At 42.3% G+C, this 71082-nt stretch overlaps 4 protein-coding genes and 1 long non-coding RNA gene across 11 annotated transcripts; 2 read left to right on the top strand and 3 right to left on the bottom strand.

Moving 5' to 3' along the window:
- Window positions 1-22813: 22813 nt before the first annotated feature.
- On the bottom strand, window positions 22814-41831 carry cfap221 (cilia and flagella associated protein 221). Of its 6 annotated transcripts, none has more exons than XM_061810637.1 (26): window positions 41671-41831; window positions 41210-41324; window positions 40899-41049; window positions 40643-40752; window positions 40324-40410; window positions 40161-40256; window positions 39983-40083; window positions 39790-39893; window positions 39289-39448; window positions 38778-38886; window positions 38507-38636; window positions 38334-38421; window positions 37833-37920; window positions 37631-37720; window positions 37326-37421; window positions 34943-35030; window positions 34704-34795; window positions 30022-30099; window positions 29790-29897; window positions 29592-29711; window positions 29393-29478; window positions 29223-29295; window positions 29030-29127; window positions 24810-24902; window positions 24625-24710; window positions 22814-24066 (listed from the first exon to the last, which is right to left on the bottom strand). In XM_061810637.1, exons 3-25 carry the CDS (start codon window positions 40987-40989, stop codon window positions 24650-24652), a joined length of 2247 nt encoding a protein of 748 aa, XP_061666621.1. In that variant the 5' UTR covers window positions 40990-41049; window positions 41210-41324; window positions 41671-41831; the 3' UTR covers window positions 22814-24066; window positions 24625-24649. The 6 variants fall into 6 exon arrangements, with proteins under 6 accessions (XP_061666621.1, XP_061666580.1, XP_061666587.1 ...); XM_061810596.1 differs by having other exon boundaries at window positions 40652-40752; XM_061810603.1 differs by having other exon boundaries at window positions 29592-29897.
- A 339-nt stretch (window positions 41832-42170) lies between these two features.
- Window positions 42171-43470, top strand: LOC133496057 (uncharacterized). Its single transcript, XR_009793711.1, has 4 exons — window positions 42171-42353; window positions 42855-42938; window positions 43024-43133; window positions 43202-43470. It is a non-coding gene; the product is annotated as an uncharacterized LOC133496057 (long non-coding RNA).
- A 2747-nt stretch (window positions 43471-46217) lies between these two features.
- LOC133495681 (acyl-CoA-binding protein-like) lies at window positions 46218-49191 on the bottom strand. Its single transcript, XM_061810587.1, has 4 exons — window positions 49038-49191; window positions 48803-48920; window positions 48054-48116; window positions 46218-47973 (listed from the first exon to the last, which is right to left on the bottom strand). The coding sequence occupies exons 1-4, from the start codon at window positions 49041-49043 to the stop codon at window positions 47900-47902; spliced, it is 261 nt and encodes an 86-aa protein (XP_061666571.1). The 5' UTR covers window positions 49044-49191; the 3' UTR covers window positions 46218-47899.
- A 1222-nt stretch (window positions 49192-50413) lies between these two features.
- On the bottom strand, window positions 50414-57836 carry LOC133491492 (metalloreductase STEAP3-like). 2 transcript variants are annotated; one of them, XM_061802689.1, is made up of 6 exons: window positions 57705-57836; window positions 56753-56986; window positions 53365-53631; window positions 52756-53283; window positions 52509-52673; window positions 50414-51060 (listed from the first exon to the last, which is right to left on the bottom strand). In XM_061802689.1, the coding sequence occupies exons 2-6, from the start codon at window positions 56978-56980 to the stop codon at window positions 50776-50778; spliced, it is 1473 nt and encodes a 490-aa protein (XP_061658673.1). In that variant the 5' UTR covers window positions 56981-56986; window positions 57705-57836; the 3' UTR covers window positions 50414-50775. The 2 variants fall into 2 exon arrangements, with proteins under 2 accessions (XP_061658673.1, XP_061658664.1); XM_061802680.1 differs by lacking the exon at window positions 57705-57836 and adding an exon at window positions 57502-57698.
- Window positions 57837-64101: 6265 nt separating this feature from the next.
- c1ql2 (complement component 1, q subcomponent-like 2) lies at window positions 64102-66721 on the top strand. The gene is made up of 2 exons (XM_061810578.1): window positions 64102-64941; window positions 65298-66721. The coding sequence occupies exons 1-2, from the start codon at window positions 64351-64353 to the stop codon at window positions 65475-65477; spliced, it is 771 nt and encodes a 256-aa protein (XP_061666562.1). The 5' UTR covers window positions 64102-64350; the 3' UTR covers window positions 65478-66721.
- The last annotated feature ends 4361 nt before the right edge of the window (window positions 66722-71082 follow it).

Here is a 71082-nt window from a genome sequence, read left to right as displayed (position 1 = left end):
CCGCTGGATGTCCAATGTCCACACTGGGATGAGAGGTCCTGACACCAGAAATAACAGTGGCAAATACCCAAAAATGAGAACACATCAATGTGACTTGAAATTCAAGTAACAATTGCATGTAGACGGCTGAGAGGTTTTATTCAAAATATGAAAAGTGGGCATGATTTTAAGGCTCAATGAAAGCATCATGGTACATAATGGCCACTTGTTTTGGGCTCTTACTCATTACCAACAACAAACAAATGAAGACCAGTGCCATACCACAATCCCCCAATGTGTCAAAAGAAGGTGTAAATATAAGATAACTAATAACTCAATCTAGCACTCTGCCAGCATTTGGTTAGCAGTCCTCAATGAGAGTACCACAAGCCGCAGGCTAACCGGAAGACTAAAGAGAAGTTCAATATATAATCAAAAAGTCAAAGAATTTCTGAGTTCTCCCACATATTTAAAAAACAAAACAAAACACAAGCCATACACCACACCTTTCAAGGTAGATCATCAGGGGTTCACGGGTCTAAATGAGCAGCTACACCCCTAATGTCAAAGAACTTTCCTTCACAAAGAGATTTGAACCAGTGAGTCAGCAAAACTGACCTTTATCACTGATTTGCAGATATACTGCTTTCTTTTGGCTTTGACATAATTCTTGCATGTACCTTGGCAGTCCATCCTTCCCCATCCCCATAGACATTACCAACCTGATGCTTTTCCAGACTTTTGACCACGGCCTTTTTCAGTTTTTTCTTATTAGCGGGTTTTAAAATGCATACTCTATAGGATTTAAGTCTGGAGATTGACGAGTCTACCAAATTCCTCTACTTTCCCCTATTGAATTTATTTGTCGTTTTGTATCATTAACTTACTGTATCATCAAGAATGTCCCAGTCAGGTTTCATGTTTCTTTAAATTGGCAGACAAAATGTTTATGAAGACCTCTGAGTTCATTTTGCAGCTGGCATCATGTTCTGTATTTATTATGATTATTGAGTCACTCCCAGAAGAAGCCACACAATCACATCCCATTCTACCATGGGCTTGTATGATAGGGATCATGATCACATCCTCTCCCTCTCGGTCAGTTTTAGATTTTCCATCACTTCAGTGGAAATGACTTATTGTATCATCATTCCATAAAATCTGTATTTTAGGGGGTTCGTCTCTTTATGGTCTACCCAATTAGAGGCTGACCTTCTCCTTCTTGCTAATGAGCACTTTGCATCTTCAACTTTAGCAATTGTACTTTTGTTTATATTCATTACATTATCTCCTGTCCTCTCAAGGTTGTTGCTGATATGACTAACAGGATCTTTACAGATTCCGCAGACAGATTTCTGTTATCAACTGCTGTTGATTTTCTTGGTCTACCAGTTTGACATGTTACTCCATATAAAGATGGCCTGGACTACAAGAAAATTGCCAACATCATAACATAAAACTGAGCTGCAGCACAGTGGCCAAAGTCATACAATAGTTTATATGGACAGTTCAGAACAGGCCTCATCATGGTTGACCAAACAATCAACTGCACATGCTTAAAGTCACATCCAGATGTTGTCTAAGATGTGTGAGTGCTGCCAGCATGACTGCAGATATTGAAGGCACAGGGAGTCAGCCTGTCAACACTTGCACCATATCCCCTCCACTGTATCAAATTGGTCTGCATGGCTGTGGTACCAGATGCACAAAAAAGATGATGCACATAAAAAGCCTGTGGTCTACGATAGACAAGCAGACAAAGAACCGTGTTGTACCTGAATAAATTTAATGAATGGAAGTTAATGAACTGGTTTATATTTTGACTCTATGTGAACTGAACTTAGTTCGCTTGTGCCTGATAAATGTTATTGAGAATGCAGTCATTCAGACCTCTGTGAACAGTTTTTGAAGGAAAGTTCATCTTTATTCACGTGTGCCTGGTTTTGATAGGGACATCGAGGACAAAACCCGTCAGAACACACTATATATATGAGTCTTGCCTTCATATGTCTCGTAAAAACATTGTATTTGGGAATGCAAGCAGTACATCCACGACCACCATTCATATTTACATGGCAAGTGCATGAAGTGGATTCAGGGACACCGCATAAATGGGAGTGAATGTGTTCTGTGGTAGGTAATTGTAAAGCTATTTTACGATGAAGAATATCATTTGTATCAGAATGCTTTAGTTAAAACAAAAAGATCACACTCACATAATATGGAATTGCTTTATTTTTTCAGAAGAATAGTTCTACTGTTGCATGTATTTGTTAGCACATTAACAACAACATTGTTTTATTTCCTCATTTTTAAAAAGACTCTTCAAACAAGAAGCTTGTCCTGATGTTTTTGCGATTGTAAGTCGAAAACTTCAGCTGGCTACTAGTGTGGACAGAATGGGTGACACCAATGGGAAAATTAAATACCAGTATTTTGAGGACAGTATCCTGTCAGCAATGTATTGGGGGGAAAAATATTCTACTACAAGTTAATATTGCAATGGTGAACTGAGCTTTGAACAAGTTCAGGTACAAAATGATCATTCCCAACACTGACAACGGACTATGGTGACTGCAACCCTGTCTCATCGTCTAGAGCAGGGGTGTCCAAACTTTTTGCAAAGAGGGCCAGATTTGGTAAGGTGAAAATGTGTGGGGGCCGACTATTTAGCCTGACATTCTTTGAACCATTAACATTAAATACAAATGAACTTTTTGGGATTTTTTTTAATTTAATTACAAATGGCATACTTTTACTTTTACATTTAGGTTTTTACCGAAATCACAAACCACAAAAAATTAAGAAAACTATAAAGGATATCTAAGTTCATGTGAAACATTACATATTATTCACTATTATATGCTCACTGTAGGAAAAGTGCTGAAAACAAAACAATGATCACTGCATATTCAAACTGTGATTTTGACCATCACAAAAAAATTAATTAACTGAGATTTAAGAATTTATTCAACTCAGAGGACTTAACAAAGGTCTTGCCTGCACTAATGTGAAGGGTGATACTGGGATCTTGACTGCAGTAATGTAGTCCATGTCTGGCTCAAGAGCAGTGGTTTTGATGCGCAAGACGTCACGCAGGTGAGAGTCACTCAGTCTCGTCCTCATGCGGCTCTTGTTAATGTTCATAACGGAGAATGTCTTCTCGCACATGTATGTGGAGCCAAACAAGCTCAGCATTTTCTTAGCAAATGTCCGAATTGCTTGGAACCTGCCTTCATCCAGCTGGCGGTAGAAGTTGACAAGAGGGAGCTGTTGGTGCCGACTGCGATGCTCGGCGTCACACTGCAGCTCAATGAGCTCCAGTTGCAGGTGGTCTGGAGCGTCATCAGGGTCCACGGAGAAAGGAGAGGAAAAAAGCGTGATCTCCTTTTCAATAGCTGCAAAGTCCCGAAAGCGCTGCTGAAACTCCTCAACCAGAGATGAGATGTCTGCTGCATACTTTGTCATTTGCGCACTGATATTGATCTGTGGGAAACTGGTCACAATTTCCTGCAGCGACGGGAAATGTGCGGTATTGGGCTGCGCCTGTGACAGGTGTCTTTGGAAAAGTAGCAGCTTGGTCCGAAAGGCTTTGATGTGTGAATACAGTTGGCTTACCACTGCATTTTGCCCTTGAAGGCTTGTGTTCAGCGCATTCAGATGTCGCGTTATGTCAACTAAAAATCCCAAATCAGCCAGCCAAACAGGATCATTTAATTGTGGCATGGGTTGTCCCTTTTTAGTCAAGAATTGTCCAATTTCCTCCCTGAGAGAGAAGAAGCGCTGCAGCGCAGACCCCCGACTGAGCCACCTTACGTCGGTGTGATACAAAACATCTCCGTATTCAGCCTGGATGTCGAGAAGAAACTGTTGAAACTGGCGGTGGCACAGCGCTTTGGAGCGAATATAATTAATAGTCTTTATCACCGGTTTCATAACATTATCATATTTCATATATTTGGCACAGAGAACTTCTTGATAAATAATACAGTGGAGTTTAATAGCGCTGCCTCCTTCTTCGCTGACTTTGTTACAGACAAGGCTTGATAATCCACTCCGCTCGCCAGCCATGGCAGGTGCGCCGTCCGTAATAATCCCGGTGACTTTATTCCACTGTAGTTTCATGTCATCTACGGTGGAACAAACAGAAACAAATAAATCCGTTCCTCTTGTTTGGCCCTTCAGACTCTGGAGGTCCAGAAGCTCTTCACTCACGTTCATGTCATTGTCCACTCCTCTTAAAAAGATCAGTAACTGAGCGGTGTCGGACGCATCCGTGCTTTCATCGCACGCTAACGAGAAAAAGTCAAACTCAGTTCCTTTTGCCTCTAACTGTCTCTTAATATCTAATGAAACGTCTTCAATTCTCCGTACCACAGTAATACGAGCCAGGCAAATATTGGCAAACTCTTGCTTCTTCGCGGGACAAATTTTCTCAATCATTTTCATTACACAGTCTTTAATAAATTCACCCTCAGTGAAAGGTTTGCAGTGCTTTGCAATCAGCGTTGCCACTTCGTAGCTTGCCTCTGTGGCATTTTCATTTGACTCACGGACTCTTGTGAAAAAGCTTTGCTGTGCCGTTAAAACAGCTTCCAGTTGCTTCACTTTTTCACCGCGTTTGTTCCCAGTTAGCTTGTCGTAGCTAGCATGTTTCGTCTGGTAGTGCCTCTTGATGTTGAATTCCTTGAAAACAGCCACAGTCTCTTGGCAAATTAGGCAGACACAGTTGTTTCGGATTTCAGTGAAAAAAATACTCAAATTTCCACTTGTCCTGGAAGCAGCGGCCCTCGCGGTCAACTTTCCTTTTTTTGTTTACAGACGCCATGTTAGAAATGGGCTGGGCTGAAACGATCACGCAAGGTCAAGGGTCACGGCGGCCAGAGTGCGGCCACAGGGCTACTGCCATCTTCTGGTGAAATGAAAAATATGAAAAATAGCTTTTTGTACACATGTATTTTATACTGTGGTCAACAGTGCTGGCGGGCCGCATATTATTGATTTCATGATAGAGGCCGCGGGCCGGTAAAAATGTGTCCACGGGCCGCAATTGGCCCGGGGGCCGGACTTTGGATATGTCTGGTCTAGAGAGACCAAAATGAACTTATTTGGCCATGGTTGCCTAAAGTCAAACATGGTTGGAGAGCCAGACCTGCAAGACAATCACTGCCTTGCTCAAAAAACTGAAGTTAAATGTGTTGGGCTAGCCAGGGACGTCTTCAGACCTAAACCCTTTTGAGCACTTGAGACATTCTCAAACCAAAAGTGGAGGAGTCTAAGGTCTGTAACATGCACAAGCTATGTAATGTCATCATTGAGGTGGAAGACCATTTCAGTGGCCACCTGGGAAGCTCTGGTAAACTCCTAAGTCCAAGCCCAAGTGAGTTAAGGCAATAATAGAAAATAAATGTTATTTATTATCACACAAAATGCTGACACTTTGGGCAGAATTTAGACATTTTGAATTAGGAGTGTTCTGTAATCACTTTTGTTGCCAGCGGTTTAGACATAATGGTTAGACGTTGAGTGATTTTAAGAGGACGGTAAATTTATCCTATTTATACAAGCTATAAACTGTCTTTCTTCAGTTTTGTTCCATAAAAAGACATAACATATTTACAAAAATGTGAGGGGTGCATTCACTTTAGCAAAACCCTGTATCGCTTACAGGTGGCTTGGAAATGGTACAGAGGTCAGAGGTCAATTACAGCAACCAGAGAATAATCTTTTCTTTATATGGTGCACTAAATGACACAAAATGCGAGGACATCAGTGAGGAGGTAGAAGTTTTATCAGGAGGGAGGACACAGAGTGTGAGAGTGATAGTGTGGGTGGGAAATCAATAGTTCATCTCACAGGATTTTTCCCAGAAGGTTCGCGCAGTAAATACCACTGATGGGTACATTGGTGGCTGGTGCACGCACAAAGGCACTGACACACTTGCACACACACACACACACACACACACTCTTGTGCTTTCATAATGGAATTCTGAAACAGCGGAGGGTAAAGTGTATATGTGTATGCTCACAGCAGCATCAATTGCCTGATGATAACTGACAGATGTAGATGTGTGTGTTCATTAATCAAAAACAGCGGGTGCATTGATGGGTCTTGAAGGGGAAGCTAGAAGTCATATGCCCCTTGTCACGTTCCGGCAGGTTTATGCGCCTGCGCTACTTACACCCATGTGCAGAATGATCACCAAAATATTTTAAACTGGACAAAATGAAATTCAATCAGATTCAAAATGTTGATTTCACCTGGCATTTATCTTGTAGGAACTGCATTGCACTTCAGTTTATTGACACGGTGGGCTAATGCTCAATGTATAGATGTCATTGTTTCCTCAGTTTGTGGGTTCCTTAGAGATTGAAAGGGAAAGTAATAAATTCCTGAAATTGGAAACATTTCTGAACTGTTTTTCTCTCTTTTTAATTTACTATTGTTTCCTTATAGTGATAGTCCTTGTAGTTCCTGGTAGTTCATACAGCACCCCAGCAGTTTTAGCATCCGGTTTTATAAACATGCAACTTCTTTTGAGGCCAAGGGAGTCACTAAACATGACATCCATGCTGGAGCTCAGCAAACAGACCATTAGCTAAGCTTTGTGCACATGTGGAAGGAGCCAGTAGGTCAGGCTGCACTCAAAGCCTTTAGACAAGACTTGCATCCAAGCAGCAAATCTCTGTTAGTGCTCAGGAAACCGACCGTGGCAGGTACTTGGAGGGATGCAAAATAGAGCTTGTGACCTAACAGCTGTTAGACAGAAGGCTAATATGACAAAAGATTACAAATTTATTAGCAGCAAGGTAGTTAACATGTATTGTCACAGCCAAACATTAGTTCCCAGAACACCACCCATTAATTCTTCTCGTTCACTTTTTTTTTTTTACTTTGTGCATTACTGAAAAGTAAACCATTCAGACAACTATGACCAGTTGCGCAGTCTTTTGTTGAAAACCATATGATAATCTGCATCTGAGATGAAAACCGTGCAATGTGCTTTGATCTTCCCTAGAGTCTGCATAAACATAATGCACACACACGTGCGACCCAGTGGCACAAATCCCACATAGGCAGCTCTACACCACGGATTTAAATTGAAAGCCTTGCACATATCTTGAAATGCAACTGCCACAGGGCAGCTACTTTAGCTGTAAGCATGCCATCATAAATTCATTTGGGATCAGAACGAGACATGAGTCCATGCTGGAATTCGAGTCCTGGTGAATATATCGCCTTTTATGCATCTTAGAGCAGTTGTTCCAGAATTCAAACCAGAAGTAAGGCAACTTTCACACATGGGTCCCCACAGATGTCTAGCCAGCCTTGACACATGCACTACATTGCTTTCTTGCAGTTTCTCTGACCTTTACGTTACCTCTCACACCAGTCTGTCTCTTTAGGGAGGGTCACCTCATCCCGCCAGTGTACGTGTCAACTCGCCATTAAGGACGCCCCGGGTCACAAGATGGTGCCTCATATCGTCACGTGGCTCTACAGATTAGACGATAGCGAAATTGAGTGTCAGGGTTGAATCGAGTTTGACGCATTTGCGGCTGGGTGACGTCTGCCTGAGGCTGCCGAGATGAATCTCTTAATAACACCTGCCGTTATCGTCTTGACTAAACCTGAAAAGAGCTGAAAAGACAGAATGGGATTTTGATTCTCCGTGTGGGGTGACACGTCACACGTAATAAAGGAGCGTGGGCATGTCATCTGAAGGTGTGCCTTGTTAAAGAGAATGCAAATGAGCAGCAAGTAACACCCTGATGGGAGCCAAAGTTACAGGGAAGCAAACACTCAAAATGGACTCCTGTTTTCCCTGCAGCTATCCTTTCACACCCCTTGCTAAATTACATTCTTGTAAATCCTTCGTAATTCCAATGCACAACACTGAAGAAAGGCTTCAGATGATTAAAAAAAATACTGTGAATTTTTTAAATTATTGTGAGGAATGGTTCAATTTTAAAAGGATTTCCGTTTTGCTATAGTTAAAGCTACTTATTATTCATGACTGACCATGACATCATGCGAAAGAAACCTGAAAACTATTTCCATTATTATCCTAAATGAGCTACCGCCTTGAGTCCAATGACTTCAGATTGAGTGACGGTAAATAGCCTATGGAATTTTAAAAGTCCTTTTTATATGGAGACAGCTCACCATTGCATACAATAACCATAATATTGTCACAGATCTTTTAACAATCAATAAATTAATTGAGGTGGCAGCAGCTCTTACATTCTGTAAGGCCTCGGGCTTTAGATGTGGAAGACCATTGTTTGAGTCCTGCAACAGATAATAAAGGCAAATAGTGTCAGATTTCTCGCAACTGTCGAATTGCCATTGAGCAAGGCACAGGACAATTATAAATGAAAATGTTATTTGGGGCCCTTATGCTATTTTGTCAGAGTTGAATACTTGACTTCTTCTCTTGGCAACATATTTGCTTATGACTATGCCCTAGACTTCTTGGGAGGGATTGCATCAGGAACACTACTCACAGTAGTAGTGTTAATATTGCACAAGTTTTAAGATACACATGTAATAGCCACTAGCCAGATGCACTTAAAGTGGGACTGTCATCCCTATAAACATTCTAAAATAGATATTGTAATGAAAAATACATATAACACTATTCACTGCAATGTCTATACGAAAAAAAAAAGTGAGCGGAGAGCGCGTCATCCATGCACAAAGTTGTGCAATTGAGTGTCCCTCGACATCCAAGTGGTCGCAATATTAGTTGCGTCCTCTGTCCTTGACGTCATCGTCACATCCGCCGCTGAAAACGCGCAGTGCCTGCTACTCTGGAAGCCGAACAACAGAGATATTCGGATTTTTCTGACGCCCCTTCTGACACCGAAGCTCTTTTCGAAAAGGACAATACCACACAACCGAGTGAAGTTACCGGGGCAATATTATACTATTGTTTCGAGCCATATTCAGATGATATCCGATCACGGCCAAATCGCATCCCGTCCGATCCACTTCTGCGGCGGAGATGAGCCATCGGGGCTCATCGCAGCTGGCCGGTGTGACTTATAACAGAGCCGAGCGGTGCTCACAGTCGAGCCGAGGCACTTTATGCACGCACGCGACTGAGTAACGCATTCTCGGCTGGGTTCTTCAGAGCCGCCCCCGTTGCAAAGCCAAACGCGCAGCCTTCGCAGAACCTGTGACCGCCGAACGTGGTGCCCCAGCCGGTGTGGCTGAGTTTCAGCGCCGTGGTGGCATAAAAGGAGGAGATGGAGCCGAACTATGTTGCTTTTAGGGGTATGTTCAAAATCGCCGCAGTATGCGATGAACACTATCGAGACATTGTTGGCTGGGAGACGCGCACATCGACACATTTCATACGCGGATCTTTTGTTACGTTATGAGAGAGTCCGATTACGTGGTCCGCCCCAAACTATTTTTTTTTTTTTAGCTGTATACACACCTACCTGTTATTTGGAACCCACGAAGCTCTCGTCCTCTGCACCCATGCAATCCAATTTTCACAACGAACAGGGTCTCTTTCAAACTTATGAAGGGTAATTCCATTCTCCCGAGTGTTCAAGCAGTGTCCAGCAATGCAATGAGCCAACATTTTGGCTAACATGAAGGAACAACGAGCTACCTTCCTGGAGGTAAAACTAATGGAAACAAATGAGTCCATGAGGGGGCGCCGCTGTCCTTTACATCACTTTCTGCTTCTTCTCGAAAACAAAACCCTGAGAGGATTTTCATGACGGGAATTACAAAAAGCTGTATACGTCAAAATCATGTTTTGTGGTGAAAAAACACATGGGACCATATTGGCTGTGGGTTTTTCATTAATAATATACCAAAAATTATCCGTTTGACGACACTTGACCTTTAACTTCATTTGATGGTGATTTGCTTTGTTAGAGCCCACACACAAATTCCCATGAAGATTACAATTTATCAAATAGGTGGTAACTAAACAGAACACTGATGGTAACATAATATAGAACAACTAAGTGAGACACTACAGGACTACAACTACTGCCACCACTACAGTGTAATAACAAATGACATCTAATGTTAAGAATAAATATTACTCCTTACAACTTTTCACAAAATGCAACAGGCCATGGTGGAAAGTTCAGTTACTACCGATATATAGTTTGTGCTTCGAAAGACACAGAGCATTTGAGCTGCACGTTCATTGCTTGAACACTCGGGAGAATGGAATTACCCTTCACAAGTTTGAAAGAGACCCGGTTCGTTGTGAAAAATGGGAACAAGAGTAGGACATTTGAGAACAAGAGCTTCGTGGGTTCCAAATCACAGGTAGGTGTGTATTCAGCTACTAAAAAAAAATAATAGTTTGGGGCGGACCACGTAACCGGTCTCTCATAACGTAGCAAAAGATCCGTGTATGAAATATGTCGATGTGTGCGTCGGATGGCGTCGGCTGCTGCGTGGACGGCGGGGAATCTGAAGAACCCAGCCAACAATGTCTCACTCAGCCTCGTGCGTGCAGTAATGCGCCCCAGCTCGATAGTGTTCACCGCATACTGCGATGGGTGTGAACAACCCTCTAAAAGCAGCACGCCTCGGCTCCATTATATGCCACCACGGCGCCGAAAATCAGCTACACCGGCTGAGGCGCCGCGTTCGGCGGTCACAGCTTCTGCGAAGGCTGCGCGTCTGGCTTTGCAGACGGGGGCGGCTCTGAAGAACCCAGCCGAGAATCCATCACTCAGCCGCGTGCATGGAGTAAAGCGCCCCAGGTGACTGTGATATTCATCGTACTGCGGCGTCTATGAACACACCCCTAAAGCAGTACAACTCGGCTCCGTCCGGGTGCAATGAGCCTGGATGGCCCATCTCCGCCCCGGAAGTGGATCAGACGGGGTTGTGGTTTGGCTGTGATTGCATATCATCTGAATATGGCTCGAAACAATAGTGTAATATTGCCCTGAGGGCTCGAAACAATAGTGTAATATTGCCCTGAGGGCTCGAAACAATAGTGTAATATTGCCCCGGTAACTTCACTTGGTTGTGTGGTGTTCTCCTTTTCGAAAAGAGCTTCCATGTCAGAAGAGACGTGTTCGTCTCCCATAGTTAGGGTGCACCGCATGTTTTCATTGGCGAATGTCCGGGTGACATCACTTACAGAGGATGCAGCCAATATGGCGACTACTTGGATATCGTAGAATGACACTTCTGCAACTTTGCGCATGGATTACGTGCTCTGCACTCAGATTTATTTTTTTGTATGGACATTGCAGTGAATAATTTTGTATGTATTTTTCATTACAATATCTAGTTTAGAATATTTATAGGGATGACACTTGGGCTTTAAAGATTGTAGGTTAACCACTAGTTAAATAAACAATATGTGATCACAGTATAACGGAATTTGTGTGTTAATTAAAAGCACGTTCATGCAAATTTATCAGAAACGTTTGTTTCATATACCACGGAAAACTGTAATGTTAGCATCTAAGATTAAAATATACATATATATATATGTATTCTGTAAATATTTATATAAATTTTCCCATATTGTTTTTACTGAAAAATCCCGTTACCAAACCTACCAGATTTTTTGTTTGTTTTTTTTTCTTTCACAACACTGATTCTGTATTATTTCACATTGCAATATATATCGCAAGGTTTAAAAAAGATCACAATATAATTTTTTTTCAATATCATGCTCCTTTTTTGGGCTTGAGCGCCTGCTGTAAAAAAAACATCTGTGCACTTTCTTGCCTTTTAGTTTGTAAGCGGTGTATGTGGCAACCTGCTGCAAATGATCAGGTAAGCACGGATTTAAAAGTTAAGCAGGCACAGACACTATCCAAAATGATCTCGGGCGTAATTGCCATCAAAGATGAAACCAGTGAGAGCCCAATCAACTCAGGGGAAACCCCACACAATGAATACAATTGAGGAAGGAATTCAAGCTCATAAACTATGAATGTTTGGCACCATATTTACAGAATGTAAACGTTTAATTATTCTGACAGTAGAGCCTTTGGCATTGAGAGAGGGAGTAAGGAAGAAGCTTGAATGTAAACTCAACAGTAAAAATGCTGAAAGTCCCGCATCGCTGTGAATTGGAATAGATAGAAAATGAATGGATGGATGGATGATTAGCAAGAGTCACCTCTAATGATGACAGACGTTCCCAGAACAAAGCGTGCACTGCAACTTGAAAAATAAATAAAACAGGCAGGCAGGCAGGCAGGCAGGCAAGCAGGCAGGCAGGCAGGCAGGCAGATAGATAGATAGATAAATAATACCTCTTCCATTGCAAAAATGGCAGCTGGAGAGAAATCCAACCCAGTAAGTCAACAAGATGTGACACTAACAAGTGTTTGGGTTTTACGTTATTTGGTCAATGTAATTGCAGATGTGAGACATTCGGCCTTGCGGTTCCTCGTTGTCCTTGAATCTTTGTAGTGGTATTAGTATTACAATGCGTTGTCGTTTGCATCATAACATTCCCATGAAACGGAGCATGTCACCATGTTCACTCAAAAGAGGATTGCTAAGAAAGCACTTTGTTGATTAATTGATCCCCACAAACAAATGTATTCTGTTTTCAATTGTATGTGTTTGTGTGTGTGAACATAGGGGAAGATAAAATAAAAATACATTCGTTGAGGAGGAGGGCACTGAAGTGGGTCCAGATCTGGATGTGTGTTCAAATTAATGTAAGCCAACAAAGGGGGAACACATTTGCGGTTTATTTTGCATTTAGAACAAGCAAGTAGTTGTCGTATCTGTTGTACGCTGAGATGGCCAAGTAGGTTCAATTGACTGGAACTGAGGTTGTGGAGGATTTAATTGGAAACATGGTGGCAAGTAAAATGACTTTGTGCAGAATGACTTGATAAAAATGTGATTTTCTGCCACTGTTGGAACAACTAATGAGGACAGTTCTCTTTGTGTTGTGTAATTACTCATCTGAGTCTCATTTTGATCTATTTCAGCCTAATGCAAAGAAACACGCATACAAAGAATCCAAATGAGGATACTAGCACTGTATTTTTAGTCAGCGCATTGACAAAATCTACAAATCGGAGCTCTCTTAGCTTCAAGGGCCTTTTCTAGTTTTGTAATTGGAACTGTCTTAGAACTTGTAACTTCACTATATTTGTGCAGGGGTCTAGTGAGCTAATTACCCATGAACAAGCAGCTCATCATGACCGTCTGTTGTTTTCACAATCAAGGCTTTTATACTTATTTTGTTTGAAAACAATACTTCTTTGTACTTAGTTCCTCACATGATGGACTGGTGATGTTCAACGATGTTCTGAACATATTTGGGGTGTGTGAGTGCTTATGCTACATTTATACGATGGTAACAGTAGTCAACTATGTTAGCTCCATTTAGTCTGTATTCCAATTTTGTGAGGTTTTCTCATGGGCTATCATAGAGTCCATGGCTGGCTGCAGGAGAAAGGGCCTGCTGAATGGAAGACAATGATTGATTTGTTTGTTACTTTTTCATATCGTTTTACAATAGCTGACTAGTTTTCTCATCTCCATCATGCCTGCTGTAAAAAATATTTTGACAATTTAAAAATCTGGCCAGGCATCCACAACAATGACATCCTGTTAGCCCATCGTGGTCCCTCCCATGCCGCCACCCTTCTGTTGCTTCATATACATCAGGTTTTGCCATGGCGACCTGAAACATGACTGACGTGACCACTGGGAGGATGATGTAAATGCAGCCTTGTGGCTTAAGACGGAAAAAAAGGAAGGAAAAACACAGTGCAGTCACTGTACTCTCCTTCCTGTGCTGTAAAAGTCATTCAACCATCAGAAGAACTTAGAGGCATATTCCCGTTAAACATTTACGTACATGACAAGCGACATTTCAACTACTCAACTGTCATCTCAAATGGGTTCATCCTCAAGCCCACTTTCGTGTCAGCTTCTTTCATATCTGACTAAACGCAATATGTTTCAACTACAGGATACACATATCTTTTACGTCATCTGGAATTCAGCAGCATGCATTTTGTATGCCAAAACGAAATATACTGTTGCAGCAAATCCTGTTGTATGCAGTGTAGAGGAAATATATAAATGTTACACTGAAACTAAATCATATTTCAAAGAATGCATATATGATGACAATTGGTGAGGAAGTCCAAAACATGCCTGCAAGCTATGGTAAACTGGGCTTCAGCCCGAACATCTCTTCTAAGCTGCACCTTAAAAAGAAAAAGAAGGGAGCAGTTTTCAAAGCAAAACATCTCAAAATAGATGCAACTCCTCCCTAGGAAAGGATTTTATTAAAGATGCACAAGTGAGATTAAAAAGGAGATGCCTTGATGAATGCTGCTTTATCTCTGACTGTGGGGCAAAGAACAACGAGCATTCTAGTCCACATAACGTCCGATTCCCTCTTTTGGGGGTTAGATGCCACGATTGTGCAAATTGACCTCTGGACTGTGGTCTCTAAAGACTGAGGGGAAATTTTTGGATTCCTCTTCTGGGGAAAATTAGTTGAGTTATGTTATGGTATGTTTGTCAAGCTCCATTCAAGGCTGCAGGATAAGTGAACCCTGCCAAGTACATCGACTGGTGGTGATGGTGCCTTCACTGAAGGTCAACTTAAATGCAAGCAATTTGGTCGTCGTTTAAACCAAAGCCAAAAGATCATTGTTCATAAGCAGCTGAGAGTGTCTGGCTCAGCTTTTTCTTGTGATACTTTTATTGGCACCGTCACACATACACCACCAATTAGGTCATCACATTTCCCATTGTTGGGGTCTCGACTCAGCTTCCACTCAACAAGCCGGAGGAGGAAAGAATCTATTGCACAACATCTCTGCCTGCCGCTTATGAAGTCATCATATATCAGCATCAGTTATCGATACAGACTTTGAGGCTAGTGTATTTCACAAGTGGGACCAAGTCATTACTTTGCAAGTCATAACTAAGTCTCATGTCTTTGTCCTAAAGTCCTGGGTCAAGTCCCAAGCCATAGACTTCGAGTCCTTTCAAATAATTTTAACGACAAAGTAATATTTGAATACTATATATGAAATACTTATATTTATTATGTACATTCAATGTATTTTAAAATGCATATTTACTTATCAGCAGCACAATTGCGCAGCTGGAAAGCGTTGGCCTCACAGTTTTGAGGTGTTGGTAACTCTTTACCTTAAAAAAAGCAAGTCTTTCCAAGTCAATGGGTTTGAGTCTAATTGAGGTCACAAGTCACTAGTGTTCAAGTCCAAGTCAAGTTGAGAGTGTTTTAAAATAATGTTGAATCTAAATCAAATCATCAAATTCATAACTTCAGTCGGACCCCAGTTCAGATCTGTGCTGTATTTCCCTTTAAGAATATGACTGCTTGTCATAGAACTTTTCTCTTGCACTGATTAATGGCATGGATCTTATATTTTGGGTCTTCATTCCACCATCTTTTGATGACGGAATGAACTGAATGCATTACCACTGACCAAACTAGTGCTAACTTAAAATAGCACCCAGCCATTATAATTAGCTATATTAGTAAAGGACAATTCAATAAAACATTTAAAAAGTACCTGTGAGAAAATGCCCTCCACAAACCCGATGATGGAGATTTGATTCAGTCTTTAAGTTTATCCACCAGAAGTATTGCTAGCTCGCACTGTACAAGTATTTACAGCTTTTGCTGGATCCACGGATCCACACATACACAAACACGCAGACACACAATGGATCGATCTAGATGGATAGAAGGAAATAAAAATAACCTAAACTCTTTGGGGTATATCAAGTGGCATAATCCCAAACATTTTTTTCAAGTATTCATGTTTAGGTCAATGGTAGAAATCATGTTTTGACACTCTGAGTACCCTAATAAATTTTGTTAGCAAACAGTCTCAAATGTCCTACTGTTGTTAATTTCTGCAAAATCGGGTCGGAACTTGGCGACGGTATGGAAATACAGGTCCCAGGGTGACAAGTTTAGAACTACTGTTTACAAGGAACGGCCACTAGTTATTTTAATGTTGCTCTTTTGGTCGTGTGATTACAGATTGAGCTTCATATTATCCTACAAAAATGCCCCTTGACAAGGTGATCATTTTAAACTGTAAACATCTTGAATAAAAAGAATAAAATGATGATAAAAATAGCAGTAGTGTATGTACAACTGGGATACAGTAGCCAGTTATATTGCAGTCAGTAAAATTGGGATTCTTAACGCATTTAGGCTGTACCCCACCTGTCGCCCAGTCAGCTGTGATAGGATCCAGCTCAACACTGGCCTTAATGAGGACAAGTGGTATTGAAAAGGAATGGATAGAGACAGCGCCTTTCAAAGGACAAACAAGGAGACAGTTGCACGAGTCCGCACACACTATTATAGGACGTGACTATGTTTAAAATCAAGCAATCACTTCCAATCCCAGGTTAAATGACTGTTAGTAAACACCTGCCACAAATTTAAAGTGCCTCAGATTAACCACAAATGTTAAATTGTTGTAGTGGGATTTTCCTATCTTTTTGTTTGTGTCACGTAACGGGGCTCGAGGGTGGACCCAAATGCACGACTCCAGAGACAGCACACAGTACAGAGGAAACCTTTATTCGGTCCGAGGTCTGAGATCAGGTAGACAGTCCAAACAATCAGAAATAATAGTACGCAGGCTTACGAGGGTGGTCAGTGGACAGGCGTGCTGCTGACGTGGAACGTAGGGTGCACCCTCATCGACCTGGGCAGTTTCAGCGAGGCAGCGACCCGGTTAATGATCTTGGAAATCGGAAACGGGCCAACGAACCTTGGAGCCAGTTTGCGGGATTCCGTCCGCAGCGGAAGATCTTTGGTGGAGAGCCACATTCGCTGTCCCACTCTCAGCTCTGACGCGGTCCTCCTCTTGCGGTCCGCTGCGGCCTTGTAGGCGCTGCTCATGCGCAGCAGTGTCCTCCGCGCTGCTTCCCAAGTCCGTTTGCAGCGGCGCACCACGGCCAGGGCCAACGGGACCACGGAGTCTGTGGCCAGTGGAGGAAACAGGGACGGAGGATAACTATGCACGACATGGAGTGGAGCCATACCTGTTGAGGCGGAGGGTAGAGAATTGTGGGCATACTCCACCCACTTGATGTGCTGGCTCCATGTGCTCTGGTCCCTGGAGGCCAGGCATCGAAGACCGGTCTCCAGCTCCTGATTTATCCTGTCAGTCTGGCCATTGGACTCTGGGTGATGACCCGATGTCAGACTAGCTGACGCGCCGATGAGGTTGCAGAACTCTTTCCAGAAGCGAGCGCTGAATTGCGGACCCCTGTCCGAAACGATGTCCCGGGGTAGTCCGTGGTAACGGACGACCTCGTCTAACACCAGCTGGGCTGTCTGCTTGGCCGACGGGATCTTCAGAAGCGGCACGAAATGGACCATCTTGGAGAAACGGTCCACTACAGACAGCACCACTGTGTTCCCTTGGGAAGGCGGCAGGTCGGTGACGAAGTCCAGCGTGATGTGTGACCACGGACGAAAGGGGGTTGACAGGGGTCGCAACTCACCAACGGGCCGTTGGCGAGAAGTCTTATTGGCCACACACACCGGGCAGGCATTGACGAACTCCCTTACGTCCTTGCTGAGGTTGGGCCACCAGAACCTTTGTTCCACCACTGAACGTGTCTTTGCCATACCCGGGTGACAGACCGTCTTGTTGGTATGGGCCCAGGCGACGACGTCTCCCCGCAGAGATGGGATGACGAAAAGGCGGCCCGGCGGACAATCCGCGGGCGGCGGTGTCTCTCCCAGGGCCTCCTTCACCCGTAACTCAACCGCCCAGGTGAAGCGGGACTTGAAGCACGCCTCTGGCAGAATAGGAGCGGCCTCTGATTCCGTGCGCTCCCCCTCGTGGATCCGCGAGAGTGCATCCGGCTTGCCGTTCTTGGAGCCTGGGCGGAAGGACAGAGTAAAGTGGAAGCGAGTGAAGAATAGGGCCCACCTGGCCTGTCGGGCGTTCAGCCACTTCGCGGTCTTCAGGTACTCCAAGTTCTTGTGGTCTGTGAAGACAACGAACGGGACTTGCGAGCCCTCCAGTCAGTGCCGCCACTCCTCCAACGCGCTCTTGACCGGCAGCAGTTCCCGATCTCCCACGTCGTAGTTGCTCTCTGCCGGGGTCAGCTTCCGAGACAGGAACGCGCACGGGTGGATCCGACCGTCTCTGGGACTCCTCTGAGACAGGACTGCTCTGATTCCTGAATTAGATCCATCCACCTCCACCATAAACTGGTTATCTGGGTCCGGAACAATTAGAACGGGCGCAGCAGTGAAACTTGCCTTTAGTCTGCTGAAGGCCTCCTGGCAGGTCCCGGATCACGAGAAGGTGGTGTGTGGAGAGGTGAGTGCATGCAGAGGAGCGGCCACGGAACTGAAGTACCTCATGAACTTCCTATAAAAATTAGCAAATCCCAAAAACCTCTGTACGTCCTTCCTGTTGGCGGGAGGAGGGGCCAACGCCGCACCGCGTCGACCTTCCCGAGGTCCATACGTATCTATCCTTCGGCCAGGACGAAGTCCAGGAAGGACACGGATGCCCGATGGAACTCACACTTGTCCACATTAACGTACAATTGGTGCTGCAGCAGACGCTGGAGCACTTCTCTGACCTGTCGAATGTGAGAGGTTAGATCTGCCAAAAAGATGAGAATGTCATCCAGGTATACAAAGACTGATTTATTCAAAAACTCCCGAAGCACGTCGTTAATGAAGTTTTGAAACACAGCCGGGGCGTTGGTCAGTCCGAAGGGCATCATGAGATACTCGTAATGCCCGTGGGAGTGTTGAAAGCCGTCTTCCATTCGTCACCCTCCCGGATCCGCACCAGATGATATGCGCTGCGCAAGTCCAACTTGGTGAAGATCCGGGCTCCTTGGAGGAGTTCGAAGGCTGTTGCTATCAGGGGCAAGGGATACCTGTTCTTGACCGTGATGTCATTCAATCCTCTGTAGTCGATGCAGGGTCGCAAGGTGGAATCCTTCTTCTTAATGAAAAAAAAACCTGCGCCGGCTGGTGAGGATGACAGTCGAATAAGTCCGATTGCCAGGGACTTCTCGATGTACTCCCTCATTGCCTGGTGCTCCGGTCCTGTCAAAGAGAACAGTTTCCCTCTGGGGGGTGAGGTACCCGAGAGGAGTTCGATGGCACAGTCGTACGGCCGATGCGGCGGCAGAGCTCCTGCTTTAGACTCCGAAAAAACCTCCCTCAAATCATGGTAGCAAGAGGGTACTGTGACTAATTCGGCCGCGGTGCTAAGCTCGGCAACTTGGATCCCTCCATCCTCCCCGGCCACGCCACACTGCTTGCGACAGTCCTCACTCCATGCCCTACTCCGACCCGTGACCCAATCAATATGCGGATTCTGTCTCTTGAGCCACGGGCTCCACAGGATTATGTCACTGTTACTAGAATTGAAAACGTGGAAACTAATACGCTCTGTGTGCCCCTCCGGAAAGTCCATACGTATAGTTTGCGTGCGGTGTGTTACGCGGCAGAGGAACTCGCCGTTGGCGGCGTACGCAACACGAGGACGCTGTGTGGGAAAGGTTGCCGCCCGCAACGCTTCGACTTTCCGCGGATGTATGAGGTTCGCATCCGAACCAGAGTCAATGAACACGGTCACTACGCATGAATGAGCGTCTGTCCCGACTGTAAGGTGCAACAGTGATCGCTCCAACTTAGCGCCAGTATACCACACACTCACCGGCGTCGAGATCCCACGGTCGGGGTGCTTTGGCAGAGTCGGGACAGCGGGCGATTACGTGTCCCAAATGACCACAGTAGAAACACCGCCCTTCTCGTCGCTGACGTAATCGCTCCTCCGCTGGGCTGCCAAGCCCCTCCACTTGCATGGGTTCCGATGTAGCTGACAACGCGGGTGGCCGAGAAGCGGCCGGGCTGAGCCTCTCCCTCTCCTCCTCCCTCAGGCCTTCCATCTGCCTCTGCACGGTGAGGCGCTGGTCCACCTTGAGGGCCAATGCGATGAGGGAGTTTAGCGAAGGCGGAAGATCCATGGCAACGAGGTGGTCACGGATTTGTGGGGATAGTCCCTGGTAAAACGTGTCATGGAGGGCCTCCTCATTCCAACGGCTCTCGGCAGCCCGGATCCGGAACTCAATGGCGTAGTCGGACACGCGGCGACTTCCCTGGTGAATTGTCATGAGCGAGGACGCCGCCTGGCGTTCCGGAGCTGCGTACTGGAAAACCTGGGTGAGCGCGCAGACGAAGCTCGCCCATGAGCGGCAGATCTCCGAGTTATGACTCCACTCGGCGGTGGCCCATGCCTCTGCCCTCCCTGTCATGTGGGAAATGACGAAGGCGATCCGGGAGCGGTCCATGGGAAAAGCGGACGCTTGCAGCGCAAAGTGGAGATCACACTGCGCCAGGAAGGGCTTGACGTTGCCGGAGTCGCCTGGGAACCGCTCTGGTCGTGAGAGCGGAGTGATGCCGGCACGGGGAGGCTCAGGAGCAGCCGCGCTAGCTTGAGAAGCTAGCCACAGTTCCAGCTGGGCGCAGAGCTCATGGATCCGTTGATTAGTACCCTGGAGACCAGCCTCTTGCTTGCCCAGGCGTTTGCCCTGCACTTGCAGCGCACGGCGGATGGCTTCGGAGTCGGCTGGGTCCATGTTCTGGCTAGATCGTTCTGTCACATAACGGGGCTCGAGGGTGGACCCAAATGCACGACTCCACAGACAGCAGACAGTACAGAGGAAACCTTTATTCGGTCCGAGGTCTGAGATCAGGCAGACAGTCCAAACAATCAGAAGTGATAGTACAGCAGGCTTACGAGGGTGGTCAGTGGACAGGCGTGGGTCGGTGCACGGAGAGCAGAAGTCAGGCAAACAGGAGTGCGGGAACGAGGCATCAAGGACAACGATCTAGCGAAGGACAAGTCGTCCCCCACGTCCTATCTACACTGGGCGTCATCAACTGAAACACGGTGCAGGTGTGCTCTGACTGATTGGCTGGCCACACCAGCCTGGGCAGGAAACCAGGAGCATGACAGTTTGTTTGTTTTTCTAACAGAAGCCTGAAGGTTTTGGGCTAACAAATTTATGCTGTTTAAAAAATGTCTCTAATTCCAGCCACCTCATCTAAGTCTCCAGTTCCACTTGAAGAAAAGCAGTCGGTTAGGATGGTACTGCCACCACCATGCTTCACTTTCGGTATGATGTTCTTTGTGTGATGAGCAATCATCTGTCCATCCATCCATCCATCCATCCATCCATCCATCCATCCATCCATCCATCCATCCATCCATTTCCTACCACTTACCGGAGTCGGGTCATGGGGGATGTAGCTTTAGTAGAGATCCCCAGAGTTCCTTATCCACAGCCTCTTCATCCAGCTCTTCCGGGGTGATCCTGAGGCGTTTCCAGGCCAACCGAGAGACGTAGTCCCTCCAGCGTGTCCTGGTTTGTCCCTGGGGCTCCTCCTGGTGGGACATCCCCAGAACACCTCACCAGGGAGTAATACTGGAGGCATCCAAATCAGATGCCTCAGCTACCTTGTCTGGCTCCTGTCAATGTGGAGTTGCAGTGACTCTACCCTGGGATCCTGCCGGAAAGCCAAGCTTCAAACCTTTTCACCTATCACCTTGTGGAGGAAACTCATTTTGGCTACTCTTATTTGGGATCTTGTAAGTACAGAAAAGGTCAGAAGGAGCTATGTTGTGTCACTGTCACTGTCTCACTGTCATTACTCACGTGAACCTTAAAGAACCACGAGCAAAATAATGGAGTCCCCAGCAGGAGCCCTCTCCAGCACCCCCTCGAAGTACTCTAAAAAGAGTGCGTATTCTGAGCTGCTGATTGGTGCATAGTGACAAGCAATGGTCAGGACCAGTCTTCTCACCCAAAAGCAGAGGGAGGCTACCGTCTTGTGCACTGTGGGAAGTAAGTATATCCACACCTGCTGACCACCTCTTATCGTAGCTAACTACAGAGTTGAAGAGAGGGTGTCCCCTCTCAAGAGGACTGGTGCCAGAGCCCAACCAATGTGTGGAAGCAAGACCACCTAAATCCAGTCGTAACTTCTCAACCTCACACTATTGGGGTCCTTCCCTGCCAGAGATGTAACGTTCCACATCCCTAGAACTACTTTTTGTAGCCAGGAATCGGATCAAGGTCCCTGCCCTCGGCCACTGCCCAGCTCACACTGCACATGGCCTCTAGGGTCCCTCCCACAGATGGTGAGCCCTCTTACCCTTTCAGGCTGTGCCCAGGGGGCCTGGCCACCAGGGGCTCACCTTGGAGCCCCACCTCCAGAGTGGGGACCTGGCGACCCTCGTCGAGGCAAGTGAAACCTCAATCCACTTGTTATTTTTCATCATAGGAGTCTTTTAACTGTGGTTTGTCTGGTCCCTCACCTATGACCTGTTTGCTATGGGTGAGCTTACCAGGAGGAAAAGCCCCAGACAACTTAGCTCCCAGGGTCATTGGGACACAAAAACTCCTCTGATTGTTGTGCTTCAGCTTCATATACCTTTTAGAATTAGTCAAAATATTTAATTGTGTTTCCATCAGACCATAAACCATTTCCCAAATGATGGTATTGGTTTAATACCACACATCATTGTGGAGTTCAGACAATGCCAAGGTATGTGTGTTGTTACATACTTGGCCAATAAAGCAGATTCAGATTCTAATGAACCTTCATTTTTGATGCATCTTTCTCAGATCAAGGAAAATCTTTGGAATACCTAATATTTTTTTGGAAAGCCTCAGGTTGCCTTCATGGTTTTGTGTAGGCGTTGTAAAAGTAGCAGCAGTTACAGCTTTATCCTTGTGATGTTGTTACAAGCCACATAGTGAAGAAACATGATCAAATATGATTTGACACTTGAACTCAATTTACTGATGAAATGTAATTTTTACAAGTGGCAGAGCTTCAACCAATCTGTCACATTGCATTCAATGACCCATGGGGTCCATATTTCAACATGACAAAACAAAACCCAGAAAAGATACTCGAACTCCAACATGTTCTACTGTACTTATTTTGTTGTTGTTTTTTGTTTTTTTTAATGAGGACATGTGTGTATGCGTGGGTTATATCCACATACACTAGCATCCACAAATTGTTTCAAAACCTTATTTGTTAGGTCCAATAAAGTCTCTCAATTGCTTATCCGTAGATATGAATGATTGTCTTTGTGAGTCCTGTGATTGACAGGTTAACCCCATCTCTCAATTGGTTGGACTTCAACTTCTCTGTGGCACTGAACACAATCAGTCGTACAAAAAAAGGGATGAATGGATTTAAGAGCATAGACTACAGTATAATTTGGGACAAGCAAAGGTTGGTCTGCCCGTGTTTTCAATCAGGATGAAACAAAAACAATAGTGGCAGGTTGGAGCAACATATGCTGTGGTCTGTGTTGACCTACTGGATAAAATGCACATTCCACTGAGGTTGAAAGCAAAAACTCATAAAATATTGACTATTATTACTAGACGCTGGCAGCTGTGTGAATTAATTATTCCAACCAACTATTATTGTCTCTGTTTAAATGTGTATATCTGTTATGGCACAACTGTATGACTTGAATAAATGTCATTGCTCTGGTTTCCATTAAATATGCAGCAAGTCTTGTTTGGCTTGGAACACATGTCAGGGGCAGACAAGTAAAGAAGACTGCATGATTGTTAATAATGGAATAGGTTTCTTAACTGAGTTTTATTTGATAGCTACCGCTGTCTTCTGAGTGAAGTGAATCTTTTCCAAAAGATTTAGCATGTGGATCTAAGCGAGAGCCAAAGCTATTAATGACATGCTTTCTATTCTATCGGGTCTCACTGCGTTGGAGAGCCCTCTAGGGGCGAGAGCAGGTACTTAATAGACCACTCGGCTCTTTCATGCATAAATTGCATACCGCTAAGCTTGTAAATGAATAGTGACTTTCATTAAACTCATACCCTCCACAAAAGCATCTTTATTTTTTGATGTAAAAGTGTGCAACTCATGTGTGTATGTGTGTGTGTGCATGTGAGGGGGGCGAGTCGGATTCGTCTGATGATCACTGGGTCTCCAAGCAGCAGTTTCCTCATCCCACTTTTTCCTCATTTGTTTGAACCCACACGAGATGTCGCTTCTGGTTCCTGCCACATACCAGCCCATCTTTAGTAATAAATCCAAAGTTAGCTGCGCTATAAATGTAAAATATAATGGCTAATACTGATGTATAATCAATGACATACAGTATTTGAATGTCATACAATTTTGCTGTTGTCACATATTTTAACCCATTCACTTCAGCCCTCACAATTAACACAGATGGTTAATATAAAAAACTTTCAATGGCAGTGAATGAGATTTTTTTACGAGTAACATGTTTCTCTACAGGCATAATGACAAAAGTAATAGTCCATAAATAAAAGTAGAATTATATAATTTGTTTTAAGATCTCCAGAAGAATCCTGGAGGATTTACAATTCATTAATTTCAGTTGCATTATCCATGTTTGGTTTATCCAAAAGAGATAATAAGACGATCATTCATTTGGGTGCTATCAAGTACTAAATGTAGAATTAACGGCTGGACTTTAACATCCAGTCTATTTATAGTACAAGAAGCGCTCCCATTGTGTAAATAATAAAAAATCTATAAACTGTTTCTTATTGGCTTGGTCATTCAAAATATGATGTGAGCAGACTCACTAGTTTTTCCACCTGTGGAAGGTTGTCACTGGAAACGAGACAGGAATTCACTGTTTATCATCTCTGGGGTGAGTGTCACGTCGCACCTGCATGCAGACAAATTCAGTATATGGGCTGTTTTTCTAACATGATTTTTACATGACGATAAAAAGCCAGAAATAAAGTATGATCACTAGTGTGCTTACCTTTTGTCTGTACATCCTGAGAGATAAGAAGGAGGCAGGGTGAAAGCAGCAGGTGATGTGACAGGAAGGATCTCTTTATGATAGTCAGCAGAACTAGAGGACACCAAAAAATACAAAGCTGATTGATGTAGCAAAGAGTTGGACCATATGTGACTGAACAGGACAGATATCCACTCGGCCTCACCAAGATGAAAGGACTTCCAACAGCTGCGTTTGAACAGCGAGATAAAACAACAGGCGGCTAAAAGCACTTTTAAGGAGTGGCTAAACTAAATGAAAGTGTTTTACTTTATGGTTCTTCACATGTACTTCCAATATGCAGTAGAGTTCATTGCAGTTACTGTATGTATTGTTTACATTTTACATTCTGGAAAACTATGAAGTGTACTGAAAAAAAAATCTGTGTACTCTAACATTTGCGTATCAACAGCAGAGTACCCTAACGCAGGCGCAAGACTTAGTGCAAGTGGATGGTTAGGCATACAACACTATTAAACTGTTCCCTGGAGGAGACCCGGCTTATCAATGTATTATCCTATCATGGTTGGTCAATAGGGAGTGCAAGGGCCCTGCCCCACCATGGCGATGGCAACTACATTACTTTTCTTGAAGATGAAAAAAATCTAACAAATATGTCCATCCATCCATTTTCTACACATCTTATCCTCACTTAGGTCACGGGCGTAATGCAGCCTGTCCCACTCTGGACAAGAGGCGGGATACACCCTGAACTGGTTGTCAGCCAATCCAAGGGCACATACAGTGCCCTCCATAATTATTGGCACCCCCGGTTAAGATGTGTTAAAAGCCTTAAAATAAATTCAGTGTTTATTGCAGAAGAATACTGTCACACTGAAAATTTTAGGAAAATGTAACCTTCAACTCAAATGAATTGTAAGAAAATAAAAAAATCCCTGACTAAAAAAATAATTATTTTTCATTAAATCGCCTGTTCCACAATTATTGGCACCCTTAACAATTCCCAGGATATAAATATAATTGAAGCATTTCTGTCATTTCTACAGTAGTTTACAACGTTTACCAGAGTATGTAGGAACATTTAATTAGTAATTCATCACTTCCTGTTTCCCTGGGGTATAAATATGACATGACACAGATGCCATTTCTCTTATCCACTCTTAAACATGGGAAAGACAAAGGAACACAGCGTACAAGTGAGGCAGATGTCCGTCGACCTTCACAGGTCAGGCAGAGGCTACAAGAAGATTGCCACTCAACTGCAGCTGCCCATATCCACTGTGAGAGGAATAATTAAGAAGTTCAAAACAACTAGAACAGTGGTAAACAAGCCTGGACGAGGACCCATTTTTATTTTGCCACCACGCACGGTGAGGAGGATGGTAAGAGAAATCAAAAGATCTCCAAAACTCACTGTTACAGAATTACAACAAATGGTAGCATCCTGGGGTCACGAAGTCTCCAAATCAACAATCAGGCGCTGTCTACATGCCAACAAGCTCTTTGGGAGGCATGCACGGAGAAAACCTTTCCGCACTCAAATCATAAACGCAAACGTCTGGAGTTCGCCAAGCGGTATTGGGGCTTCGACTGGGACCGTGTGCTTTGGTCAGATGAGACTAAGATTGAGCTTTTTGGCAACAAACACTCTAAGTGGGTCTGGCGTGCCATGAAAGATGCGCATACTGAAAAGCACCTCATACCCACCGTGAAGCATGGGGGTGGGTCAGTGATGCTGTGGGGTTGTTTCTCTTCCAAAGGCCCTGGGAACCTTGTTAGGGTGTATGGCATCATGAATGCTTTGAAATACCAGGACATTTTAAATCAAAATCTGTTGCCCTCTGCCCGAAAGACGATGACCCTAAACATATGGCCAAATCTACTCAGAAATGGTTCACCAAAAACGAAATCAAGCTCCTCCCATGGCCATCTCAGTCCCCAGACCTCAACCCCATTGAAAACCTGTGGGGTGAGCTGAAGAGGACCCAGGTCTCTGGATGATTTAGAGAGATTCTGCAAAGAAGAATGGCTGAAGATCCCTCTTTCTGTCTTTTCCCATCTTGTGAAACATTAGAGGAGAAGATTATGTGCTGTTTTGTTGGCAAAAGGGGGTTGTAAAAAGTAACACCAGGGGTGCTAATAATTGTGACACACATTATTTATTGTCAAATAATCATTTCTTTATGTGGGATTTTTTCCCCACTGAATAAATGCACTTGTATTGAAGGTTGGATTTTTCTCTTTTTTTCCATTAAGGTCCCATATTATTTAGAAAAAAATATATTAGAAGCTAAAAAACACATCTTAACAAGGGGTCCCAATAATTACAGAGGGCACTGTATAATCAACCACACAGTCGCACTCACCTGGGGGTAATTGAGAGTCTTCAATCAACCTACCATACATGTTTTTGGAATGTGGGAGGAAACCAGAGTACTGAGAGTAAACCCAAGCAGGCAATGGGGAGAACGTGCAAACTGCACTCTGGTGAAGGCCAGATTTGAACCTGGCTCATCACAACTGTGAGGGAGATGTGATAACCACTGCAGCGCCCTCAGAAGAACACTGATAGTAAGATTAAAAAAAAAACATTTTGATATATGTGCTATGTATGTATACTTTAAGAGGAGCAGAATGAAAAGTATTTTATGAATAACAAATTTGTTTCGTCTATCTTGGTTCTCTGAAATCATGACTCACTTCCACTCTGGGGTGCATGTATCCTGGCTCGATGTCTTTGCACACACCACTTCGACATTGGCGTCTTACCTACTGAGTGGCATGTCAATGTTTGATTGAGTCATGTTCGCCAGAGTCCACTGCTGGAAATACAATTTCTTTATTTAGCTTTAAGTATTACTGAACCGCTACAATTCAAAAGGTACGTTTTCGAAGATTTTTTGCTAACTTACTCTTACGCTGACATGTGGTTGTGCTTATTCAACCATACAAACCTCAGTTCCAATCAACGTAGACTGAAAAGGATTTGCATATCATTTTATTATGTTTTTACCTTATTGGAAATTGAATTTATGAAACAGACAGGCAGTGTCAGATTAATAAAACTCAAATATTGGTCATGTCGGCGGCACAGTGGGTCAGGTGGTAAAGCGTTGGCCTCACAGTTCTGAGGAACCGGGTTCAATCCCGGCCCTACCTGTGTGGAGTTTGGATGTTCTCCCTGTGTCTGCATGGGTTTTCTCCGGGCCCTCCGGTTTCCTCCCACGTCCCAAAAATGTGCAACATTATTTGGACACTCTAAATTGCCCTTAGGTGTGATTGTGAGTGCGACTGTTTCTCTCTATGTGCCCTGCGATTGGCTGGCGACCAGTTCAGGGTGTACCCTGCCTCCTGCCCGTTGTCAGCTGGCATATGCTCCAGCACTCCCCTTGACCCTCGTGAGGATAAGCAGCAAAGAAAATGGATTGGATTGGATATTGGTCATGTCCAGTGCTGTCTGTACATAAACTAGTCCATTGCATGAAATTTCATGTACTAGTTCAGTTTTTTGCCGAACTAGGTTTTGTTACAGGTTTCCAGCAGTAAAAACAACTAAATACAGTAAACAAGTATCCATGTTTTGGGGGACAAACATCCAATGATGTTATTATCTGTTCATGAACATCATGGCTACTAAGCTGCCATTCACTTTGTCACTGGTGCCTTGGGAACAATCACCCGTGTGAAGTGTACTCTCTGATTACTGGTCCATGTTGAGTTATAAAACCATTGGCAAGACACCACTCTATTTTGGCTCTCTGGTCACCATGCATACCAACACTCATACACTCCATTCCAGTAGTATTATTAACCTCTTCAATACCAAAGTCTACACTACTTTTAGTCGAGCTGATGAATTTTCTCCCCAAAACGACTTGTACACTCTACGACAAATGACGAAACTCACCTCATTCATCCCATTTTTTTTTTAAACTTCATGAGAGATAAGCTACTGTACATGATCGCTGGATCTGTTTTTCACCTTTTATGGGCCTTTACTTCATAATATGCTTTGTTGTTATGGATTATATTTGTAACTATTTCAAACTATGCAATTTTTTCCATATTTGTATTTGCTCCTATTTTGCTTTGTTTTACTCTGCTGTCTGCAGCCAGGTCAGCACTGCAAATGAGAATCTGTTCTCAATTTACTTACTTAGATAAATAAAGTTTAAATGAAAATGATGTTACTGATACCTCCACTTGTATTTTTCAATCCTGATGAAAGCTTCGTTACCCACCCATGCAAGATGTTACTGGTCAGAGCAGCCTGTCTGGATACACATGTTGCAGTGACCAAGCCAAAATTGTCCCATGTCTTCAACCCTGTGATTACTTCCTAATGGAAGGAAAGGACTTGTAGCAATGATGTATTTGAGATGGTTTCAGCAAAATAGCATACGAAAAAAAGTATACTGTATGTAATCGGATTACCTTTTTGTCCAGAGTCTGCATTTGTAAGGTTTGTGACTCCATCCCACTCGTTTGGCCCCCAGGGTGTGAATAACTACACATAGAGTGCAAAGATTATGTAATATACTCAGCAAGCAGGTCCATATCAAGGAAGGTTGATGAAGCAATGGCAATGAGGAGGAAACATTTACCGAAGCAATGGGCAAAGGTGAAAGTCCACATCACTTTCGAGGTATTTTGGGGTGGGTTTGTAGGCCTGGAGTCCAGGAGCAGGGTTCTAAAGCACACAGCACATGAGATAAGTATGGAAAATTATACAGAAACCGAGAAACTTACCATCATTGCTAATAACCATCCTTCAATAATTGTTGAAAAAAAAAAGACACTCACAAAGATTCTGAGTGGGTGTGCGTGAATGGGTCGAAGTAGAGCACGAGGGAGAGTGAAGTTTAAATCATTGGCCTCTTGTTCATCCTCCTCCCCTGGTGTAGGTGACTGGGAACCAGCCTCCTGGGGAAAGAAAATGTGAAGAAAACATACATTGTAATTACAGTAGCAATGGCTGATGATAATATCTTGTAACATTACTGGATCTCCAGTGCGAAGTGGTCGGGCTAAGGTAGTGGGAATGAAAGCGTTAAAGGCTTCCCAAGCTGACACAGGCTGGTAGCCCATCAGCTTATAGTACTGAGGAACCTAAATAACACAAAAAGCACAACAGTCACAAAGAAATACAAATACTTCAAAAGTTCACTGAGAGGACACAATGCATTGCCATGGAGATATGAGTGATGCTTAGATGAGCAGTGACTGCACCTACTTGAAGCTTGAAGGTAGGAACATGTGTCGTCACCCTCACATCAACAGCATCCACAGGCACTGGAGAAAAGTCAAGAGCCTGCAAGTAGAAATCATTTTCTGTTACGCTTATCCTCACCAGAGTCGCGGGTTTATTAATTAATTTATTTATTTTCCATACAGCTTAACCTCACAAGGGTCGTGGGCATCATGTAGCCTATCTCAGATATCTTCGGGTGGGAGGCAGGATACATCCTGAACTGGCTACCAACCAATCGCAGGTCACATGTAAACGTACAACCATTTGCACTCACAATCACAGCTAAAGGCAATTTTATTGTGAGTAGTCCATGAATGCATGTTTTTGGGATGTGGGAGGGAACTGGAGCGGGCAGTTGTTTTACATCCATAATCTTTCAGTCATAAATCTAATCACAAAGTGGTCCATGAATTGGACAACCCTGGACGATCAAACATGTGGGGTACATGTGAGTAAATGTGAGGACACCCAAATAGTGTGAAGTAAGCTGTACAAAATCAACACAGTCACCAGGGCGCACATTCAATCATCACATGGTTCTTATAGGAGATAAACAGTTCAGAAACAGTCTCACCAGGCCCATTGAGTCACCATTAAGAATGTCATCATTTTACAAATGATATCATATGTCACCATCTTTGGTGGATTAATCATTTCAGCTGTGGAAATTTCAAACCAAAAAGTGAGTGTTCCCAAAGATCAAGCCTCTCACTGCAACCATCCACAGGAATAAGAGAAAAAAAAATGATGAAGGTTGCCCATATACTGAGATCAATGCTGGCAGCCCTCATGGACCTTGCACAGGGATCAGGAATGATCCAACTTGAGCCAGGTCTTGCAAGGAGAGTGGCTGACGAGTGTCTTTCATTTTAGAATGTAAAAAGGTTAATGCACAAGACTGTGAATAACAAGTGTTGGAGCTCTTCAAGTTACACCTGATAAGTGAAAAACCAAACCAAACCAAACCATTAGCCTTATGGACATAAGGGTGGTCTGGCAGCATGCCACCCCTGCACCTGAAGATAGCGAGTTTCAGAAGAGAGACGGCTCAGAGTACCACTGGGGTGACTACTTGAATAAAATCTGCTTTGATCTTCTCATGCCATGCCAGTGGATACCTCATCTTCATGTCAAAGACATACATTCAAATGAGCACGGTTGTTGACTGGTTTGCCCAGTAGGAGTATATCTTCTGACGTCCAGAAGCAGATACAATGCTGCCCTCTGCCAATTCAGAAGTGAGAGGCAATCAGCACAATGCGCCTCTTGTATTAGATTTCGAAGGACCCAGATATCAGAATCCGCTTTATTGGCCAAATGTGTAAAAACACACAAGGATTTTTTCTCCAGCAGTCGGTGCTGCCCTTGTACGACATTCAGAACAAAGTGCAACAAGTAACAAAAGCAAAGAAGAAGAGACATTTCTGTTTATAGGAAACTAATCCAGATAAGAGTCACAGATGTGCAATATGTAAAATCTTCTTCATTTTGAACAGGTAGGAGATAAGACTGTGTCAACATCCCACATTGTGTTAAGCTTGTACCAAGTGCCTTTACCCGTTCACGCTACCCGTTATAGACCAGTGCAATGATAATCGTGCAAATGGAGCAGTTTAAGGTAATGAATCGTGCAATGGTCTACAAAATATAATACTAATATTAATACTGATTGGACCAGCAGGATGTGAGGGTGTGTCCCAACAATGGCACAAGGCAGAAAATAGTAGGTTTGCTGATCAAGAATTTAATGGGTGAGAGTCTGGAATTAAAACGTGAAGTCAGAGCATATATGAAGCTGCACTCCCCATAGTCACTGTTATAGATGACCCAACAATTTAGAGAAAGACAAAATCAATAGTGTATTTTAAGTCAGGAAGATCTTTCAAAAGAGCCACACAGTCTTAGAAACAAACTCTTCCAGTATTTCAAAATCCACCATCAACTACACACAGAAAACTCAAAACAGAACAAAGGAACATACAAGGACCTGGAAAAATGTTGTACGATCCTAATTTGGACGAGTAGCAAGCCTGTTTCTTACAACATTTTTAATGTGGAGATGGCGCCTATCTGTGTGGTCACCTTGGTAACATGCTTTCTGGTACTGCCCATGTTTTTGTGTTTTTCATTAGTCCAGAGACTCACATTCAAAAGAGAAGACATGCTAATTATCAGGGGGAGACTACTTCGGACTTTTTTTTCAACAACTTTCGCAAATCCGCCCACCATGATCCGGTCCCCAAGAAATCTGAACTCTCTAGTCTGAATGACTACAAGCCTGTCGCCTTCATATCTGTGGTCATGAAGTCCTTTGAACGCCTTGTGCTGGACCATCTCAAGAGTGTGTCACAGATCCCCTGCTTGACACCTGGAGTTTTCCTATCGAGCAAACAGGTCTGTGGATGATGCAGTCAACATGGGACTGCACTTCATCCTGGACCACCTTACCACCCCAGGGACCTATGCGAAGATCCTGTTTGTAGATTTTAGCTCTGCATTTAACACCATCATCCCTGAACTCCGCTCCTCCATGCTTCTCCAGCTCAGCGTCTCGTCTGGCATCTGCCAGTGGATCTAGAAATTTCTGCTGATGGGCAGAACGCTGCAGGTGAGGCTGGGGGACCTCTCCTCATCCCCATGCACCATCAGCGGTCGGGCACCCCATGGTTGTGTCCTCCTCTTCTCTCCCTACACAAACATCGCATCTGGCTGTAGAACTGAAGTTTGGAGATGACACCACAGTCATCGGCCTAATCAAAGAAGATGAGGAGTCTCTGTATCCACAGGAAGTGGAGAGAATGGAGCTTGGATGTGGGCGACACAAACTGGAGCTGAACGCACAAAAGACTGTAACGATGAATATGGACTTCAAGAGGCATCCATCACCACAAATGCCCGTCATACCATTCAACTGTCTTGTGTCAACAGTTGAAACCTTCAGGTTCTTGGGAATTACGGTCACTCAGGAACTGAAGAGGGAGACAACCATCAACTTCATCCTAAAAAACACCCACCAGAGGATGTACTTCTTTTGGCTTCTAAGGAAGCAGGGCCTGCCGCGAGAGCTGTTGAGTCAGTTCTACACAGCGGTCGTTGAATCAGTACTGTATACCTCCATCAAAGTCTGGCACGGTGCTGCCACATCAAACGACAAACTCCAACTACAACGGACAATCAAAACTAATGAAAGGATTGTTGGTACCCCCTACTCACTCTCGAGGAATTGGACCCTACTCAAACTCAGACAAGAGCAGCCAAAATCCTCTCGAACCATCCACGTCCTGGTCACCAGCTCCTTCCATTGGGTAGGCATTACTGAACAATGCAAGCTAAAACCAGCAGACATTAAAACAGCTTCTTCCCTCTTGTAATTAACTTCTTAAACAGCTAAATTACAATTCAACTGCAACATGCTGTCAATTCTTTGTCTTGAGTTTGTTGTCAATTCTGCCGGGCCAATTATATAGGGTGTCCCAAAAAATTTATACACACTTTAAATAATAATATTTGATTTTTTTTTTACGTTAGAAATTATTAAAGTTAGAATAAACATCAACTTTACAATTATTTAACGTGTGTATACATTTTTTACAGTGCACTCACTGTAGTAGTCTCACGACGTTGCATTATTTGCAGATCTGTTGTTGACCAATACTAGCCTCTCGTGGCTAGGTAGCATCTGGACCACTTCCCACATCAACCTTGTGCAAGATTAACACATGAGTAGTCACTTTAAACAGCATAAATTCCTTGAGGTCTTGGCGCCGTTTGCACAATGGTCATTATACTGGACTATTGCTATTTTAGGCATTCGAACTCCTCTAAAGTGCAATTTTGCTTCTAAAAAAAAAGATACGGTCATTGCCTGATTTTAGCATCTTTTTGGTCTGTGACTGTTGTTTCAATGTCTTTATGCGTCAAAGTGTTCTCTGTCAATTGACTGTGGACCTACTCGACATGTACAGTTGAACCCAGACGTTTGGATTCACTGTGCAAAAAACACACGTCCCATCAATTAAATCATATGTTGTTGGTTAACCTATCAGGAGCTTTCAAAGCCATGACCTCCATCATCTGGGCTTCTCCATGTTCTTTAAGGACATAGTAGTTTTTGTGAATGTAAACTTTTGACCTGGAAGAAAATAATGTAAAATGAGAAATTCCTCTATTATTGTGACATTTAACAAAATCGAATCATTTTTGGTGATTCTGACTGACCTGAAACAGGTGACCTTTTGTTTGATTTGACTTCAGAAAAAAAATTGAAACGTGTGTTTTCGCACAGTGTATGTAACCCTCTGGCTTCAACTGTATGTCGTATTGGAGCGGGTCCAACTACTGGAGACAAATTACTTATGTTTTTGACATCCCTATGTTTTTGACATACTTGGCAAAATAAAGATGATTCTGATTCTGTGATGCACCAAAATATCTTTTTAGCCTATGAACTACCCATCCCCAAAGTTTTCTGAAATTTGTTAAGAACAGTTGTCATATATGGCTCTCATGTAAAATACCTATCTTTTATGATTTTTTGTGAAAGTATATTTGATTCATCATTCTTGCTGTTGAATATGTCCTTTGATTACTCAAGTACTGTACAGCTAATGACGTGGCCTTTGAGTGCATGTTAATTTGCGCTTTCAGCCACACAAAGTACTAACCAGCGGATCAGCTTCATCTGAGAAAAGTGGGTAGGAAGATGGAAAGATTCTGTCTGGGGAGATCTTCAAAACACATGCCTCCTCCTTTTCAACTGAGACAAACATAAAATGACAGATGTTAAATTGTACGGACTCAAAGGTTCACATTTGTATCATGAACCAATGCGCACAGTGCCACAAATAGCTGTTTTTGAGGCTCAGACATTTGCATCAAGGGAGGACTCAAGGGTAATAAAGACCTTTATTGGCCGAGAGCAAGCCCACCGCAGTGTCTGGAAGATTCCTCCACAAGGCCAAGGTCCGTTTCATGCGACACTGCATCACAACCTGTGACAGCACATTGCAGGTTAATTCAGGCAACACATACTTGTTGATGCGTGGGAAGGTACCTCAAGACACAACTAGTGATGACTACATCAGTAAAATAAAAAAAAAATTAAACCTCTTTTTGCTGTTGTCCCCAAAATACATCAAAGTGGGATTACATCTCTATCTGTGGGATTATCTCTTTCAGCACTGCCCTTTATAAGTATCAAGTATTGTGCAAAAACTATATGAAAGATATTAATGAAACTATGCTAAGTGTGGGCAAGGGCAAGGAAGATCATGTACAGTTTTGCCACCATCTAAAATTCATATTTTTCAGGTTTCCTGCTTTAATGCAAAAAATGATCCAAAATTTGTAAATATCAACTAAAGGTAGCCCATGTAAAGACTAAATGCAGTTTTTAAAAGGTGATTTTATTTATTAAGGAAATATATATATATGTGAATAAATGAATAAGACAAAAGAAACATGAAAAGACATCCTACCCATTGCTGTATTTTGTATAAAAGTGGGTTTTCAAATAATTCCAGTTTCCAAATAAATATTTTTATTTATCTAGGCCACCTCCGTCTCCATTCTCTTAAGCATTCTCAGCAAATATCGATGCAAACCTGGAAGTGTCTGCTCACCATCATTTATCTGCAATCGCTTATGATGACACGACTTATTGAGACTGGCAGAGGAACAGAATCTGTGTGTGAGCTATGATGTGTAAGGATTATCAGAGCACACCCCGCATACAAAACAACCAAAACTGTTAAATGCCAGATTTTTTTTCTTAATGTGGGAGGTCCAAAACAGAAAAAAAAAAAAAGAATAATCAAGAAATGACTTCAGTTCGTGTTGCTCACCCAACCAGTTATTAGTTTTAGGGGGCAATGATTTTTTTCACTCTGTGTCACGTTGCTCTGAATAGTTTGTATCTCTTTAAAAAATAATTGAGCATTTAAAAAATGCATTTTATCTTTACTTGGGTTACCATTGTCCCCTTCTTGAGCTGTCACCTTATTGTAGCAGAGGGGTTTGTGTATTCCAATGATCCTGGGAACTAAGTTGTCTGGGGTTTCATGCCCCTTGTAGGCTCACCCATGGCAAACAGGTCTTAGGTAAGGGACCAGACAAATTATGGCTCCATAAACCCCTATGATGAATAAAAATAATGGATATAAGTTTCCCTTGACCGCAGCCAGGTCACCAGGCCCCTCTCGAGCCAGGCCTGGAGGTAGGGCTCGAAGGTGAGTGCCCGGTGGCCGGGCTTGCACACATGGGGCTCGGTGAGATCCTGCCCTAAGTGGAGGAGTTCAAGTATCTTGGGGTCTTGTTCACAAGTGAGGGAATAATGGACTGGGACATCGAGAGGTGGATTGGTGCAGTCTGCCAACTTTTATCAATCCATTTTGATAAAGAGGGAGCCATGTCTAAAGGCAAAGCTCTCAATTTACCAGTCGATCGACATTCCTACCCTCACCTATAGTCAGGAGCTATGAGTCATGACCGAAAGAACAAGATCCCAGATACAAGTGTCCGAAATGAATACAAGCGTCCGCAGGGTGTCTGGGTTCTCCCTTAAAGATAGGGTGAGAAGCTTAGTCATCCGATAGGGCCACAAAGTCGAGCTGCTGCTCGTCCACATTGAGAGGAGCCATATGAGGTGGCTGGGGCATCTGTTTCGGATGACTCCCGGACACCACCCTGGTGAGGTGTTCTGGACACGTCTCACCGGAAAGAGGAGCTCTTCAGGATCCACCCTGAAAAGCTGGATGAAGTGGCTGGGGAAAGGAAAGTCTGTCCATCCCTGCTAAAGTTACTGCGCCCCTGACCTGACCCAGATAAGCAGTAGAGGATGGATGGATGGTTGGATGGATGGATGGACGGATGACCATTGCCTGATATTTACATTCGTTTGATGATCTTAAACATTAAGTGGGGAAAAACGAGAATATTTTTTCATGCCACTCTAACCTTTGGTGTAGAGGCAATAGAGGCTTTCTCTGAGGCTATCCTTTGATCATTGTCATTAAGCTCCAAACAAATAATAACTGTTAATGATTGCATTATGTGTAGGAGGTGTCTGAAGGTAGGTATTGGGATTTTTTATTACTGGGGTAGTTTTGTACTTTACTGAGTGTCATTGTCACTATTACAACTTGAATTAGAATGCATTCTACCCATAAACATGCACTTCTTTTCCTACATACATGAGTACTGTTGCATGGTATGTGCTTGCCCGCGTGTGCGCGCATGTGTGTTTGAGTATGCGCCATCTCACACACTTGAATTGTGTGCATATGTACCTTCCGGGCTGCCTGTTGGAAGAGTTTTAGGGCCCTCTGCTTTAACGCCCACTGAAAGCTGGGGTGAAACTGGAAGCACGGGGCTCCTTTGGGGACCTAGAATATGATCAAAAGATGCATGTTAGTGTCAAACGCCTTACAAAGTGTCAGGACACTGTGTTTATGTGAAAGTATATCATTGGCTCTCGGCAAACAAAAATGAATATTGGACACTAGATTCCCTGACCATGACCATGATGTTTTCATGTGAGAGGGGCCCATTTATGAAATCCAAATCCAACCTCAGTGTAGGAAGCAATGTATACCTGCCCTGCGTCACATATTAGTCGTATAGAGTAAAGTTTTGGCGGTCCACTGGTAAACTCTTCCTCTCGTCTGACATCTCCCTTCCTGACCTACAAATCAATGTTTCATGAAATTTTGTCTAACAGAAAAAGTCAAGACAAACATTGGTCCAAACAAAAACTGTTCCAGGAATGTTGAAAATGTATGTGGTTGTAATCTTACCTTGTACTGTTGTAATGCAACCAGTCTGTCCTCCAGTACCTGACTCCTGGTTGACTCTGACACTGGGTCTTTACCCAGATGGACTTGTCTGGTAAATTACATTCATGACATAAACATTAGTACAGGGGAAAAAAGGCCATTAAACATACAGGAAATGAAAATACAGAGCTGAAATTTCTCATTACAAAATTTCCACTTGTTTGAGATTTCCTAAAAAGGTTTGGGACTATGTGGCAATTTATTTTTATTCATCCAGAGTATAATTTACCATATCAGAGCTCACTGATGTTGGATGGCATGGCCTGACTGAATAATTCGCTAATAGTCTTGAGTTTTAAGTAATACTAAAACTATATACTAAAACTAACTAATAGTAAAACAGAATAGTCTTAACACTTCAATGCCTTAATTAAAGTGAATATAGTGCAAAAAATGCAAAGCCCAAACAGCTAAACTCAAATCAAATCTGGGAAGAAAGAAGAGGATTACAACTGAACCTACAATTTCAGCCGGTTGATTTGCTCTTCTTTTACATTTTGTTGAACCTTTTTGAGGAAAAGAGCCTCCTTCTTCTGTCTGTTCTGCAGACCTAACAAGCACAAAATGTGACTTAGAGTGATAATGAATCGAACATCCAGAGCAGCAGGGGCAGTTAAGTGGTATGCATATCATACCCTCGCTCAGATGTTCAGTGCCAAGTTTGCTGCTGTCCTTCTGCAGCATCTTTGCCACCCCAGCATGGGTGGAGGCATCCACCAAAGACTTTGGTCCTGGCTTGGTCCCAGCTGGACCTCCTAAAGTACCCTGTAGGTTATGTGAAGCAGACGTAGTGTGAAGTGAAGAGAAATGTGTGTGATCCAACAGAGAAAAAATTGCATTTCTCTGTCATAAAATAGGAGGCAACAGTAGAAATAGAAGAAAACGGCGAGACTGCTCTTACATTACCTTGGGCTTGACAACATCCTTGGCAGACTTTACTTTGACTGGACTTTGAACTTGGATGGCTGGTAAAGATCCTTTACTTTTAGCTGGTGTGCTCTGAAGAGCAAGCTCCCTATTCCCAGCCGGAGAAATAAACAAAAATATACAGACAGATATACAAACAGAAAGATATACACTAAACAGATCAACATCTGCTTTTTTATTAAGATGTTAAATGAAAAAAATAAATCTTTTGTATTTTAACTGTAGCATTTGAGTCAACTATTTTGTTCATATATTTAACATTTTGCAATAAGTGCAAACAAGTCACAATGAATTACTATTTTTTTTCTGCATTAACAAGGTTGTTTTGGATGAAGCGGTTGCATATGATGGATAGAATCTCTTCTTTCATGGAATAGCAATAAAAAAATTAATAGGTAGAATTAAAGTCACAAGAGGTCATTTTGCTTCCATCCTGTTTCTGCGTGTATTTGGTGCTTGAGTGAATTGCTGTAACTTATTCTGCTAATACCTGACACCAAGTAGAGGGGCAGAACTTCCCGTAATAGTACAGAGGTAGGATTTTGTGTTGAATTGTGAGACATGCAGTCGAATGGTGACCTGACAAGTCTCATAGCGGCAAGGTCTGAAGGTAATGGAGATCTTAGACTGACCATTGGCTGGGATCACACCTGAAGAATATAATCACCGTCCAAATTGATCATTAGGATGACGATGACGATATCTACATAATATAATTATTCAACTATATGCAGAGTGACCAGTGAGTTTTAAAATCGACAGGAAGTAATGTCAAGTTATTACACATCTTCTACACTCAAGTGCTGATGCTTCCCAGAACCTAAACAAGATGAGTTAGTGGAAAGTGAGGTTTTCCTCAGCCATGACGTATTAAATACACAAAAGACAACCAAGTAGCTTGGAGAATGAACTGCATAGCTGCACTCCGGAAAGGTTGGGTTAAGTGTTTTGAGGAAACTAGGCCGAAAGGTTACGCAAATAATATTCCTACCAATGAGTGGATGGATGGAAAAGGCCTCATGTGACTCAATAAGGTGCACTTCAAACTCCAAATCAGCGGGAGATCTGCAGCTCAATGGAATAGTGTAGCTAACACTATTGGGAGAAGGACACATAAAAGCATTTGATTGTTCTTGCTTTAATGAAAGGAATGCTTTTTCATAGATAAGCACTCACACACACACCTCTGTCCAAGTGGTACAGCTGGTAAGTCAACACGCGTTGGGATATGCACATGAGAGGTGGCAGGGTAAGCATGAACTGGAATTAAAAGGTTCTCATCATCCTTAAAACAGGCGCAGAGCAAGAACAAGCCATTAAAACATGGAGACACGATCACAAAAAGGTGGGTTGCATGCTTACCTCACAGTGAACCCGAATACAGTCAGAGACACGGGTCCACTCGTGGGGACAGAATTTGACCTTTACTGTGTAGGCGAGGCCAGGAATCAGACGACACTTGAGGAAAATCAGATTGGTCAATATGGTCAAAACAGACTCTTAAACTTCCTTAGGTCCAACATACCTTTTTGGCATAGTTTGTTCGGAAATGCTTGGTTTGGGTGGGGATGATGTGAATATTTAGAACTCTTGATGAGATGTTGATTAGTCTCTAAGGAGGTGGAGAATGCATTTCATTTCAAATTCATAGTGTGCACTTGAGAACCATTTAGATCCACATTCATCTAAGCATACAGGAAGGGAAAGCATCTCTTCATTCATTCATCAACCCAAATGAGAACATTTTATAATGTGAGGTAATTTTCTATTGATTATTTACTTGTGATTAAGAAATAGGGGTAAATTACAGTGTAACATGAAGGACATTCAGATTAGAGCGATACCTTACTCACCACGCTCTTCACGTAGTCCTTCTCTAGTTTGAAGCCGCTGAAATGAAGTTCAGAAGGATCCACTTGGATCAGGCCATTGCTCTTCTCTTTAACATAGATTTCTGAATGAAAAAAGAGAAACATGATTTTGAATGACAAACCAAATAGATCATATTATCCTTTTTCTTAATTCAACACATGCAACGTGGAATAAACGTAATTGGGAACAATTGAAATAAAAGCAGTTATCATGGCACTCAATATTTACTGGACTCTAGTAGATGGTTCGGCACGCTGGTCCGTCCGTCCTCCACCAGCTGGGTCAGCGGCAGCGGGGTGAGGGGGGCAGAGACAGCCATCCTCCAGGGAGTCAAGGGTCAGCTCCAGCTGAGCAACACCAATGACAAGCAGCTGGAGGGCTGTACATGAAAATGAGAGCAGTGTACAGGACTTTCTTTTATAAATTGAATGAATTATGCACTGATAAGAGACACTTCCATTCCTGCGATGCTACCATAGTTGACAAATGCTAGAATTTAAGAGAACACGTGGACACTGATAGTGTAGTGTTTCACTTGCCTGACAACATGGGCTCCGTTTTTACTCAGTGGCTCTGTTTTATATGTGCCCAGGTTTGACGGGCGACCAGTCCAGGGAAGGGATGGCATGGGATCAAATTCAAGTCACCGTGGCCCTGAACAGGAGGGATTGAATAATACATGTGTGGCTGGACGTAAAACGTAAAAATAGGCCTGCTGTCATATAACTATGTAATATTGGCGATATGGCTAACAACCATAACTTTCGTTAAACCTTCTACCTGGTTTGAATGGTGCCATTTTAACAGGCTCGCAGAGGGGGAGAAAAGAGGTTTGCTTCAGTTTGTAAATACACACGTAGCCTCGCTAAAATTAGTGATAAAATAAAAACGATATATTTGGATAGAACTGCTCCGTCGTCATGACTTGCTGTCAACATCAAAGGTTCTTTCATAATGACGATTGCGTTACATTAGTGACTAAATATTTGAAGTCACTCACATCGTTCAGTGTTACGCAGGTGAAAAACCGTATAAACTATGATGGTGCCATCTTGACTTGACCATTCTTTACCACATTTTAATCCAAGCGCGTTCAAATGCCAGGCACTATATATGGCCACCTTTTTTGGGCTCACAGGACCCAACAAACACTGTTGTTACCATGGTGACGGTGTAGCTCCAGAGGCTGGGTTTAAACACTGTGTAGATTAATGGCACTAACGCCATGACGATCACATTTAATTTCAAAATAAAGTGTTTGACTTTTCGTCAGAACAAACGGTATTGTCCCCAAAGTGTGTATCATACGAAGTATGACTAACAACTTCATTGTGGGTGATTCGAGTGATTGTAGATGCGCGGTATTATGAAAGTTGAAACACAGATTTTGTTTTTTTTTTCTTGTTGTTGTTGTTTTGTTTTTGTTTTTGGAGGGAACGGGTATTAACTATATCAAATGTGACGTTGCAGAGGCGCATGATTCGATAGGGTTCTGTTCAAAGGTGGACTTGTTATCATGCTGTTGATAGCACAGGTGACCAAAAATTCCCACGCACACATACACAAAGAAGAAGTGCCTCGTTGCCTTTTATTACAGGTAAAATGGTTATTAGGTTGGTTTCCGCACATCCACCTTACGAAAGTAGAAAAGGGCATTGTGAGCTCTTCTACGATTCAAGTCGGGTGAGTTATTACTTGTAAACTGCACATTCTATGTAAAAATCAACAGAAAACTTTCGCCGCACTATAAAAGCATGCGTTTAAAAGTAACCGAATGGAATCTGATGCAGTGTACTACTGACATCTAGTGGTCATCACATTTGTCACAATTTGTATCATTGAAATTTATTTTTCCACGAAAGAAAAAAAACTTCAATTTCAACTGTGCTAGAATGTGGGATGTCCTGAACTGCGAGCCTACTTTTCTTGGGAAAACTGTGTATGCCGTGTCCAAAGATGTTCACCGCAGAAGTTAAAATACTTTACATAAGTGAAATTAACATTTATCGGATGTATTTTACCACCACCCACTATTAGTTGAATGTTTTCCTAGGTTTTAATCTGAAATTTTAAAAAAATCCCAAGCGTCTGCAGAAATCTCCATTCATTTGGTTATAAAAGTAATTGTTTAGAGAATTTTACTGTTTTATCTTCAAGTTGAAGTATCTCAACTGTACCCTCCAGCAGCTGGACGGACCCGGCCTGCTCATTACACATGACGATGCATGCGGTTAAGCTTTCAATGAGTCACTTCTCTTCCTTTCTGAGGTTTGCATCGTCTCATACACACAAATTATGTCATTCATCCGCGTTATTGAATTCTGTACAATGACGTTATTTTCTCTTTCACCAGTCACCTGATTCTCATTTGTATTCCTCCTATGCGAAGTTGATGTATAGGACCGGATACACGCTCTCGCTCATCTCTCTAATCCTTGCAATCACAATTTTCTGTCTCTTTAGGTGAGAACCACAAGCCCGCCTCTCAGAATATTGTAAATAGCACATTAACGGTGTGTTTCCTTGCTCAGGAAGCTGCACTGTACGTGGAACCACATTCACATCCAGCTGTTCATCTTCTTGATCCTGAAATAAGTCTTCATCCTCATGCATTCACACTCGTTCCTCTTTACAAAATGAAGAGCTGTACCACTGTGACTATAACCCGGTATCAGCATTTCTTTCTCTGTTCAAATATAGACATATAACACTAGACAAAATAGAATTACAGTTCATGAATAAACATATGCTTTCAGAAAATATCTGCCAAATGAGGTGAAAAGAATCGGACTTGTTTTGACCCAAAATGATGCAAGAAGTTGAAAAGGAGTTAGGTCTAATAGATTCAAAGCAGACTATTAAAACTAGAACTCACAGTTAGTTCTATTTTGATTCCTTTGTTTCTATTATGCTCTAAATTGTTTCAAGATACTTGACCTTCTATGGTACATAAATTATTTTTTGTTTGTTTGCTTCATTTTGTTTGTTTTTATTTCATTTTATTTCATGGATGGTGGGGGGGGTAGACACACCCCACTGTAACATGAATGGCTCCCGCGTCGAGGAAAGGTAGGCTACGCAGATAGAATAGGATGGGGGTTAAAGCGGTTTTGGATAGTTAACGATAGTGTTAACGCCTACAAGCAATCCCATTCATTAAATCAGATACATATAATAAATAAATACAATATAGTGGAAATACATTATATAGAAAATGCTAAAGATAAAATACATTCTTGATTCTAAGTTAAAATAAATTTACCTTCCAGATTATAAATTAATTTAAGAGAACAAATACCGGTATGGCTTCAATTTCATACAAAACGCGTCCATGACGTCACACAGATGGACAAAAACCTGGAGGTCACAGTGCACATGCGCACAAACACGATTTGCTGTGTTGACGGAAGTGAACATGGCACTTCGAGTAAGTCATGAAACTCTTATGGCGATTGGAATTGCAACTGGAGCAAACATTTTAGATCCAATTTCTAAAGCTTTTTTTATTTTTTTTGCCACTGACTATTCCTTCGCCCAGCTTTGCCGTTTTGTTTCGTGTCTGTTTTGTCAAACAGTTTTGACGTTTCTCGCCATATGTTAGCATTGAAGATAAACTGCCAAAAAAATTAACGGGTGTTTGTATTATACTGCCCTCCGGTGGCCAAGATGCACATCCGAGGAGCTTCATAATCGCAATGAATTAATCATGATGCACACACTGTTTGATTTTCTACGTTCTGTTTTATTATAATATATATTTGAATAATGTAAATATATTTAACGGTACTATTTTCCTTTAAAACATTACAAAGGGGATTTTTATTTTTTATTTTTTCAGATTGATATCGTTTCCATTCTTATCAAAAGAGAAATTATTTGAGAAACCAGTGTTTTGAGTTATGAGCGTGGTCACGGAATTAATTAGTCATATCTAAAGGCACCACTATAGAGCTTGTGCACATATGTCATAAAATCACGTGACATCCCCATATTGCCGGTCAAACAAAGCATTTTGAAAGTTAATTCCATTGAGAGGAAATGAAAATATGTCTTATAGCACGACATCCATACCGTTAAACATTTAGAAGGTGATAATAAACGAAGGTATCTGGAAAAATTAGAGACACTTGGCATAGAGGACCCATATTTAATGCTGAAGTAAATGTTTTCGCCGATAAGAAAGTGGACTATTGATTCGCTTCCGCTTTTCTTGGTACAACTGGATATGAAGAGTTCAGACACAAAAGCAGGTATATCCATTTTTGTTGTTTCTGTAGATTATTTGATTTATATAGTAGTATATAAGAATACAAATTCTTTAAATTATATAAGAAAAAACAAAAAAAATGGAAATATCTGCTTTTGCGTCTGAACTCTTCATATACACATATGTGGAGAGTAAATCGTCGAGATTTACACAGAAAAGTTTGAACGTGTATATAAATCTGAATGCATACAAACACTTTGTTGCTTGGATCTGCTCTCAATCAGGAATAAATCCTACATAGAGATGGACCCACTCTGATTTTTTTCAATACAAATACCAATATTTAAATAAGTGACCCCTGGTTTTACACAAACTTGCCTTAATTAACTATGATTGGGAAACAAATTTAGGACAGGGAGTCGACTCCTCCATACACGGAAGCGTTTTGCAGCCACACATTAACCTCCATGAAGGTCTCTGTGACAGACGGTTTATTTATTTGCTCAAATGAGTCAACTTGGCATTACAAATACTTCTTGGTAATTTGAGATTGCGAAGAGTAATTCCTACCTGAAATGAAGCGATTGCTACACAGGCTTGTGTATTTGGTTGGGCACCATCCATCCCGTTTAATTGCTGAAATCCATCGATCTTTTCTGGTCTTTTCAGTATAGAATGATCTCTTTGAATATTTGTCTCATCTGTTGTGACAACCAACAGCACAACAGGTCTCGGGCATTGTGAATATTCTGGTCCGGTTCAATGTCTCCCACAATGTCAAACAGCTCAGTTTGACCGGCAATATGGTGGCGTGAAAACGGTGACATGACGTGGACGACCTCTACAGAGCCAGAGATAGAGGTCTATTTGGCTTGTTGCAGGTTTCGTGTAGGTGGGCGTGTGTGTTGTGTGGGTGAGACGGACTGCGCATGTGTTTTTGGTCAGAAGTGAGTGTGAGAGGAAAAAGAAAGTTTATTCACAGCGACCGGGAACTGTTGTGTGCAAAAATAAAATAAAGCTACTATAACAGCAAGTCGATGCTCCGTGATTTTACTAGTCCCGCCATTGAGCTTCGTAGTTGCGACGCAAAAATGGAGTTAACCCTGAGGAGGGCAACCTCGTTCCCAGAGAAGACATCTCCCCTGTGTCTCCCGACCACGGTCAGGCTACCGGAGCAGGAATGATTAACACTGGCGACCACGGAGGGACTTTCTTGCATTCTCTAATGAGTGATGAGCGTTATTTCTTTTATTCAGAATCAGTAAAGTACATGCTTTATTCACCAGAGTTAAGCTAACAAGTGATGCCTTCTGAACAGGCTACATGTTAACCTTTGCCGGAATTCATTGATCTTTTCAGCTAGTATTCAATACAAATACCCATATTTAAATAAATGACCCCTGGTTTTACACAAACCGCATTCATTATGATTGGAAGAAAAAGTGGACGGGGAGTCGGCTCCTCCACACGCACACACTCACTTCTAAACCTCTGTGAGACATATGTTTTTGTTTTTTTAAATATGTATTCTCAAATGAGTCAACTTGGCGTTATAAATACTTTGGAATTTGAGATTAAGAATAATTTCTACCTGAAATGAAGTGATCACTACACAAGCGTGTGTATTTGGTTGGGCACCATCCATCACATTAAATTGCCAAAATCCATCGATATTTCTGGTCTTTTGAGCTGGTATTCTATAGAATGACCTCTTTGTATATCTACCTCGTCTGTTGTGACAACCAAAAGCACAACAGATCTAGGGTATTGTAAATATTCCCCTCCTGTTCAATGTCTCCCACAATGGCGAGTAGCTCTGTTTGACCGGCAATATGGTTCCATGAAAATGGTGACGTCATGTGCATGAGCGCTATACACTCCTGCTCAAGTCTGGATTTATGCCTACTGTAAAAAAAAAAAAAAAAAAAAAGGGCCTGGGATTTGACATGAAAAGCACATTCACTCTCTATGCACAAGGTCCAATGGCTAAACGTCATTTTATATGGGTTGCTATCGTTTTTGACCAATTTATGCTCAAAACAAGTTATGCATCATAAAACCATGGTAATGGAAATTCTATTGTATTGCAATTGTGTAATATTGTGAGGTGTTTCTTTGGTTCTGACAGAAAAAATAACAGTATTAGGTGATGGATGAAGAGTGTAACTGCCTTCCACTAAAGGTATACGCCCATAGTTTGGGAACTTAGTGCAGCTCGGCATCAATAGATAGCATTATGCTTTGAACAAAACAGTGTTTGTTAAGCATCACACAAATGTAGATAACAATGTTGCACAACCAAAATACAGTACAAATGCAACTTCCAGCAGTATTTACGCACAAACAGTCTCTACGATGTTCGAGAAATAACATATGCCAATGATGTTTTCAATACCAAGATAATTCCCATTGTTTAAACTATTTTTAATACACTTTTGTACAGCTTTCACTTCCTAAAAAGATAAATTAATCATATTACACTTTCCTAAAAAGAAAAGCGTTAGGCTGTTGACATTCAATTCAAATTATAATTAAATCGATTCATTTACACTTAGGAGCTTCATTTTGCATCTCTTTACTGTACAGAATGTGAAACGAACAATGACCTTAAATCCAGAATGCTTACCAAACTGATTTTGTGGGTAGCATTAGAATCATATAGCAATTATACATTTATTTGATTGCACTGTTATAACTGGGCCCCTGAAGGCAACCATGACTGGAATGTCGTCAGTGGACAGTGGCCTGCCGGACAATGGTGAGATGCTGGGGGGAAAAAAACTGCTCGAAGCGTACAACTGGAAGTAAAGGAGGCACACAATGTACAAAGTCTTTTGATTAAAATTTGGTAATTTATCTATGCTTTAATTTTAACAGGTTAAAAATTGAGAGATTCATTACAAGGAACCGCAAATCAGGATGAAGGTTCAACTTTAGTATCCAAATAAAAGATTTAGTATTGCATTTTTTTTCCTTTGGGAGTATCAAAATGAAAAGAAAAATCACTTGGGGGACATAGATCTTAGATCCCGTATTTTGTTTTCAGCTTCTCTACCAAATCAACATAGGCAGCCATTGCCTCTTCCTTGGAGAGACCTGTGGGGTTAGAACCTCTAGTTAATCCCTGCAATCTATTTGTCAGACATACACATCTCACTTTAGTGTTTAAGATGTACCTTTCTTTTCATTCCACGCATCCCATTTTAGTCTTCCTATCATATCAAATCTCCCTGGACGATCTGTGGATGGAAAGAAGCCAGTTAATTTTCTCAAGCTGACATCTGAAGTAAACACCTGTTCAAAGTCACTGTCACATGGAATCCTGGATCAGATCTGAATAGTTGAAATACTAAACTTCAGAATCCATCAATCCATTTTCTGTACCACTTTATCCTCAAAAGGGTGATGGGTGTGCTGGACCCTATCCCAGCATTCGAATGGCAAGAGGTGGGGTACACCCTGAACTGGTCGCTTGACAATCACCGGGCACATACAAACAAACATTCACATCTATGGGCAATTCCGAGTCTCCAATCAACCTACCATGCAGGTTTTGGGGTTGTGGGAGGAAATATGAGTGGCCGGAGAAAACCCATGCAGGTACAGGGAGAACATGCAAACTCCACACAGGTGAGGCCGTGATTCGAAACCCCCGTCCTCAGAATTGTCAAGCAGTTTTCCACCACACCGAAACTTCAGAATCAGTGTAATGAATAAACAAATGTTTGAAGAATGTGTTGCCCGACAAAATAAACCACCTTTCTGTAAATTTATCAGTCTTTTAATCATTTCCACAATGACACCCAACCAGTTTGGCTTCATTCTATCATTAGCACACACCCTTTTAGGAAATAATACTGAGGAAGACCAGATATCCTGAAAGACAATTATTTTTTGGGGACAATTTTAAACACATTTTACTCACCAGAATCAAGGTCCCCAACTGTGGCCTGCTTGTATAAACCATAAAGTGCATGCACTTCGTCGCGGTTAGGCCGTGTTTTCAGCACCTTCACTTCTTCTGCTGCTTTGTTAAAGAGTTCCTGTAGAGTACAGAAAGGGAGGTGGCACTGGACAAACAGGCTAAGGTAGACGAGCAGAAACCTGCACAATGTTGTAGCTGACAGACGCACGTGAAATGCCTGTTAGCACATACTTACAGTCATGGCCACAAAGAGAGGGAGACCCTTTATGAGTGCTGAGCTTGCATTCCAGGTTGCAGCCTTGTCATCGGTTCCTGCTGGAGAGTAGAAGTGGGAGGCACCTACACAAGATGCACCTCATCAACATGCACGAACACAGTTCCCCTTATCAACGCATACTTAGGGATAGTGAAATTTTTCAGTTTAACCCTTTCGGTACATACTGTTCATTTTCCATGCCCACAGAAAATGTGTTTGACCGAATTCATCAATATTCTAATAATAATTATATGCTATATATCTTTTCAGAATGTATTGGTAAACTGTCATTAAAAAAATGATGTGTGATCCTTATTGTTTTAGTGATAAGGTGTATTTTTTATATTCGACACTCGATTTTGGATCAACAGCTCAAGGTTTTTATATATGACAGGTTCTATCTGTCTTAGTAACATCAGTCTCTGAAATGTCAACCAAGGAAAAGCTTCAAGAGGTCATGACCAGTTTTGTATGCAGTTGATATCATTAATGACTGAATGGATACATTGATTTTTTTTTTATTCTTTTTTAATTTTGTTACAATTGCAGGTACTCCATTTTTGCAGGATGTAGCTCTCCCGTCTGGGTCAAGGAACTCTTGGACCTCAACTGTTCTTGATTGGTCCGGTCTTATGCCGTGTTACTCTGACAGCTTCAGTGGACACAAACTTTGTAACGCTTGTACAAAAACATTTATCTTATCAGCACCCCCCAAATGAGGTAGAAATTATACTGTATACTAAAAGTATACTATTAATGCTTAAAATGAAAAATATAATATACAGTAAGATTCAAATGCAAATAAATGGCCAGTGTATATTACTAAAATGATGCCCATCCATCCATTTTCTGAGCCGCTTATCCTCACAAGGATTTTTATTGAATCTGTCAGTAAAAAAAATAAATTATGCATGGAAGGCAATGTGGAGGCCAATTTGGGTTTTACTTTGTCATTCAAATGATAGTAAAAAATAAATTTGATTTTACACTGTAAATGGGGTGACAGGTTTTAAATTAAAGACAATGTTAAAACAATGCCATTCGATTTTCTTTGTGTGTGTACAAGGTTGACGTAGGGAGGCTCCAATGGGTGGGGTTGAGAATCCAATTTTAGTTAACTCAATTACAGAACATAGTAAACGTTAAGTTACAGCAAGTCTTGGAAAATTCCAAGCAGAAAAATCTTGCTGTGCCACAAGATGGCAGAATCGACACTAATAGACTAAATTGGGGGACCTTGCCTGTCCGTGAAAATAAAATCGACTGATGAAATAGCCACACCAAATATCGCTCAAATTATAATAAGAGTTAAAAAACTAATCCAAATTATGTTACAACAAACAACTCTAAAACAGTGTTGGAAAAAAATATATATTTGACAAAAATCTAAGACACAAAATGTAAGCTGTGCTTGAGCACAACTTCAGACAGGTTTTGGCACATATGAACCTGAATCGAGCATCCGCAACCACCAGCTGGTATAGCAACCCAGATTAAATAAATTACAAGATTTACACAAACTGATGACAAGTAGCTAATCATATAAATGCATACTACATGAAAATTCAGGATCAACACCATACAGTCATATCTTGACATTATTACATTATTTCTGTTTTCTACAATTATTCAAAGAAATGAAACATTAATGCAGCATTACACATGAGTGCAACACATTACTTTTATGGTTGCCTCAACCAGAGTGCTTTATTATTTTTCAAACATGGCTATTATCTAAGCCATTGTAACTGTCATCGTCGGGCAGGGCAAAGCGGACGTGCCGACTCTTCTCCCATCCGCGGCGGATCTGTTGGAGCTGGTGTGCAACACAGGGCAACAGGAGAATGATGCGGCCAAACAGAACTGTGACGGGGAGGATGAGGACCACTATGAAAGTGGGTGGCAGGTAGAAGCGGTATTGGCCTGGGTCAAATGCGCGGTCCCAGCCAAAGAGGAGCGTGTGGAGAGTGGCCATGAACAGGCCGCAGTAGCCTAAAGTAGACTGTAGGGTATGAAAGAGATAGCTTTAATTCAGAACGTAAACACCTTGTCTACCATTTGATGAAGAGTTTTGTACATGTGGGAATTTACAGTTTCTGCTGTTCACTAGGTCAAAGACCACCAAACAGCCCCAAGCACAACATACTGACCTTCAACTTGTGACCTGAGCAAGAAGTGTGATCCATATTGCCAGAAGGCGTAATTAAAACAAAAACAAAAAAACTCCTATATTGCCAGAGGGCTTAATTAAAAAAAAAAAATAAATCCCAAGGTTGACTCGGGCTGTGGTCAGGGGTCCAAAATTGTCTAGCTCTTCCCTAATCTCATACAGGCCAGAGCTGAGTGTCTCTTTCCACTGTACATGAACTTACTTTTACATCAATTCCTCTTTAACTGCTGCGTGAGCTGCCAAAGCAAAGGCAAAAAAAATCGGGAGGGAATAGGATCTGCAAACAAGTTACAAATAGCCACTGAATATCAAAACCATTGCTATTTGCATTGCCAAGTGTAAATGGGCTGAGTGGATGATTCGCTTCCCTTAAAACTTTTCCAAGCTTCATATTTGAGCGAGTCGTTAACTCTTTCAAGATCAAGTGTCTGTCCTGAAGCACTGCACTGCACGGGAACATTTATTGGTCGCTAGTGTTGAAAGGATAGCGATAATTCATTGCTGGTCAGCAGTCGGAACATGACTAATCTGACGGCAAGAGGATTAGTTTAGTGGGGAGAAGAAAATGGGCCCAGGAGATGAGGAAGAGGAGAGAGGAATGTGTGTGCTTGGGAAATGATGGCGGCTTTGCATGATAACATCTGAACTGAGTCAACTGCAAAAGTGCAAACACGCTGAATAGTGCTGTTTAGATGTATGATTTATTGTCACGGTAACTCTCTTCACAGCATTTCTTTGCAATTGCATTGTCTAAATTTGTTATGTGTGATAACATAATTGATCCTTGTGCTCATTTTGACATCCTAACCCTTGTTGGGGTACTGATATATGATAGTAGCATGGCGCTAAACACACTCAGTCACAGATAACTGTCATTTCTGTAAATTGAACTATCAAATGTGAACACAAAACCCACCCCTTTAAAAATTACAATCAAATGAAGAATCTGTCATTTGTGTTCCTTACTTTGGGATGTTGAGTTTTTCATTTTAGCTTAACTCATTGCATAACTACTGCAACATTATTGACGTTTACTACACTACCAAGGTAGGCATGTGTGGTACACAATTTAACCCAATTGACAATTTTATCCGACTCTTGCTATCTACTTCTTTCTCTTTTGTTTGTACATGCAGCCACTCCGTCCTGATAAATTACCAGGCTAGTACAGTTTTTTGCAAATCAAAATCTGTAAGTATTTTTTGGCTGACAGTGCGAAATATCACATCCCGCCCACACACCTAATTGTCGACCCACAACCGAAAACTCCTGTGACTTACCTGTACAAAGCTGAACTCCCGCCAGTTGATGCTGTCAGCCACAGAGGGCAGTGAGGTGATCGCCAGCAAGGAGAGCAGCCCGAGTGCTATGATGCCCACTGAGATGTACAGCTCCATCCTCCACACCCCCTCATCACTCCACACTTTCTCCACGCCCTGCTGCACCTGGACGCAGCACAGTTTCAAACTTGATTGATAGGACACTCTGAAGCAATAGATGTGATCATAACAATGGCCTCCCATTCACCTGCTTGAAAGCAGCGTTGAGCAACTTGAAGCGAGCTGACTGCCTCATGGGCAGACACAGACTGTAGATGGCGTGCATGGCCGCACACAAGAAGCTGCACAATCCAAACTGCTTCCTCTTGGTGAGCCACTTGTCGAGCCAGACAGGGAAGCAGCTGTATTTGGTGCCCCGCCGTAGCTGGAGCGACGCAGCAAGCAAGCCCGGCATGTAGACAAGTGCAAGCATCACCAAGGAGACGGAAGGCAAAGTGACGTTGACGGTGTCAATGGGCATTTTGTAGAACACACTCTCCCCCGCAGTGACGAAGGGATGCAAGATGTCACGGATGAAGTTGTAAAGGTAGAAGAAGATGAAGAGAATCACGGTGATGAGGATGGGCGTACCCCAGGAAGGAAACAGGTGAAAGGGGAGGTTTTCAATCTCTGCAGAATAGGAGAGCAGGCCCATATCCACAGGACAGAAGCCCATCCTGCGACAAATTGCCTGGACCGAATTCTTCGCTTTACTGCTGTTACTGCAAAGGAAAACCTGTACGAGAAAGATGTCTCACTCGATTCCTTAATTTCTCAGATACCAGAGTTACGCAAGACCTCCAACAGTCCCACCAACCTGCCGGCTTCCATCTCGAGGTCCAGTCTGAAGCACCCATGCTGATATCGTGTTAAAACCTTTCACGATAAAGCTCTCAGGAAACATGTTAGCCAGTTGTTCAGCATGGGATGGCCCACCTCGCTTGATCTGCATGCCGTTGCTAACATCCACCAGTATCTTTCCAGCCAATGCCGGCTTCAGCTCCAACAGGGTGGGGTGGTGCTCAGGGAAGATAGCGACAAAAACCACATCTGCCTGGCTGACCGCCTCCAGCTGGGAGGTCACCTGGGAGATGTTGGAAGAAATCAATATTAGTTTTACCCAGAGGAGTGCAGAACTCCAATCAGGCCAAACAATGAACAAAAAATACTTAGTTGTTTGTCCATCCGTTTATTGGTTAGCAGGGCACCCCCTGAATCATGAAGAACAATGTAAGACGTAACAAATTACAAACCCAATTCCAATGAAGTTGGGATGTTTATTTAAATACATATAAAAACAGAATACAAACATTTGCAAATAACGGACAACCTATTTTTGATTGAATTCAGTACAAGACATTTCATGCTCAAACTGACAAACTTGACTGTTTTCAGCAAGTAATTATTAAATTGGAATTTTATCAGGGCAACAAATTCCAAAAGAACTGGGACAGATTGCAAAAACGACTACAAAAGTTGAGGAATACTCATCAAACACCTGTTTGGAACATCCCACAAGTAAACAAGATAATTGGGGGCAAGTGGATACCATGATTGGTTGTAAAAGTTGGTTCCCTAAATTGCTCAGTTATTCACAAGCAAAGATAGGGCAAGGTTCACCTATTTGTGAACAGGTGAGTGGGAAAATAGTCAAACAATTTAAGGACAATTTTCCTCAATGTACAATTGCAAATAATTTAGGGATTTCATCATTTCAGGTCCATAGCACCAACAAAAGATTCATAGAATCTGGAGAAATCACTGCCACAAGGCTGACAAGCAACATTGAATGCCTGTGGACTTCCATCTCTCAGGCAGCACTGAATCATAAACCAACATCAATGTTTAAAAGATATCAACACATGGGGTCCGGAACAGTTCAGAAAACCAGTGTCAGTAAATACTGTACAGTTCGGCACTACATCCGTAAGTGAGACTTAAAACTACTATGCAAAGCAAAAGCCATTTGTCATCTAAGATGGACTGATATAAAGTGGAAAAGTGTTCTGTGGTCCGAGGAGTCTACATTATCAAATTGTTTGAGGAAAGTGTGGACGTCATGTCCTCCGGGCCAAAGAGGAAATTAACCATCTGGACTTTTATGGATGCAAAGTTTTGTGATGGTATGAGGCTGTGTTAGTGCCAATGGCAAGGGTAACTTACACATCTGTGAAGGCACCATTACTGCTGAAAGTTACTATACTGTACATGCAGGTTTTGGAGAAACATATGCTGCCATCCAAGCAACATTTTTTAATGGAAATCCCTCCTTATTTCAGCAAGACAATGCCAAACCACACTCTGCATGTGTTACAACAGAATGGCTTCGTAGTAAAGGTGTGTGACTACTGTACTGGTCTCCCACTGGTCCAGAATATGTGGCAAATTATGAAGCGTAAAATATGACAATAGAGACACGGGACTGTTGAACAGTGCAAAGCTGTACATCAAGCAAGAATGGGAAAGAATTCCACCGACAAAGCTTCATCAATTAGTATCCACAGTTCCAAAATGTTTATTTAATGTTGTTAAAAGAATAGGTGATGTTACACAATGGTAAACATGACCCTGTCCCAGCTTCTATGGAATGGTCATAGCATTATTAACCCATTCGTGGGCATCGTCCCATTTTTGGGACATCATGATTTTCACACATTATATTCTCTGTTTTTTCCCTTGAAAAATATGTCCTTTAATGAGCAAGGTCCTATTTTGGGGACGATTTACGAAGAAAACCCAAGTACCCTCTTGTGGGCAGCGTCCCATTTTTGGGATGAGATTATAAATTAGTAAAGTTATCATATAACTTAACCATAAACGAAAAAGAAGTGGTATTTCCTTGATTGTGACTTTTATCTCAATAAAGCAAAAAATTGCAACCCAAATTTGCAATTGGTTAATGATTATTTGCTAGAAACTAAATATCAGTTTGAACATTAGATTGTCTTTGTATGTATTCAATTACATATAGGTTGAACATGATTTGCCAATCATTGTATTTTGTTTGTAATGTAAGTTTAACACAACCTCCCAACTTCATTGGAATCGGGGTTGTAACAGTAGATGGAATTTTGAATCTGTGGTAGAAAGTTACAATCATGACATAGCAACTCAACTACATATCCAAACAAAAAATGAATTGCTTCTTCCTTGGACCAAGCTCCACCACTCACAACGGTTCATGGTTAAAAAAAAAAAAGGAAATCTTCCGACCTAAATAGCTAAAAAAAAAAATAACACACACACAGTTTGAATCTCATGTCCGGCTTTCCTGTGTGGAGTTTGCATGTCTCCCCCATAGATATTCAATTTTTTCCCATACTAAAAAAACATGCATGTAAGGTTAGTTTTAACATTCTAAATTGTCCACAGGTGTGAATGTCAGTGTGAAAGATTGGTTGTCTGTAAAGCCCTGTGATTGACTGGTTACCACTCCAGTGGGTCAGTGGTTGTAGTCCCAAATTGGCTAAGACAGGCTCAAGCTAAACTCACGACCCCAATGAGGATACGTTATTTAGGAAATAGCTGTATGGAAAATACGTAGAAGTAATGAGAATTTTAACAGACTAGAAGCAGGGCAAAACTGTCATCATAATAAATATAAATTACGAACCAAGGTGCAAAGACAATTTTACTGAGGTTTAAAGGTCACTTTATACTCCCACGGTCACGCGACTGACAACTACCACATTGCATCACATGACACGCATTGCCCCACACAGCAGCTCTGCAAGGCTTGTGTTGAGCTTGCCACGCACAAGTCAACTAAAGTTGCTGCGTGGGGAAAGCCCCAGAGCTCATCACACGCTGGTTCTGTTCCTCCCGGCTCCACATACCACCTACGTCGCCGCCTTCTCAATCGATTTTCCAGCATAATTAAACGTATCATCTGGTCATTTCGGTCCATTTTTTGGAGCAGACATGGTTTCACGGTGGCCATTGTTGTTGCTTTGTTCCTTGTTCTGGAACTGAAAGTAAAAACGGCTCCAAGTAATGACCAAAATCTGCTGAGGAAACTCCACCCTGGGCGTTCTAGCCAATAGCAGCTGGAGCGACACCTCAAGTATAAAGGCAAACTACGAGCGGTAAAGCCGGTGTGACATCAGTGCAGTCGCTGGGTGTGCGAGTATAAAGAAGCCTCAATATACAAGTAATGATTCGTATAGGAGAATAGAATCAACAACATTTAGTCCACTGTGTCTCACCTGTGCCTCTTCGGGGAAGAGAGCAACATAGCGTTTGGGAGTTCGACTTCCCACCACCACGTGGTACCCAGAGGCCACCAGTCTTCTGGCAAGCGAGCGGGAGAAGTCACCGGTCCCCAGGATGCCCACAATTTGAGTGTCGAGCTCAGACCCGCAGGCTTCTAGAGGCCTGTGCCTGCCTGTGTCACCTCCTCTCTCGATTAAAGATCGTTGCATCTCGTCAGGCATGGTGGACTGGCAAATAAGAGAAAAGAGGCATCTCTGTTAACACAAATGAAATTTGGGAAATTTTTCTCACCATTAGACTACGGTTAGATCGATTAAACTGTTGTAGGGATTCTATTATCTTTGTCTTTCAAATGGCATGTCATGTATCAGTGTTGGTGCACTGAAGAGTGTATGGATGTCTTTAAAAAACAAACAATATATATAGTTGATATATTATGATATTCTTTTGATCGCTAAGAGTCCAGTGGATAATCTACATTTGAATCACATATTTATCTGTTCACACGAGCCAACTCCATGAATTTGTTTGAGTCGTGCTTCTCGGAACATTTGTATTTTTCGGTACAGCATAATTGCTAATGTAACTCAGTCATTGTGGGAGCTACTATTGATTTTTCAACATTAATTTAGTTGCCGCGAAACTATACAAACGAGAAATTCACGAGTTTCTACTCAATTCGCGGTGACCTCAACACTACTTTCAAAGCGTAAATAAAACTTAAGCAAAGAGTTACATTTACTTTTGCAGCTGTGGCGGCACCTTGCTTTCTGTCCTTGGCCGATTAGAAACTCGAGCAGAAGACAAATTCGAAAGAGTACCGTTGTGCAATACATGAAATCGTTTGGTCATAAATGACTTGTTTAATAAGTAAAACTACAATTCATACAAGTTACTCAGTGTTAGGATTTGTATTATTTTTATTATTTTCGATCGTGTACTCACGCGTCTTGCAGTTGTTGGGACTGTTTCTTTTCCTGGTATGATGACGACATTGGCGAAGCCACCCCCAAGCCGCGCCCCCGCATGTTTGAGGACGATAAAATTGGAACAGGCGAGAGCTGTCCTCGGATAACGTGTCACCTGCTCATCATTTGTTTTACTCCTTATGATACAGGATATTAATGTACTCGGAGGGTGGGAAAATAGTAGTCAGAGCACACAGAGACAATACACGTGTCTGTTGTGGTATTCTAAAGGTTTGCAACAATATGTGAGCCTTTGTGTGAGACTGATGCACAGTTTGTAGTATAAAGATATAAAAACAGACGGCTTAAGGTCCTCTGAAACCCTGGGCACATGTGTTGCATGGACAATGAACATTGGCATTAACAGTGGTGCCAGGTTTTAGAGTAAAAACAAACATAGTGTGTAGTGGTTTGGAAAGTTACTGTATTTTTACCAATAGACATATTTCAGTGTAGAATACAGGTGGAGTATCTGTTATCTATATAGGAAAATGTCTATTAACTATTTTTATATGTACCGATGTACAAGCGCACAGTGACTTTCCGAGAAACCAATATAAACTAATGAAAGTATAAAACACTGGAGTCTGACTGTCAGGTTTAAACAGTCTAGGACATTTAAAGCAAAATTATCAAGGAAGGAAGACAAGAGGAACTTCTGGCTTGCGAGGAGAACATGGGATGTGTTTCTTTCACAATCTCCAACCCGTTCTAATCACATCTCCACGTCTCCCACTTTTTTATTCCTTAGCGTGGTCTGCAACACACAAAGCAAATTGTGCCAAACAAAGCAACCGTGACAAAAATAGTCCATGTGAGTCATTGCGATGTCTTCACCATCCTCTGGATATCGTCAGTCTTTGTTGTCTTCTGCATCACTGTCTGGTGTTTCCACGGCACCCAATGTAAATTGATTGCATCACATTGTTAAAGTACATCATAGCAAAGTATCCATGGCACCCAATGTGCCTCTCAATTGCATTGCATCATATAAGCATTAAAAACCCAAGAAAGCAAATATGAGATAACTTTATATCCAATTAATCCAACATTGACGGCTTTTCGTGTGAGTCAGATAATTACATTACTTTTGTATATTCGTTTTCCTTTTTTTCAATATTCCATTATTAACACTCTTTGGTCAGTCTGGAATGGAATAAATGATCCTTAAACATAATGAAATAAAAAAGAAAATACATATGCATACAGTTAATATTTTTGATGTTCTCAACATACAATAGTGGCGTGTAACTAGTACAGTGTAATTTATCCAGTTGTACTATATGTGAGCAGGGAATATTTTTTTCTGTATGTAAAAATTCATCAATACGTCCATCCATTTTCTTAGCCGCTTATCCTCACAAGGGTCGCAGGGAGTGCTGTAGCCTATCCCAGCTGTCAACAGGCAGGTGGTGGTGTACACCCTGAAGTGGTTGCCAGCCAATCCCAGGGCACATGAAGACAGATAACAGTCCCAGTCACAATCACACCTAGGGGCAATTTAGAGTGTACAATTAATGCATGTTTTTGGAATGTGGGAGGAAACCAGAGTGCCCAGAGAAAATCCACACAGGTACGGGGAGAATATACAAACTCCACACTGGCGGATCCGGGATTGAACCCAGGACCTCAGAACTGTGAGGCCAACGGTTTCCAGCTGATCCACCATGCTCAGCTAGTAACCTATTCTCACTAGAACAGCAAAAACAACTTGAAGATGAATACAATTCTTTATGCGGGCCTGATCAGAAATATTTTCAAAGTAGTAGTTCGCCACAATGGCAACACAGTGTCGCAGCTGGAGAGAATTGGTCTCACAGTTGTGAGGACTGGAGTTCAAATCCCGGCCCCCTGGTGTGGAGTTTGCATGTTCTTCCTGTCCCTGGGTGGCTTTTCTCAGGGCACTCTGGTTTCCTCCCACATCCTAAAAATATGTATTTACTGGAGACTCTAAATTGCCCCTTAGTGGGATTGTGACTGCGACTCTTGTCTGTCTCCATGTGCCCTACGATTGGCTGGCACCAGTACAGGGTGTGCCCCACCTCCTGCCCGATGACAACTGGGATTGGGTCTAGAACTCCCGGGACCCTCGTGAGGATAAGCGGCTCAGAAAATGGATGGATGGATAGTTCCTCACATTGTCAATGCTAAAAGGTCTGAAGGCTGCACACACTTATCAGATACAGTTTTTAGAACCCAGGGCCGTCTAGCTGCACATGGTTGACTGAGGTCTTAGTTTCCTTCAAGAAAGCTATACTACTGGAGTCACAACATGCGTGGCCAAAGGTTTAGAGGCCCTGAGCTAAATGACAATAAACATCTCATGCTGTTTCATTATTTTACTTAATGGTACTGGACTAATGCATGATCCCCATCTTAATTTGGTGTTGGCTATTTGATAAACTGGCTTTGGGATTAGCAAAAGCAAAATTGTGTTAAAGGATGTCTGACCGAAGGTTACAGACTGTCAACATGACTTCATCATGTCTGCCTTTGCCACTTGCAAAAGGTTGAATCTCTCTGGCTCACAGCAGTGCAGTACTGTCACACACCCACACCCATGCATGTGTGCATCCCCTTGCACGCACAACACACACTAAAACACACACACACACACACACACATATATATATATATATATATATATATATATATATGGCTGCTGTTCTGCCCTCTTGTCACTCCAGTTCTGGCATGGCCACTTGTATGTCTCGCAAGCCAGAGTTCTTTGAAATGCATTTGCGATTTCCTTGGGCATCAGTGTCTTCTGTTTCTCTTTGTGGAACACACAAAATAATGAATAAACTCCATCCATCTGTACATTTTCTGTACCGCTGTGGTGGAGCCCATCCCAGCTGTCTTTGGATACACCCTTGAACCAGGACCAAGCCAATAAATTTTGACAATTTAGTGTCTCCAGTTAACTAAATAAATATGTTTTAGGAATGTGGAAAGAAAACCCGTGCACACAAGAGGAGAACATGGAGATTCCACACAGGAAAGTCAGTGCCCCTATTTAAATCCCCAATCTCAAAACTGTGAGCCGGATGACCACTCCTCAACCATCCCATGAAAAAAACTCAACAGGTTCAAGGATCAAGAAAGTCCATCCTGTCATGCTCCTGGCTTCCTGCCCAGGCTGGGCGTGACCAGCCAATTAGTCAGCGCACACCTGCACCTTGTCCCGGCTGATTAATCTCAGTATATGTAGGACCCGGGGGACGACGAGTCCTCCGCCAGGTCGTTGCCTTTGATGCCTCATTCCCGCACTCCCGGTTGCCTGACTTCTGCTCTCCGTGTACCGACCCACACCTGTCCCTTGACTACCTTCGTAAGCCTACCATTACTATTACCTCTGCTTGTTTGGACTGTCTGCCTGATCCCTGACCTTCGACCGAATAAAGGTTACCTCTGTACTGCCCGCTTATCTCTGGAGTCTTGTATTTGGGTCCGCCCTCGAGCCCCGTTCGTGACACATCCATCCATTTTCTTTGCTGCTTATCCCCACAAGGGTCACAGGGAGTGCTGGAGCCTATCCCAGCTGTCAACTGGCAAGAGGCGGAGTACGCCCTGAACTGGTTGCCAGCCAATCGCAGGGCACATAGCGACAAACAGCCGCACTCACGATCACACTTAGGGGCAATTTAGAGTGTCCAATTAATGTTGCATACTTTTGGAATGTGGGAGGAAAGCAGATTGCCTGGAGAAAACCCACGCAGGCACAGGGAGAACATGCAAACTCCATAAAGGCGGGTCCAGGATTGAACCCGAGACTTGGAACTTTGAGGGCAATGCTTTACGAGCTGAAAAACCGTGACGGCATTATGGCGGATCAAGAAACATCCTCTGTTTGGTGCTCTCCACAAAAGCCTGAAAGTTCTTATGGTTAAACTTGATGGTACCAGAAGGTATTCCTAACAAGTGCAACAAGATACTTTCAGCCGGATGCTGGGTAAGACAATTGTGCTCATCGGATAATCATTTAAGGAGCACACAAGTGAAAGCATGCAGTCATAAAACATTTATGTTCAGGTGACACATGATATGGTTGGTGTCAAAATGTGTCATGAATAAAGACATCTATTTCTTTTTGTGCTTTCCACGGCACCTTCATTGAGTATTAGGGTCACATGATGAGACAAGTGCTGATGCTGCAAGTTGTCGTGGTTGTCTTGTTGTGGCTCAGCAAGAGTTTCACTCATATTCTGTTACAGTTCACAGCGGCCCAAAAAAAATTTCCTCATCTTACCTGATACAGCCGAGAATTGGTTAACTAGCAGATGTTTTCCCATCATTGTGCTAATCTATTGGTATCATTAGTGCAAGTAGGAATGCAGAAAATTACAGACTGCTGCAATTGTCTCACTGCCCAGTTTGTGTGCATTACTCCGCAGTGCACTCATATGCAATGTGACAAAAAAGCACAAAAATGCCACAGGGCAGCATCAGTGCATACTGTGGACAGTGTGTCGTGCATGGCTCATCATAGCCGGAAGATACAGTTAACTGTACTAATCCTGAATAAAGGTCATTTGTGCTGTCTTGTAACACAGTCAGGAGCAAAATGGCAAGAGTTTGTGTATCTGAATTTTGTTTTTAGCATTACTTCTGTAATATATGTACTGGAAATTTTTCAGTGAATGAGCAAAACAACAAGTAATAATAGTACTCTATTTGTAATTCTCAACTATCCCAAGACCATCCTCAGAATTAAATTCAATTTCGCTTTCGACTTCTGACTTCTAATGGCTTTCGGGCCATTTTTCATCAAGGGTGCCAGTCGTGTTTTGGGGAGTTAAAGCTGAACTGAACACTGGCTGAAATTGCTTGTGGGGGGGTTAGGGCTTTGCTGGTCTGACCACCAGGCTTGAGTAAAGCCTTCTAATCATCCTCAGAAGATTTTGTCATCCTGAGGTCGAAAGTCTTATGGTAGATATGAGGGCATTGCTCTAATTTCAACGACCAGAGTCCGGCATGTGTTTGTTTTGCTCCTTCATAGAACAACGTCGACAAAACAATCAATGCTTTTAAGGGTAAGATGCAGGTTTAATCAATGTGGAAAAACATTGACAATAAAGGACATGCATGAATGCAACTGTTGTGCATCATAAGTACGCAGTTGTTTCAATGTCAGAAGAAACTGTATACACTGTACCTAAAAAGGGTATAAATTATACTTGAAAATCTTTATACATTAATAAGTCTCTGTGCAAAGCAAAAGAAGTTTTTTCCACACAAAAAAATCTCAATTGAGGGCTCTCTGCTCTCAACCTCATGGCAAAAACTGTCCAATTATTTTTTCTGCCTTGGAGATCGGTGGTGTTATGTCTGTACCGTTCCCTGCATTCGTTATCAGCAACTTCCCTTTTCTGAGCAGGGGAGGCTGGTGGCATGCATGGCTGACCAAAGAAGTTGGCCATGTCATGTCACAAACATCAGTCTGCTTGAGCAATTTCATGTAACACTAAGCAGTCTCTTTGTTGGATGCTTGGGTATGCAGGTACAATGTACAGTTAGACATACTTTCAAAATCCAGTTTGATTTTACAGGACAAGCACTTGTTCATGTATCCCCAATGATAGGAAATGTCATAACCTGGCATGCTTCCATAGAAAGTTGAAATGAAACATGACTTTGTGTCCATTTGAATTGGAGGTAAAATTGCTTCAATAACATATCTGAGATCTGTATACTCTTAAAGATGAGTTTGTATTCTTGCAAGAAGGAACAGCAATCCAGAAAATCAGCCTACATAGTTGTGGTTGTTCTCAGAACATCTGTTATCTGTGTACAGTAACTCACGGCCCATCATCTTTACCAAGGAAGGAGTGCATGCTCCATTGAAATATATTTTCTTCTCACTGCCCATGAAGATGGTCCCGTTGGACTTCGTTATCCTCTGATTTGATCAAGAACGATCCCCCAATCACAAGCACTCAATCAGTCGTAGTTCGTCAGTTTTAAGCAAATCCGTAAGTGGGTGACATACAGTATGTGTAGGTGTGAATGTGGAGAAATAAAGCTATGATTGCATACATTTTGCATCAAATAGCCTCCTCAGTGAGACCAAATCAAACAAAAAAATATTTCAGCTGGCTTCTCCTTGCACAGGTCAAGTCAGCCAAATGTCAAACCGAAAATATTGCAAGTAACTACTTCCTGTTTCTTCTTTTCGAGCCACAATGATCCGTAGACTTATACTTCGATTTATTTTATATTTCATATTCGTTTTACGTGACATGTTTGTCTTTGTCATTCGTTTATAAATAACTGGTGGTCTATACCGAGCTGTGCATCTGTTTTAATTTGTAGCGCGAAGCTCTTGTCCTTTTTATTCCGGTGTGGTTTTCGGCACATTGCGACTCTTGGTCGAAGCTGTGCTGCGCGCATCTGTCGCGCGTAAAATCTCCACCCTGACGGATCCAAAGCCGCTCTCTCTGTCGCTGGATCGAGTCATGCGCCCTCGACTAACTTCAATCTTTTGATTTTGTCTTTGGAAAAGTCTTTCATCCTCTTTCACCATTCCCCCCCATCGAGGCTCCGCTGACTTCTTGTCGTCTCTTGGTCTCCGACCCGCGCGGAGGAAGAAGAGGTCACTGTTGGTTGCAGTCACCGTTGTCGTGATGGTTCTGCTGGCTCTGGCCATCGCTGTGCTGCTTCTCTTCCTGCGCCCCTCGGAGACCTCCGCGCACTACTACGAGATGATGGGCACCTGTCGAATGGTATGCGACCCGTACAGCACCAAACCTGGAGGAGTTGAGGAGACCCAGACCGTCAACGGCATCGCACCACTACCACCGATGGGACAAGGCAGCCGCGGGGAACCGGGGAGACCGGGAAAACCGGGACTCAGGGGTCCCCCGGGAGAGCCAGGACCCCCGGGCCCCAGGGGTCCGCCAGGGGAGCGAGGCGGCAGCAAACTCGCCTTCCCGCCTTTGAGCGCAGCAGCCGGGGGAGAGCACGGCGAAGCAGATCGTGCGAACTCTACAAACAACGGCAACCGGGTCGCTTTTTATGTCGGCCTGAAGAACCCCCACGAAGGGTACGAGGTGCTCAAGTTTGACGACGTGATTACAAACTTGGGGCACCACTACGATCCCACCACCGGGAAATTCACTTGCCATGTGTCCGGGATCTACTACTTCACTTATCATGTGCTGATGCGGGGAGGAGATGGAACCAGCATGTGGGCCGACCTGTGTAAAAACGGACAGGTGAGTAGTAAAAAAAACAAAACAAACAAAACTACTGCAAATGCCATTCCACTCAACCAAAGTGCGCACTTTACGCACGAAAAGAACCAGCAGCTACAGGCGTCAGCAAAATAATGTCCTAAAAATTAAATGACGCAGGCATGGGAGTTGTAGTTTGGGTCACAGGTAGTACGGGTGCACGCTCGTTTGCCACTGACGCATCAAGTGCTACCCGGCAATAATGTGGATTAGGGTGGGAGAAGGCAGATAGGTCGCTCTCCAGATCTTCTTTACACCAATTTTTCAATTGTCCATTACTAGCACAACGGCTTTGTAAAAATATGTTCCACTTTCAAATACTGTCCCCTTATTCTCAGGTCCGTGCCAGCGCCATAGCTCAGGATGCAGACCAAAACTACGACTACGCCAGCAACAGTGCCGTGTTGCACTTGGACTCCGGCGACGAGGTCTATGTGAAACTGGACGGTGGCAAAGCTCACGGTGGCAACAATAACAAGTACAGCACCTTCTCTGGCTTCATCTTATACCCCGACTAGGTCAAATTGTCAATAGGTGTTATTTTTCATGGAAGTACATGGTTATAATGTGTTTCTGTGTCCCTCAAAACACAAGCTGCTTATGTTCATGTCAAGTGATGGAGAGCTTCCTCAATGCAGAGGCTAATATGATATTCTGCTTAAAGGCTCTGAAAGTTTAACGGTGCGTGATATTACTGGAAAGTCCAACATCAGTCGGATAAGCTTGTTCAATCTCGTGGCCATATGTAGCTACATTTCAAACATCAGTCTTACACAATGACACGAAACAAGACATCTAAATGCATCTATTTATTTGAAGCACCATGAATAAATTCCTCACCTATGGACCACAGGTCTTTTTCAGTGCAATCCAGTGACACGTAGCACATGGACAGGTGCAAAAACAGACACATATTCCTGAAGGATATAAAAATACAGTACATATAAAATATTACTGTCTCTTCAGCTTTCATCTTCTGTTACAATGATTTAGCACTACTTCTCATTGTGTTCTATATAGTTGCAGCCATAATAGTGTTTCTTTTATTGGCAGGCCATAAGTACGAACGTAAAGCTTATATCATGAGGTAAAAATATTCATGGTGTGTGTGTTCTTTTGTATTTGTTTGTTTGTTTATTCCAAACACAAGTACAGCATCAATATCCAAATTGGAACTAACACTTAACAAAGGCACACGCACACACACACACACACACACACACACACACACGCACGCACACACACGTCCATCCTTTTCCAATCATCCACATTGCCAAAGGGGAGCTGGACCCATCTGATCGTACACAACAGGGTCAGCAAAGGACATGAGTGGAGTAACAAAAACACTCAGTGTTTTATTGGGGGATTGTTTCTATGTTTTTCTGTCTTTTAGTAAGCAAAATAGTTACGCTCTGTTTGATGAAATACACAATAAAGCAACCATTCATATATATTTTGTTTTCATATCAATGAATATTGTCTCACAAAAAAACTGTCCCGTTTTAAGCTATTTTCCCTTAGCCAAGAACAAAACCAAGAGGCCCTATATGAATTTGCTGTGTGTGTAACAATAAATATTTATGTGTATATACAGTATATTTTAGCCCACTTTTTGTATCATCAGTTTCATGTTCGTTTTTAAAGCCTTGTACATTTATTTGGACAAATGTAAAAAAAAATCTGAGTTTTATTTAAAAGTTATCTAGCCATTTTTTTTTCATGATTTTGTTGATAATAACCAAAATCACTGGGAATACAATTAAACCTGACCACTTCAAATACATAAAGTATTATGACATCAGCTGCATTTTCTGTTCATTTTGTTCTGCAAATAATATACTTTTACCATTCCCATGCATTAAAATGAACAAGAAAATGAAAGAAGGCCTGTCCCAACATTTTTTCCCTGATTATATAATATGATGTATGACATAACATGAATGAAACCTATACATTGAATATGCTCACCTTTTTAAGACATCATTTGTAAAACAAAAGAGGTCGTAGACCAGGGCGGGCAATTTCAGTTTTGTCGCAGACCATATTGTTGCCATGGTTTCCCTGACTTGTAACTGTGAAACCATATAAAGTTTTCATCACCTCACTATAGTTTCATTTGTACAAAACAAATCGATGGATCACTGAAGTTTGTACAACAACTGCAGTTATCATTATAAGGGGTTTGGTAACAAATTAATACACATGTATATATAAACTTGCAATGTCTCAACATTATTATGATGATAAACAATTTTGGTACAGATTCAACAAGAATCATGGAAGATGATACAAATGATGTGCTTTGCTGGCCACATAAAATGATGTGGGTGTGCCTTGAGTTTGACCTTCCTGTTGAAATGTTGAGAGTTGACATTATATTTCTACAAGTGTTTTTAATCACGGTCTCCTACCAAAGGGCTCCACCAGTGACCTGAACCGGACGCCAGTGCTCCATCCGGTTTTTCTGAATGAGAAAGTTAGTCGCTCATTGACCCAACTGATCAGCATTCATGATGCAGGTTTACGTAAAAGCTGCAAACCAAGGTCCATGAAACCTGGTACAAACAAAGTGCATGTAAACCCAATGGAATTTAGGTGAGGATCCCGATAAAGGTGCGTCTTATACAGTGTATTCATTTTTCTCTGTGTCTACAGAATTTCTCCCTCAAACACTAATAATGCACTGGATAATTTGGTGATTTATATTGTTGAGGAATGTATTTTTATAATCTTACCACTATAGGAACAATCAAGCCATTCTCCTAACCCTATAATTAGATATGTTATGGTCTTATCAACTTTGCAACGACAATGTCCGTGAACCAGTAAGTTGCCATCAAATATATGTATTAAAAAAAAAGAAAAAGTCCACAAATTATACATATACAGTAATGATCTTTAACTTGGTACCTATTCAAATTAAAATTGTCTAGGTAAGGCAGCACAGCGTTGACCTCACTGTTCTGAGTGGTTCAATTTTCAGCACTGTCTGTGTGGAGTTTGCATGTTCTCCCCATGCCTGCGTGGGTTTTCTCAGGGCACTCCAGTTTTCTCCAAGATCCCCAAAACATGCATTAATTGGAGACTCTAAATTACCCTATGTGTGACTGTGAGTGCGACTGTTGTCTGTCTCTATGAGCCCTGTGATTAGCTGGCAACCAGTTCAGGGTGTACCCCGCCTCCTGCCCAGTAACAGCTGGGATAGGTTCCAGAACTTCCGCGACCGATGTGACGATAAGCGGCTCAGAAAGGGATGGATTGATGGATGGATGATCTCGGCAAAGGTCTACTTTTACTGAGTGTCATTCTCATGGCAGTAAGGTCTACAGGCAATATTCTCAGCATGCTTTTTGGATCCACATCACAGGTTTGTATTTTTCCAGGCTGCTTTGTTTGTGTTTTGCTTTGCAGCGTAGCCTGAAGACTTTAACAAGACAATGCACAGTGCATTCTGCACCACTACTCACATGTTCCAAGTTTCCTGACTGTCCTTTGCTCCACAATAGCCAGTGGGTGTTTTGAGTCAGCAAACCTATATTATTTTTAAAGGTTGTACTGAGAACGAAACATAAATTTTGCAGTGAAACCAGTCCTTTTGTTCCCCAAATACAACAAATTAATTGTCAAATCTACTTTCACGATTATTAGATAATTTTAAAGCATTATGGAAATTTAAAAGGAATCTAAAAAACACTTGAAGAGTTTGTTTTCAAAACGAGACATAGGCATTTTTTTCAGATTTACGAAACTCGCGCCAAAATTATCCATTCGGAGCTAGATAATTTTGGTGCGAGTTTCGTAAATCTGAAAAAAATGCCTATGTCTCGTTTTGAAAACAAACTTCACTTTCATCAGACTTTTATTTCTGCATGAGCAGCTACTGAAGGGAACTTGGTGTACCGCATTCTGTGATGGTTCATGCAAACTCAGTGATTGGCAATAAAGAACAAAGACAAAGCTCATTGCTCCTGCACAAGAAACCATTTATTCTCAGGTTTCAAACTGGTTGAAAGCTGGAGCCTGCCACCTCCTGTGCTTCATCTTTCATTTGCTTGTATTAAGACCTCGAGTACTGTGCCAGACTCATTACAATGATGGCTGTTTTGTGTGCATTTGATCTTATTTTCCCACCTCCATCTTCTTCTTCAAACTATCCCATTGGGAGCACACACAAAACACCTGTTTAGACACCACGCTTGTCGTCAATATAAATGGAAATCATGGAAAACAAATATTAGCATGTCTGCTTTTGTAAATGTCAATTAAGACTGGCCAAGATCGCTGCACTCTCCAACACGAAAATTTATTCTAGAAGGATATGCAAATCCGTTATTGAGAGGAAGCAGCACTACTGTCTAAACAAAAGCAACTATCAACTATTTCATCAGTATCTTGCTGTTATCTACAAAGAAGGTACTAATTGCCTTATTTTTGAGTTCCTGTAGGTGCACGGTTCACATCTGTGCTGTTGTAGATTCTGTAAATGTGACAGTGATTTGGAATTCTGTTAGCCCAAAACTATTTTTTTGCCCCAAATAATGGTCAGGGACATTTAGTTAGTCAATTGCAGAGACAAAAATGTGTCTATTTTAAGTAAAGCTTTGGTCCGAGAGGAGGCCTTTATTTGTACAAATGATAATGTAAATGTAAGTTGATTTGTTGAAATTCCGACATGACCTCAATTTTGCATAAAGGCTGCTGTCTGATGGAATATTGTCATAATGTTAAATGTATTCAATCATTACAATCTCAGTAAATATTTCATAATTTCATTTAGTGTCTTTTAATTTTTGAGAAGTACACATGACCACACTGAACATTTGAGTGATGGTGAGCAGTAACCTTTTGAACTGTTCAAAGAGAAGACCGTACAGGCTCTTGGAGGAACTGCTCATTTGGGATGAAAAATGGAGTTTCCCACACCGACGGAGCCATCACTTGCAGTGTATGTCACCGGCTGCCAGACAGATGTCCTCATAAGAGCCAGATCGAAATGTATCAGCGACACAGGGGAAAGGTTGTACAGGACACCTTAGGCAATCCAAAATGAAACAGTTATGAGTGCCAAAAGTTGCTCTATTTGCACCTGTAGGGGGCATTGGCAGTGTGCTGTTTCACTCAGTTCACAGAGATCAACAGATTGAGGTGATTAGTCCAGAGTGTACCACTCACCCAAAGTCAGGAGGATTTTTCTCCTACTCCCCTATAATTCTGAACAGGATTAGTGGATGAAGAATAATGAACCCACTTTACAACTGTTTTAGCTTCTAGAACTTGTGCTCCTATTTTAGGTTGAATTGTGATTCAGCCAAGCAGTGACTTACTCACTCTGTCAGTCCGTACGTAAGAAATCACATCTCAGTCTGAGCTTAATCGGCTAAACAAGGAGGAGAACACGCAACTGAGGGACATCGCCCATTAGACCATGGGCTCATCAAATGGACTACAGGCCACTGTAGTCTGTGGAGTTTCTGTATATGTTGTGACCACCTCCTGGAGTTTTGCGCTATTCCCACATAAAGGTCATTTCAGCTTTTAAATCTTAAGCAGTATTTTGATGTCCTTCTAATCAACATGCAGTAGATTTAGTTTGATGCTTCCACCAATTATTGTTGAGAAATAAGCAAGTACTGATTTAGTTTCAGTCTAAACACTTTTCCTTTGATGGGAATGTTGTTCTCACCAATATGAGCACCACATCGGCACATAAGTGGGTTGCTAAAGAGTGCTAGGATACTGTTTTTAATAGTGTTCATATTTCTAACTAGATTCATATTTATTGATATGAAGTTACATCAGCCACATAACCTGGATGCTAATGCTAATGTGAAGATCTACAGCTTTAAGCAAGTAGCTTCACTAAGGGGTAATATTCGCAGCTAACTAGTAAAATGGCTGACTGAGATGACAGTCCCTTCATTTATTGAATCAGCCACAATGTGCATGTTTTTTAGATATTCCTAAATCCCTGCCAAGGATTACAAATTGTGTTTCGCAGGTTGGCATCACATTCCTTATTGGTATTTTCAGTGAAATACTCAAACCTTTGGGTTCTGTTGCTAATCCTAGTTTGCCGCACTACCACAATGCACCACCACATTACCCTTACTATCCAAGAGCCTC

This window comes from Syngnathoides biaculeatus, chromosome 2 (genome assembly GCF_019802595.1).
Source record: "Syngnathoides biaculeatus isolate LvHL_M chromosome 2, ASM1980259v1, whole genome shotgun sequence".
NCBI classification, from domain to species: Eukaryota; Metazoa; Chordata; class Actinopteri; order Syngnathiformes; family Syngnathidae; genus Syngnathoides; species Syngnathoides biaculeatus.
Note: the sequence above shows the minus strand (reverse complement) of the source record. Positions and strands in the feature narration are given on the sequence as shown.

Excerpts from the sequence above, each read along its gene's own strand:
- cfap221 (XM_061810603.1), bottom strand. The coding sequence starts at position 40,989 with ATGGCTGTCTCTGCCCCCCTCACCCCGCTGCCGCTGACCCAGCTGGTG. Across the intron at positions 29,898-30,021 it reads TTCCTACCTTCAAGCTTCAA|GTTCCTCAGTACTATAAGCT; the intron begins GTAGGTGCAGTC and ends TGTGTTATTTAG. Across the intron at positions 29,479-29,591 it reads CACACCCACTCAGAATCTTT|AACCCTGCTCCTGGACTCCA; the intron begins GTGAGTGTCTTT and ends TGTGTGCTTTAG.
- LOC133495681 (XM_061810587.1), bottom strand. Across the intron at positions 48,117-48,802 it reads AGTTGGGGACCTTGATTCTG|ATCGTCCAGGGAGATTTGAT; the intron begins GTGAGTAAAATG and ends TTCCATCCACAG. Across the intron at positions 47,974-48,053 it reads TGCGTGGAATGAAAAGAAAG|GTCTCTCCAAGGAAGAGGCA; the intron begins GTACATCTTAAA and ends CTAACCCCACAG.
- LOC133491492 (XM_061802689.1), bottom strand. The coding sequence starts at position 56,980 with ATGCCTGACGAGATGCAACGATCTTTAATCGAGAGAGGAGGTGACACA. Across the intron at positions 53,284-53,364 it reads CTCGAGATGGAAGCCGGCAG|GTTTTCCTTTGCAGTAACAG; the intron begins GTTGGTGGGACT and ends TTTCTCGTACAG. Across the intron at positions 52,674-52,755 it reads TCAACGCTGCTTTCAAGCAG|GTGCAGCAGGGCGTGGAGAA; the intron begins GTGAATGGGAGG and ends TGCTGCGTCCAG.
- c1ql2 (XM_061810578.1), top strand. The coding sequence starts at position 64,351 with ATGGTTCTGCTGGCTCTGGCCATCGCTGTGCTGCTTCTCTTCCTGCGC. Across the intron at positions 64,942-65,297 it reads ACCTGTGTAAAAACGGACAG|GTCCGTGCCAGCGCCATAGC; the intron begins GTGAGTAGTAAA and ends CCTTATTCTCAG.